The sequence below is a fragment of the Delphinus delphis genome, chromosome 3 (assembly GCF_949987515.2).
Source record: "Delphinus delphis chromosome 3, mDelDel1.2, whole genome shotgun sequence".
Lineage (NCBI taxonomy): Eukaryota > Metazoa > Chordata > Mammalia > Artiodactyla > Delphinidae > Delphinus > Delphinus delphis.
Window position 1 is genome coordinate 11,776,803 of NC_082685.1, and position 72,089 is coordinate 11,848,891.

At 40.5% G+C, this 72,089-nt stretch overlaps 3 protein-coding genes across 4 annotated transcripts; 1 reads left to right on the plus strand and 2 right to left on the minus strand.

Annotated features, from left to right (window-relative positions):
• Positions 1-5,758: 5,758 nt before the first annotated feature.
• Positions 5,759-17,524, minus strand: LOC132422868 (zinc finger protein 709-like). The gene is made up of 4 exons (XM_060007957.1): positions 17,422-17,524; positions 9,958-10,084; positions 9,692-9,752; positions 5,759-9,015 (listed from the first exon to the last, which is right to left on the minus strand). Exons 1-4 carry the CDS (start codon positions 17,422-17,424, stop codon positions 7,539-7,541), a joined length of 1,668 nt encoding a protein of 555 aa, XP_059863940.1. The 5' UTR covers positions 17,425-17,524; the 3' UTR covers positions 5,759-7,538.
• Positions 17,525-18,511: 987 nt separating this feature from the next.
• LOC132421673 (ETS domain-containing protein Elk-4-like) lies at positions 18,512-27,645 on the minus strand. Its single transcript, XM_060006470.1, is given in 7 exon segments — positions 18,512-18,572; positions 18,574-18,868; positions 18,871-19,496; positions 19,498-19,825; positions 24,145-24,291; positions 24,943-25,052; positions 27,344-27,645. Coding segments are annotated over 7 exon segments (1,869 nt in total).
• A 14,524-nt stretch (positions 27,646-42,169) lies between these two features.
• Positions 42,170-55,037, plus strand: LOC132421817 (zinc finger protein 709-like). Of its 2 annotated transcripts, XM_060006643.1 has the most exons (4): positions 42,170-42,203; positions 52,420-52,546; positions 52,751-52,811; positions 53,209-55,037. In XM_060006643.1, the coding sequence occupies exons 1-4, from the start codon at positions 42,201-42,203 to the stop codon at positions 55,025-55,027; spliced, it is 2,010 nt and encodes a 669-aa protein (XP_059862626.1). In that variant the 5' UTR covers positions 42,170-42,200; the 3' UTR covers positions 55,028-55,037. The 2 variants fall into 2 exon arrangements, with proteins under 2 accessions (XP_059862626.1, XP_069396612.1); XM_069540511.1 differs by lacking the exons at positions 42,170-42,203; positions 52,420-52,546; positions 52,751-52,811 and having other exon boundaries at positions 53,442-54,309; positions 54,394-55,037.
• Positions 55,038-72,089: the final 17,052 nt, after the last annotated feature.

Genomic DNA, 72,089 nt, shown 5'->3' on the forward strand with positions numbered 1-72,089 from the left:
GATCAGGGACTGAACCCACATCCCCTATCTTGGAGGTGAAGTCTTAACCACTGGCCTGCCAGGGAAGTCACCACCCACTTCTATAAAAAGCTTGTCCTCACTTGTAATCAGAGAGAAGGTGTCTTTAGAGCATTAGCTCCCCCTTCTCTTTCTCTGGCCATTGAATAAAAGCCTGTCTTGCTTGCACCAAACTCAGTTTCCTTATTGGCAGCTCAAACCTGAGCAGGAAAGAACTCCCTGACCCAGTGAGGGTTCGGGGGCAGGGGGGTGTTGGTTCAGCTAGGGGCCCAGGAGGGGAGTCTCCAGTCTAATGCAGTAACAAATCTTCTTTAAAATTTTTGGAGAACTTAGTGTTGAAGCCACTTACACAAAAGTAGAGCCTAGATTTATTTTATGGGTGTTTTTTGTTTACCAACTCAACCACTTCACTCTATAGTTCTATTCTGATTTTGCTTTTTGTCTTGAGTTAGTCTCAGTTGCTTGTTTCTCCTGAGGAATTTATGCATTTCTTCTAAGTTATCTTATATTTTGGCATACAGTTGTTCATTGAATTCCTTTATAATCCTTTTTATTTCTGTAATGTCCATAGTCATATCCCTCATTCTTTGTGATTCTATGAATGTGAATATACCCTCTTTCTCTCTAGATCTATCTAGCTAAAGATTTGTCAATTTGTAAGAACTTGTAAGAAGACAGGGTAAGGGGGTCCCTAGAGAAAGAGAACCAGGCATGACTTTCTTGACAGACAAGAAGCCATTTCTGGCCTAAGCCATTTTGTGATCTAAGCTTGGCCGGAATGCTTGCCCTTGAATAGATCTCAGTAATTAACCAAAATAAGGGAATGTAAGAACAAAAGAAAAGGATCAAGTAACCATAGGTCAGGGATAAAACAGCGTCCTAGTTCCTCAAGGGTACACATAAAAATCTGATACATGTCTTTGAGTTCTGCAGGACCTAAGGCCCCCAAGTGAAGGATGGAATGATGGTGTTGACCCTCCTGACTTCAGTCAACTAAAGCTTGGACTCTGTGAACCTTTGCCCAAATTCCTGGCTGAATTCTCCTCTTCTCAAGCCCCTTCAGAATATGCATGTACCCATAGCTTAGAAGTTCTCCAGTTTTGCTGTTCTGAGTGACACTGCTTTGGGAAAGATCCCTGTGTTCTCCTTACTTGCTGCAAATAAATCCTTTCCTCTCCACACCTTTGGCTTGGATGTGTCTTTTGCCTAACACCCACCAAGAGGCAAACCCAGCTTTTGGGTAACAAACTCACTTTTGGTTTCATTGGTTTTCTCTACAGTTTTACTATTCCCTGTTTCACTCATTTCTACTTTAATTTGTATTAATTCCTTTTCTCCTTGTGTTTAAGACCTCATCTTTACAGTCTCTTGAAGTACATACAGGTACTGATTTGAGGTCTTCCTTCTCTGCTAGTAATTAATGGCTATAATAATTTTTTCAAGGTTCTGTTTTAGATACAAGCCATAAAGTTCGACCATGTTGGAATGATGTAATGTCCCTCAATATGCCTAATGATACCTTTTGTATTCAAGTCCATTTTGCCTAATATTTGTATAATCTCTCCAGTCTTCATGTTGGTGTTGTTCACAGATATATCTATCACAGGCTTTTATTTTCAATTTGTTGGTGTCTTTGAATCAAAAGTGTGCTTCCTCTACATAGCACATATTTAGATCATGGTTTCTTTGTTTAATCTGAGATGACAATCTCTTCCTCCTGTTTGGGCTATGTAAACCACTCACATTTAGTATTAATACATAGTGGCAATTACACCTGCCATTTTACTTTCTGTATCCTACAATTCTCATGTTGTTTTTAGTTCTTAAGGCCTTCTTTTACATTAAGTGAATATTTTCAAGTTTCCACTTTCTTTTTTTTTCTTTTTTTTTTTTGCGATACGCGGGCCTCTCACTGCTGTGGCCTCTCCCGCTGCGGAGCACAGGCTCCAGACGCGCAGGCTCAGCGGCTATGGCTCACGGGCCCAGCCGCTCCGCGGCATGTGGGATCCTCCCGGACCGGGGCACGAACCCGTGTCCCCTGCATCAGCAGGCGGACTCTCAACCACTGCACCACCAGGAAAGCCCATCCACTTTCATTTTTAAATGACATCTCCATTATACATTTAAAATTTTTTTAGAGGTTGCTCATTTAACATATATGTATTAATTTTAAAAATGAGACTCAGATTTATGCTAGCATAATTCCAGTGATATATGGAAACATTACTCATATAAAGCTCTATTCCCTTTTGCCATTTTTATTACTGTTATGCAGATTATATCAACTTATGATATAACCCGGAAATATTTTCTCACACTTATGTACAATCTGTGGTCATCTCCTTAGCCTAGTACAGTTACTCCCACCTTTATGCTTTTTAATGGCAAACATACTACATAAATATTACACTGCTATATATAATGGCCTAGTAACACATTACATACATAGGATTTTACACAGTACTTTTGACATCTGCTAAAAGAGGAAATATGTATTGATTCTGCCTTTTCTGGCTACAGAATTACCTGTACAGGTGTTTTTGTTTCTTTATGTTGATATGAATTATCTTCTGGAGTCCCCTGCTATCAGCCTGAAGAACTCCAGTAATTCCCGTGAGGCAATTGGCTATCAATATATTCTTTCACTTTTTGTTGATCTGAGAGAGTCCTTATTTTGCATCTTTTTTCAGAAGATAGTTTTGAATATAGGATTGTTGGTTGACAGCCTTTTTTCCTAGTGCACTTTGAATGTTTCCCTCTGCCTTCTGGCTTCCCTGTTTTCTGCTGAGACATCACCTGGCAATTTTACTGCAGTCTCCTTGTAAGAGTTGGGTCACTTTTCTATTGCTCTTTATTCTCACTGTATGGTTTACCTTCCTGTTTGTTTACATGTCTCATATTTTTGATATAAACTAGATAGTTTAGGAAATATAATGTAGCAACTTTGGGAACTGGACCCATTCCTTCTGGAGATTTTTATTGTTATGTGCTTATTTGTTCAGTGAGTGCCTGCATTATTACTTTATTTTTTCAATATTTATTTATTTGGTTGTGCTGGCTCTTAGTTGTGGCAGGCGGGCTCCTTAGTTGCAGCTCATGGGATCCTTAGTTGTGGCATGCGAACTCTTAGTTGCAGCATGCACATGGGATCTAGTTCCCTGACCAGGGATTGGACTCAGGCCCCTTGAATTGGAAGTGCAGAGTCCCAACCATTGTGCCACCAGGGAAATCTCAAGTGCTTGCATTAGTTTAATAAAACCTGTTCCCCCTATAGTGAGAAGCCAGAGCTGGTGTACTGAATTAAGAATATGTAGATGAGTGACTTCCCTGGTGGCGCAGTGGATAAAGACTCCATGCTCCCAATGCAGGGGGCCCAGGTTCGATCCCTGGTCAGGGAACTATATCCCACATGCATGCCACAACTAAGGAGTCTGCGAGCCGCAACTAAGGAGCCCGCCTGCCGCAACTAAGACCTGGCACAACCAAATAAATAAATATATTTTTAAAAAAAGAACATGCAGATTATATGATCCTGCAATCCCACTCCTAGGCTAATATCTGGAGAAAACTACAATTCTAAAAGATACATCTGGGGCTTCCCTGGTGGCACAGTGGTTAAGAATCCGCCTGCCAATGCAGGGGACATGGGTTCAAGCCCTGGTCTGGGAAGATCCCACATGCTGCAGAGCAACTAAGCCCGTGAGCCACAACTACTGAGCCCACGTGCCACAACTACTGAAGCCTGTGCACCTAGAGCCCGTGCTCCGCAACAAGAGAAGTCACTGTGATGAGAAGCCTGTGCATCACCGTGAAGAGTAGCCCCCACTCGCCACAACTAGAGAAAGCCTGCACGCAGCAACAAAGACCCAATGCAGCCAAAAATAAATAAATTAAAAAGATACATCCATCCCTATGCTCACAGCAGCACTATTCACAATAGCCAAGAGATGGAATCAGCTTAAACGTCCATCGACAGGTGAATGGATAAAGAAGATGTGGTTAATATATACAATGGACTACTACTTGGCCATAAAAAAGAATGAAATAATGCCATTTGCACAACATGGATGAACCTAGAGATTATCACACTAAGTGAAGTTAAGTCAGGGAGAGAAAGACAAATACCAAATGCTATCACTTACATGTGGAATCTAAAATATGACACAAATGAACTTATCTATGGAACAGAAACAGACTCACACACATAGAGAATAGACTTGTGGTTGCCAAGGGGGAGAGGAAATGGTGGAGGGATGAACTGGGAGTTTGGAATTAGCAGATGCAAAGTATTATACATTGAACAGATAAACAACAAGGTCTTACTTTATAGCACAGGGTACTGTATTCAACATCCTATTATAAACTGTAATAAACTGAAAAAATATAAATAAATAAATATATATGTATATATAACTGAATCACTTTGCTGTACAACAGAAGTTAATACAACATTGTAAATCAACTGTAGTTCAATAAAATTAATGTTTAAAGAAAAGAGTATAGTCCTTCAGAAGGGTTCACTGGCATAGCAGTCCTATCTTTCTCTCTTGCTAGCTTTTTATTGTCTCACAATTTGCCTAAATTTATAGGCCTTGGTTATGTCACAAAAGAGATTATAAAAATATTACCTAGCATACTAAGAAATGAATCTATATTTTATAACCTGTCTCTAATAGTGATAAAAGATAAAATTAAAAATCATAAAAATGACCAACAGCCCCCTCTTATAACATAATTGAATAAAGTTTCTTAGCAATTAAGTTTAGCTCCACGAGAATGTTCTTGCTTTCAAGAAAATGATTTATGATCACCAATGATAAAATAAAGTTAACCGCCTAAAAGCATTCAATACTTCTTGCTACCTTGAACAGCAATCAAATCCTCTAACACAAGTAAAATTCCTATAAGAAGTCCTTTTGAACACCGTTACTGTTACACACCACAGTCTTATAGGATTTGTAATCAGTCTCTTTTGTAATTTTTATTGTATAGTTAGTTTACAATATTGTGTTAATTTCTGCTGTACAGCAAAGTGATTCAGTTGTGTATGTACAGATTCTTTTTTTTTTAAATTTATTTTTGGCTGTGTTGGGTCTTCCTTGCTGCGTGCAGGCTTTCTCTAGTTGCGGCAAGCAGGGCTACTCTTCATTGTGGTGTGCGGGCTTCTCTTGTTGCTGAGCAGGGCTCTAGGTGCGTGGGCTCAGTAGTTGTGGCTCATGGGCTCTAGGGCGCAGGCTCAGTAGTTGTGGTGCACAGGCTTAGGTGCTCCACGGGATGTTGGATCTTCCCAGGTCAGGGCTCGAACCCATGTCCCCTGAACTGGCAGGCGGATTCTTAACCACTGCCCCACCAGGGAAGCCTGCCTGTAATAATTCTTAATTGAATTCGTTTTGCCCCCGTATTTGACTAGAGGTATGATCTTGTGATCACTGGCAAGACAGCACCGAAAAAAACCCAAGATTAAACTTTTGCAGATGAGTAGAAATTAGATCCAGGACAAAACTGTAACTAAAAATAAGAAATGGCCTGAGGATAAAGTAGCTGACCTTCTATTCACAGGATAAAAATTCACAGACTCATATTGTATAATGATCAAATGAAGAAAACTGCAAGTTTTTCTGAATATTTATAAAATGGGTACTTCAATATATTCTTTGAGGAAATGAAAAACAACATGTGTTAGCTAACGAAAGCATCAAAGAATTGGTAAAATATTTGAAACGACTACAAAAGCTGTTTTACAAAAAAATTCAGTTTTAATTATATAAAATAAAATAAAAAACACATTGAGGGGTTATATTCAGCTACAATTAACAGGAAAAACCCACCATCTTCCTGATGGAAGGTGCTTATTCTCACATGTAAACAATGGGTCAAGGAAGCCACTGTACAACGCAGCAGAGAAACAAACTCCCATGTCATTCTTTTTGGTGGCACCATTGTAAATGCTATGGTGAGTCAGGAACACATACTCACTAGCACTATTAACAGCACAAAGTGTTTCCTACACAAATTAGACATTATGAAGATATAATCCAGAGAAGAGTGGAATCAGAGAATATTCCCAACCATAAAACACTGGAATACTTAGACAGTGGACACAAGAGCCCTTACAGAAAAAATTCAAACTCTGATGCATCTCTGATGTAGAAGGTATGAAGACAGCAGGGGAAACTATATATCCATAAAAATGGAAATCAAACATTTGTTGGTGGTGTTAACGACACTCTTGACTATAAGGACAGAGTCTGGAAAATAAGGTGGAAGATGGTGTCATTGAAGCTCCTATGAATCTGCCTCTCTACCAGTGTGGGGATTCCAGTATCTGAAGAGTATCTTCTTTGTACCTGCTTTTAAATCACACACAGGTGAGCTATTGGTGAATGCTGATATGGAACGAAAAAGGGGATGGATTATGGAAAGTCTAGATCTTAATATTACTCACAGGCAAGATATCTCCAACTCCATAGATTTTTTGTATTATCACAAGTCTCATAGTTTATTCACCAAATACCAGTCAGAAGGAAATACAAAGCATAATTTACATGAAACTATACTTTTTGACATCTTTCCCATACATAAAATGTATTCCAAGTGTTTAGTATAATGGAAAATGAAAAAAGGTTCCTATACTCACCACCACCAAAAAGTATCTTTCTCAGTGAAAAGGGTACTATATATAATAGATTATGAATATCCAGGAACTGCCACACAAAGCTACTAGGCATAACCCAACAAATACCAAACTGCCATTTTGCAATGGCTCATTAACTGAGAATGAATAGAACATTATAAAAATTTAAGACTAACTGCATATTAGAAATGCACTTGCGGACTTCCCTGGCAATCCAGTGGTTAAGACTCTGTGCTCCCACTGCAGGGGGTGCAGGTTTGATCACTGGTAAAGGGACTAAGATCCCACATGACGCATGGCACAGCCAAAAAAAAAAAAAGGAAAAAAAAGAAATACACTTAAGTTCACCCATGGATCCAACAGGGTTAAAATGGAAAGAAAAATAATCATTATCTGATTAAAGGAAAAATCACTACCTTTAAATCTTATGTACTATTGTTGAAAGACAATGTACACAATTACCTCACATTAATATTCATTTCTAAAATTAGGAGAGATCTACTGTTCAAGGATACACTTGAAGAAAGATCCTTACTAAACAACATATTTATAGAACTTTAAAAAAAACTCTTTCATATTGAAGGTTTTCTGGAACATTAGGCATGGAGTACTTTCCATTAAGTTATCTCATGTTATTTACATTTATACTTCTTCTTCATGGGAATTCTCATACATGATGTTGGCCAACTGACGTTGTTACCCAGGCTGTTTACAAATGCAGTTTTATCTAGGGAATCCTTTCATCCTTTTAAACTACTGAGATCAGAGAAGCCTTTCCCATTCTCCACACTTTATATGTTTTCTATGCAGTGTGCAGTCTCATGTGTCTTCAAATGATTGAGAGATAAATGAAGGCCTTCCCACATTCCTGACATTGATATGTTTTCTATCCAGTGTGAATTCTTTCATGCAGTTGAACATAAGTGGAACGGAAGGTTTTCCCACATATTTTACATTCATAGGGTTTTTCTCCAGTATGGGTTCTTTCATGAACTTTGAAACCTTTTTTTGAACTAAAACATTTACCACATTGTTTACATTGATAAGGTTTCTCTCCAGTGTGACTCCTTTCATGGGTTCGAAGAGAACTGTGGTATCTGTAGGCTTTCTCACAGTGTTTACATTGATACAGTTTCTCTCCTGTGTGAATTCTTTCATGTGTTTGAAGGCTTTCATTACAACTAAAGGCTTTTCCACATTGTTTACATACATAGGGTTTCTCTCCAGTGTGAGTTCTTCTGTGTACTCGTAAGGAACAGTAGTAACTAAAGGCTTTGCCACATTGTTTACATTGATATGGTTTCTCTCCACTGTGAATCCTTTCATGTATTTTAAGAGAACTGGGATTAATGAATACTCTCTCACATTTTTTACATTTATAAGGTCCATCTCTAGTGTGTGTTATCATATGTTTTCGAAAGGTTTTTTGCCATGTGAAGGCTTTCCCACATTCTTTACACTTATAGGGCTTTTCTCCAGTGTGGATTCTTTCATGATTTCGAAGAGAACTGGCAGTACTCAGTACTTTAGAACATGTTTTACATACATACAGTGTCTCTCCTGTGTGATTTCTTTTGTGTATTTGGAAGGAACTGAAATAATTAAAGGCTTTGCCACACTGCTTACATTCATAGGGTTTCTCTCCTCTGTGAATTCTTTCATGTATTTGAATAGTTTCAGGACTTTTAAAGGCTTTTCCACATTGTTTACATTGATAGGGTTTCTCTCCGTTGTGACTCCTTTCATGCATTCGAAGACAACTGGGATAAATGAATGCCTTCTCACATTTCTTACATTTATAAAATCCATCTCCAGTGTGTGTTACCATGTGTTGTCGAAAGCTTGTTTCCCACGTGAAGGCCTTCCCACATTCCTTACATTCATATGGTTTTTTCCCAGTGTGATTACTTTCATGTATTTGGAAACGTTTTTGAGCACTGAATCTTTTACCACATTGCTTGCATTCATAGGGTTTCTCTCCACTGTGAATTCTTTTATGTGTTCGGAAGGATTTCTGATATGGAAATGCTTTTCCACATTGCTTACATTCATAGGGTTTCTCTCCAGTGTGACTCCTTTCATGCATTCGAAGAGAACCAGGATAAATGAATGCTTTCCGACATTCTTTACATTTATATGGCTTTACACCATATTTTTGATACTCTCGTGTTTCGTGTTCAATGTGACATCTCATGTGTCTATTAAGGGATGAAAGATCCATGAAGACTGTTCCACATGCACTGCATTCACATGGTTGTAATCCAGGAGTTTTCTTGTTCAGATTGATATTTGGAATAAGGTTGAAATTTTCTCCACATAAACTAATGTCTTTACTTTTACAGAATCTCTCTACCATAAAAGTTCTGTAATAAATGAGAATATTATTAATGACTTCTTCATTAATCATTTTACATTTATTATATTTATTATGAATTATAGGAACTGGTTTTCTATCATGTGTGAACTGTTAGAAATTGAATACACTGAATGTTCTCAATGGGACTTCACACCTTCTATTAAAAAGTGATATTCAAGTATAGGTTTCATTGTTAATGACTGCAAGTGAACTATTTTGCAAACACTAAATATTTATATCCCATTTAAGAAAATATTTTTGGGAAACATTTTCTAAGAATAACTCAATATGGGGCTTCCCTGGTGGTGCAGTGGTTAAGAATCCACCTCCCAATGCAGGGGACACAGGTTCAAGCGCTAGCCTGGTAAGATCCCACACGCCGTGCAGCAACTAAGCCCAGGTTCCACAACTACTGAAGCCCGTGAGCCTAGAGCCCGTGCTCTGCAACAAGAGAAGCCACCACAGTGAGAAGCCCGCACAGCGCAACCAAGAGCAGCCCCTATTCGCTGCAACTAGAGAAAGCCTGCACATAGCAATGAAGACCCAACACAGCCAAAAATAAATTAAAACAAACAAACAAACCTCAATTTGAAGGCAGGGTTATTATGTTGCTTCTTTTAAATTTTTCATAATATTACTGCAATTCTCACGAGACAGTGCTTTGTATTTTAAGTGTGACTCACCTTAATTTTCTCCCCTGGTTTTTGTACTGATCTTCAATGTCATGATATTCCCGTTTTGCTCCTGAAATGCAGACCCAGAAAAATGATCCCAAAGTACTATAAATTATAGAAAAATTATTAGATTCTAGGTCCAGGATGAGCTCTGACCATTTCTAGTTTCTTTACCAATGTCTTCCCTTTCCACGTTCCACATCTTGGAACAATATTGACAGGTAAGAAATACTTCTTATCTAATTGACAAAGTTAGGGAATTTCTTCATTCTTACCGACTGCAGCCAGATTCCTTAAGGTTTCCTGCATCACATCTCTGTAGAGTTTCCTCTGTGAAGGACCCAATAAAGCCCACTCCTCCAGTGTGAAGTCCACAGCCACATCCTCTATGGTCACTGAGTCCTAAAATACCGAAAATATGTGTACACCGAGACGCATGAGATTGACAGAACTAGACATCCACACTTCATTTATAGGAAGTTTACGTACGATTCTGTTATTTACAAAGTTATTCTATGACTTGATCATGAGAAACTTACTCTCCACACTTCCTCAATAATTTAGCAGCATCATGAAAAAATGAAAATTATTTACACATTATCACTTATATCACAATGGCAGAGCCCAGAGAATGCAGGGAAATGACAGAAATACTGTACAAATAAAACAAATATCATTTTAAGAACATCAATTTCTTGTGAAAAAAATTCTTTCATCTTCTTCCTATGATGCTCCATTTACAGCATTTCATAAGGAAGAGGATCAAGACTCATGAGGCTTCAATGAATAGAAACACTGTCAAGAACTGGAAGCTTTTTCCTAGTCCCATCATCTAACATCAGAGTCCAGGTGCCTGGAGAAATCGAACTTTTAACAAATCCCAGCTGGCCACATTCTCTCAAAGTCCTCCAGGCCTTTAAAGAAATCAGACGCAGACGCCTGAATATATTCTTCTGGGGAACCATTGCCTTCTACTTGTGTAACAATTATCAAAGACTCTATTTTTCCTTTCTCTATATATATAATTTGATGCAGCTAGAAAATTTGAAACTTAGAGCTCACTCATGAGGAAGAAGCAATATTATATTAGACCACAAAATCCCTATACTCATGTGCCTCAGGGCTGCTTCCAGCCAAATTTTAGAACACACAGTGCAATTACATGCCAGAAAAACTCTTCTCATCACACCCTAACAGTATACCCTGGGCCTGTCCTTAAGGAACAGTTTAAGAGCTACAGTTTGCAAGGGGGTTCACTGAGGTCCATAATAGTGTGATGGTGAATTTTCCCATGATTAGAAAATATGTATAGGTTTCATCAGTGGTTTTCTCCAACACAACATAAAGTCTCCATTCTGCAATTTCAGCTACAAGTGTTGGGCATGCAGCCATACTGGCTACTGCCAGGTGAAAATCTAGTTCTGGGATTTATGAATTTAGAAGCTGTGATTCTTAATCTCACAAGAAGAGAATTTAAAAGCTTGAAATAAACAAGTCCTCCCAGAGACATAAGAGCACTGACTTCAAAGGGCAAACCAATGTCCTAAAACTGGAAAAAAGAAAAGATGTTTTTAAAATATGACCCGAATATTCAGTTCTTAACGCCTATACCCAAAAGAATCTGTTTCACCAGAGTCTAACAAAAAGACCAAAAAGAACTAAAAGATATAACACAATATTTATGAAGCCTGGCATAACCTTCTTTAACACAAAACTTAAGATACACATAATGAAATTAACTAAAGGAAAAGAAAGAAAGAAATAGAACATGTAAGTAACAACTAAGAGTTTTCTAAAATTAATGATAGACAATACCTATAGGTTCATGAAGCTCAGTGAACAGAAAACATGAAAACACAGAAATGGAGATCAAAGTATATCATATTCAAACTAGGGAAAAAACGAAGAGAATACATTGTAAGAAGCTAGAGAGAAAAACGTAAAATGCAAAAGTAATAAACTCTTGGAAAATATCACAGAACAAAATCTAGGTCACCTTGGGTTTGGTAACAAATTATCAAATATAACAACAATCACAAGATTTATAAAAGGAAAAAAAAAGTATAATTTCACTTTATTAAAATGAAAAATGCCTCTTTCAAGAGAAAGTGTAAAGAGAGTGAAAATCACAGAATAGGAGAAAATCCTTATAAAATGCATACATGATAAATGACTGGTATTCAAAATATCTAAAGTATTATTGTCAAAGTAAGAAGACAAACCACCAATGAAAAACTGGCCGAATATCTAACAAACAGCTTCCCAAAGAAGACATACAGAAGGGAAACAGGAAATATGAAAATGTGCTCAACATCAAATGTCAATGGGAAATTGCAAATGAAACAATGAGATATCACTACACACTTATTTAATGGCTAAAATGCAAAACACTCAAAACAACAAATATTGGTGAAAAGGTGAAGAAAATCCTCATTCATTACTGGGGGAAATGGAATTTGGTAGCCCTACAGTGGAAAACAGGAGCTTCCTTTCAAAACACTACATACTGAGTAAGATCCAGCAATCACACTCCTTGCTATCTGTCCAAATGACTTCAACTCTTATAGCTCTTAGGTTCACATGAAACCCATACACGAACACCTGTAGGGGCTTTATTCATAACTGGCATAAGTCAGAGGTAAGCAAGATATCTTTCAAGAGTCAAATAAATAATGAGCGGTATAGCCATATGATGAAATACTGTTCACTGATGAAAAGAAATGAGGTAGAGCTATGAAAACACATGGAGGAAGCATAAAAGTATATTGCTAAGTGAAAGAACCCAATCTGACAAAGCTATATACAACATGATTCCAAGTATATGACATTCTGGAAAAGACAAAAGCATGAGACAGGAAAATGATCTTTGGTTCTGGAGGATTTCGGGATTAGAGGAAGAGATGAATCAATCTCTGAAGCAGAGAGGAAGTTTAGGAAAGTAAAATTACACTATATGTGCAGAAATGATTAATACATGTTATTATACATTTGCAAAATCCATACATTATGCAACACAAAAAGTCAACGCTAATGTCACCTGCCCACTTTAATGCATCAGTATTGGTTCAGTAATTGTAACAAATGGACCAGTCATACAAGATTTAAAGAATAATGACTACTGTGTGGATGCCGAGGCGTTATTTGGGAACTCTGTAATTTCTGATCAGCTTCCTAGTAAACCTAAAAAAAGCTGAAGTCTATTTTAAAAAAAGAGCACTGACTCATTACAACTCATCCTGATGACTGCCTGATGTTTGGTTAGGTGTGGCGACAGTTGGTTTTGGTCCTTCATCAAGGCTGTCTCAACTAAGGGATGAAGGGGAGCAACTCTCCACTGAGCTCCATCATGTTCCAGGGTGTACTGTCATCTTTAGTCTATTCACTCCCCAGAGCTGTGCATTCAGTGAATCCCAGGCAGCTACCCAGGGAACCAAGGTGTTGGAGAGGGTGGCTCCAACAGCACCACAGCATCTTTCAAAGGACTGAAGAAAGAAATGTCATCTCTCCAAGGGAGCATAAGCCCAACGGCCAAGGTTTGGCTCCATCGTATCACAAGTAGGTGTCAGTGGCCGAGCTGAGCTCCTGGGGTGCTGTTTCCAGTACCAAAGCCATAATAGGCACCTGAGTGGAGTCCTCTCTTTGTAAGAGATCCCAGTATGGGGGGATAATTGCAGCTTTAATGGCATATTAATGTGAGTCCTAGGACAGTGCCTTGCATCAGAAGCCTATGGCCAACTTAAGGTCCTCCTCAGAGAGCCTCCCATCACTGCTCGCAGGGCTAGAGGCCTCCTCATGACACTGATTGCCTTATAGAGCTTAAGAAACCCGAGTTCAAGTTGGGTTTGAACAAATCTCTTTGCTGTGCCAAGCTGAGACGGTGAGTGTTGTCGACCGTAACCGAGAGGCTAAGGATCTTTGTTGCAACAGATGCAGGGGCAACAGCCTCAGAGTTACTTAAAAGTTTTGGTGAGCCTTCTGGAATCTCACCACTTACAGGCTGCCTTTCTGTCTCTTCTCTTTCACTTTCGCTGAAATAACGGCTCTTTTGAAAGTAGTGACTGTCTTTTGGGCTCACCTCATTCACAGGGTATAATCATCCTCCTACTCCCCCAGTCCTACCCTCAACACTAATGTCTGGGCAAACCCAGCCTCAGTCACACCTTCACTCTAAACACAGATAGGTTCCATCTCAGACATCAACCCAGGACCACAGGAAGGAGGTCCCCATTCTCATATTCCTGCTCCCAAAGTACAAAAAACTGACAGAAACTTTCAACTCAGTATCCTCCCTGTATACAGCCCAGGCTTGGTGGGGTCAGCAGTGCAACACAGGGCAGCACAGGGCACAGGAAAATCTCCCCAGCAAACAGCAGCTCACAGAGCAGGAGCCTCCACACTTTCTTATCAGCCTGTCCAAGTAAGAGGCACGAGGGGAAAGGTAGGGGGTGAGGCTTAACTTTCAGTAGTGAAACAACAAATATGTGGGTCCCAAATAATCATTACTAGAATAAAAACTTTAAGAAAAACAGGCATTTGCACTGGATTGTTTTATATAAAAAATACTAAAAAGATGATGAAGGCTTAATCAAAACTGGTTATCTGAGGGTAGCTGGCATGAAGAGCAGAGAAGCGGGGCAACATGTGGGCAGGGAGTCTTAATTTCTTCCCTTAGGAATTTAATTTTAACCATTCTATATAGAAAACCACTGCAAGATTTGATCCTTTAAACAGTAATGGATATAAAAGTGTAAACCACAAAAAAATGAAAACTCCCTTTCTAACTAAAGGCACACAGGATATTATAGGTTTTCTCTCCATTACAGTAAACGTTGGAGATATTTTCAGAAATAAGTGGCATATTACACTGTATTTTAGGTTTGCAATTAAGCCTTAAATGGACTAGGAATTTGAAAGATTGACATAAACTTTGAGGTGTTTTCCTCGTATCAATTGAAATAGAATTTGTTTCTTCTTTTCTCCCACATCCATTAAAATAGAAATTCATCTGCTTTAGGAATACTAGAGGACTTTTAAATGTTAAAGTTCTCTAGGGACAGGCACTTACAAACACTGACCTAAAAATGGAAAAGCACCTGAGAACTTAAATGCACCCATTTCACGTCTTGAGGTTCTCTTGTCTAAATGAAACAAAAATTCTACTTGACCTCACAATTTTCTTGCCTTAGATGGTATTTGTTAATCAACATAGATTTTAAAAGCCCAAGTGTTAATGGAAAATAGAATCAAAGGGCTGTAATCTTGAATGGATAAAGGAATCCAAGAAAAGAAACACAAATATTGGAATCAAAACATACAAGCAGACTGTGTCCGTACAATTCGGAAGCCCATATTCAGAAAGTTGAACATCTTTACAGACTTGAGAGTCTAGATAAGGCCAGTTGAGATAAAACTCCTGTAAACGGTCAGTCCCTCAATGAGGGCAGGGACACCTGGGCAGCCACAGGAATAAACTCTGGGAGCTCCACAAACCCTCCCCAGTCCTGTAAGCAGGGAAGCTCTCCCTACCCCAGGCTTCCATTATCACAAGTCAGGAAACTCTAAGCCTGATTCAGGTTAAGGTTCTGATCCAAATGGACTCCCATATTCATAAACCCTTTGTCCACGAGACAGGACACCTCATCCTCACAGACTTCTCAATGGGCACAAATTACACTCTGAGTGCACCTATTATCATGGAGGGACCACTCAAATATAACATTTAAAATGCCTAGGCTAGGGCTTTCCTGGTGGCGCAGTGGCTGAGAGTCCGCCAGCCGATGCAGGGGACACGGGTTCATGCCCCGGTCCGGGAAGATGCCACATGCCGCAGAGCAGCTGGGCCCGTGAGCCATAGCCGCTGAGCCAGCGCATCTGGAGCCTGTGCTCCGCAACGAGAGAGGCCACAACAGTGAGAGGCCCGAGTACCACAAAAAAAAAAAAAAAAAAAAAAATGCCTAGGCTAAAGAAAATCACAAGTACCACCCTGAAAGGGCAACATCCCTATACCCTTGGGAACTTGCACCCCCAGATTTCAGGGCTCTGCAGCTTCTCACAGTATAAGGACTACCATTGGTGGGTGTGAGCAGGTAGGATTGGGCAGGAGGAGGATGTCCAGGAAGATCCACTTCCCTGTGCAGGCTCAAAGGGGGCCTTAGTTTGAAGATACTGACTTCAGGCTCTGCTCCCCACTACAGGCGCTCTCAACCACTACCGATATTTTATGTAAGATACCCAGAAAGGCAAATATATAGAATCAGAAAATAGATTAGTGATTTCCTAGGCCTCGGGATGAGAAGGGAGAGTTACTACTAATGGACATGAGGTTCATTTTGGGAGTGATGGAAATGTCTTAAAATTAGTGTGGTGACAGTAGAACAAGTCTTTAAATACGGTAAGCACCAGTGATCATTTAAATACAGAAACCCTGTTTGGACAATTCAGCAAAATCACTCAAACCCAGTGTGTATGTGGAAATGAGAGAAGAAAATTCTCAGCCACTTTTATTAATTCACCCAGAAAACCCCAAGTGATCTATTACTTTCTGGAAAAATATGTCAGTCATTTATTATTTCCAAGGCAAGTTTAATTAGTACGTAAGTAATCACACTTGAATACTTTTTGTCTCCAAGTCTAAATCCTGACATTTCATTTGAAATCAACCAACAGTAAAGGAGACTCCAAAAGAACTCACCTTACTCAGGGAATTAAAAAAGTGAAACAAAAATTCTTAACAACTGGAATGTAATACTGAAAATTTTTTACCCCCTGAAATTCAACTCTCTTACCTCTTTGGAAATATTTTACATGGTCTTTCAAGCTCTGTTAATTAAATACATTTTACACTATTGAAAAGAAAAACTTAAATAAGTGAATAAATCTTTTGAAGGGGACTAACCCAGGGACGGGCAGTGGTCACAGCACAGATCGTCCAGAAAAGTTTCATAAAAAAACCTCGACAAAAGGACTTCCCATAGGATGTCTCTTCCCAGAAAAAAAAAAGGGGGAGGAGAAAGAATTTCATACACCTACTTCCAAGTAGTTATTCTTGGCTTCCCGCTCCTGTAAAACATACACCGACCGCCCCCCTTCCCAATGCAATCCACGACTCTGCGCAAATAGTAAGAACAATTAAAATATTGGGTTTGTATGAAATGGACCACGGAAGATGAACAGTTGACAGACGATGTGAATCGGAGAGGGGAAACTGACGTTGTGAAGACGGGGAATAACATGGAAATGTAATGATTTACTACAAGCCCTACAAAGACCTACTCTGCTGGGGGGTCTTTGATTTGAGACTTTGCTTCCCAAACATTTGGAAAACTCAGAGGAAAACGGGTGCCCCCTGGGCAGCAAGGAGGGGCTGGGACCCGTCAGGGAACAGATAATCCCAGGACCGAATCCTGGAGAACGAGTCACGATTGTCACCTGAAGACGGCGCCCGAGTTCACAGCACAATCCGGGAGAGAAGAGGGGCTGCGGGCGCAGAGCCGCGCAAAGAGACGCCGGGGCGGAAGTTCCTGCACGAAGTGACAGAACAGGACGCCTGGGGTCCCGGCTGCCGGGCCAATCCCCACGCTGCGAGCCGGAGGGGACAGAGGTACGAGCGGCGCCGCAGGCCCAGCGTATCCGTAGACTCCGGCGTGGAGCGCTAGGAGGCCATGTCAAAAAGATGGCCGGCTTCGGCCGATTTCGACCAGTCCCTCCGCGGCGGCCGCAGCCTGGGGCACCACACTCACCATTTCGAGCTTTCCTGAGTCTGAGTCCTTCCTAACGACTCCAAAGACCCGTGCAGATACGTGACATGGAGGGCTCTCCAGGGGTAGTGAACCGCACACAGCCAGCGGCTCTAGGCGCAATTGGAGAAAGAAATGACGTCCACGCCAGTGCAGAGCATCGCCCCACCCACCTGCCTCAGCAGCCTCCCGGTTGGACAGATTTCCAATACCCCGCCCCCTCGTGCCTGAGTGACAACCTGCGGGAGGCAGCCTGACTCAGTTGAATCACTTAGCGCCGCTGGGATTGAATCTGTCCTCGCCTGGCACTTAAAGTTTGTAACAGAACTTTTCCCTGGCCTGGGATTCCCTGGCATGGAACCGTGCTTCTTGTTAAGAAAGGCAGACACTTAGATGTGAACTCACCGTTTGTAATAAAGAGGCTGGCTCCAGTTTCATCTTTGCGCCTTGACAGCGCTGAGCCTTCCACCCATCCCTCCCCATCCCCACTCATTAGGTACTTAAGCTGAAGAATCCCAGAGCACTTGGCTTTGGTAGGAGGTCTGAATCACTCAGTCCTAGCTGCGTGCCAGGACAAATCTCAGTCAAACCACAAGCTGTGAGGTGTGTGCATTAACTTCTCAGCTGTACATTTTACACTGGAAGGAAATTTATTTTAGATTAGTGTTCCCTGTGTGCCTATAAAACTTTGAAATGTCAACAGCTATAATATATATAAGGCAATTGTATTCCCATTTTCACTGATAGAAGAAAAACAGTAAGTTGTACTTAACATTGGAGTGTACCTGGAAACTCTTCCTGCCCCCCACCCGCAGCTGTACTGAGGGATAACTGACTAATAAAACTGCATTTAAAGATGACAACATGATGATCTGATACACTTATACTGTATAGTATAATTGAAATGTAGGAAGAGAGTGAATCTTTTTATTTTTTTGAGGGACTCCTAAATAAGCATTTTAATGGGAAATGGCAGAAATCACAATAGACTATTATCATTGTGGAAGTATCAATTGCGCACTTTAAAAGTATTCTTGTTCGATGTCTGTCTGTTTCTTTATTCCTTGGTTCTCTCATTCCACAAGTGCATAGGTTATTTTTTCTGTAGATCTGGGGAAAATGGGCCAGGGGCGGAAGGTCCATCCAGGCTAGACAGTGAACAGACCATGACTGTTCAGCACAGAAGGAAACTTGAAAAGTGTTTTAGCACCTTGAAGTCTGGCTGGACTTAGGGGAGCAACAGGGCTGAGAATACTCCAAAAGTAGATACTGGAGAGCGAGGGACTCCAAGACAGTAAGATGGGTGTCTGTGAAAATAGTGCTGGCCTAAGAAAAGCTCTAGGGAGAGATGGGCTTAATATTATCGGTGGGCTTGGATCACTACTTGTGATCATGAGGGTTGGTGCCAGCTCTAACCCTTTGGGTTTCTTGGACCTTGATGAATTATTTTGTCCTTTTCTGGCAAAGCTGAATCCTGGTCTTTAGGCTCCGGTGACAAGTTATCTGGAATTTCCATTGGCTGAGAAGCCACTAATTCCCTGTCTGCGTCCACGTCTGTGTCCATGTCTGGGTCCATGTCTGGGTTGGAACTCAGCGGTAGTGAAGGTGTTCTAGGAGGTTCCTGAAAAGGGCAAACGGACGAAATAGGAGGTGTGGTGGTAAAAGCAGCAGTTGTGCTGGATGCAGAAGTTGGTGTTTCTAGGGAAGGCAGTTTGGGGGAATATAAACTCTCCAACGCTTGGATAGTTTCCTTGGAAGATGGAGAAATACTTGGGTCAGTTGAATTGACGGCAGCAAGAGTTTCTGCTGGTGGCTTTTTGGAAGGTGTTACAAATTTGATAACAGAGGGGATTTTTTTCTCTGCAAATTTCTCAGCTGGATTCTCAACCTTTATAGATTTGAAAAGCTTCCTATTGGAGGAGTTCAAAGATTTGAGGGTAAATGAAGAATATAAGCCAGAGTGTCTGTAGTCACTGCAGCTAGGGGTCTTGGCACCAGGCTGCGGTGGCTTCTTTTTCCCTCCATTCTCCTCATCTATGGATCTCTCGCTGCTGACTTCACTGATGTGTAAAGCTTCAGTCTCCCTCAAGCCTGCCCACTGGCATAGGAACCGTATTCAAAATCTCTGGGTGCGAGACAAACTTGTACACAAACTTCTGACCCCTCACGTTTTCAATGATATTCTTCATATAATAGTATCTGAGGGATCGGCTGTGTTTGTCATAATTCATGTTAGGCTTGTTCTTTTGAATCCCTCGGAGACGAGCCACCTCTTCTGCCTGCAAATGCTTGAACTCCCTGTCATTAGAGGTCCAGCAGATCATGTGATCGTTCTGAGGCTCCTTTAGGAGCTGAAGGAGGAACTGCCACAGGGTGATGGCATTGTTAACAGCAATGAAGGAGGCCACTTGCGAGGGTGCCTCAGGGTCTCTTCCTCAAACATCATGCTTCTCTCCACCGGCCACCTCCTAACATTGAGAACTCAAGGACAGTGAGGCAGCCACTGACACCCCCGTGGTGGAGCCAGATATAAGACTTTAATTTATTTAAGAAAATGAACATCCTCTTAAATGACATTAAACACACAAAAAAGCAGCATCACAAATATTTGTAGGCCATATCAGTTGGAAGTCTCAATCTCAGTTAACAATGTCAATACTCAAGCCCACATCATATATATATATATATATATATATATATATATATGTGTATATATATATATATATATAAAATTTGTAATGGTTACAAAACTGAAGATGAACCATATCCATATTTTATCTTTATGGTGAATCTTTACTGATAATCAAGGAAAGCAGGACTTTCTATATTGCTACCCTCTATTTACTTACACAAGAAAGCAGATCCTGAAACAGTGTTTAAGGTGTATTATGTGGTGGAAATACAAGTGATCAATAGTGACATCTTCATTTACTGAGGCAGACTTTGATCTAAGAAGAGGGATGTGATAGGACCATAAAATGTAGAGTTGGAGATATCCTCCCTGAAGGTTAAATCAGGAACTAGGTATTCCAGAATTCATCCCTTTTGTGGTTCCATGGTAGAATTCACCAATAGCCTCTTTTGCATGAGATTTGGAAAGCTGATGTGAAGAAGGCGTTAGTCAGATTTCTGAGCCATCATACAGATAGAGACAGATACATCGGAGTCAAGGACACCATCTTCCAGCTTATTTTTCAGATTCTTTGCTTTCCTAATTAAGAGTATTCTCAGGGGCTTACCTGGTGGCACGTGGTTGAGAGTCCGCCTGCCGATGCAGGGGACACAGGTTCGTGCCCCGGTCTGGGAGGATCCCACATGCCGCGGAGCGGCTGGGCCCGTGAGCCATGGCCGCTGAGCCTGCGTGTCTGGAGCCCGTGCTCCGTAACAGGAGAGGCCACAGCAGTGAGAGGCCCGCGTACCGCCAAAAAAAAAAAAAAAGAGTATTCTCAAACCCACCAATGATTTATTTGACTCCATTTTCATAGAGGTGTAGCTTTCCACTGATGTCTTTATAAGATCCATATGAACAATCCATTGGGATTTAGATTTTTTTGTAAGGCCTTTTGTGTCCAACAGGAAACTATTCAGACTTTACTGCTTGGGAATATTCTCCGATTCTCTTCTACTTTATATTCACATAAGTCTTAATTGCATAGGAAACACCTTATTCTGTCAATAGTGCTAATGAGCATGTTTTCTTTTTTTAAATTTATTTATTTAATTTATTTATTTTTGGCTGCATTGGGTCTTCGTTGATGTGCACGGGTTTTCTCTAGTTGAAGCCAGTGGGGACTACTCTTGGTTGCGGGCTTCTTGTTGCTGTGGCTTCTCTTGTTGCTAGGCGCGCGGACTTCAGTAGTTGTGGCGTGCGGGCTCTAGAGCACAGGCTCAGTAGTTGTGGCACATGGGCTTAGTTACTCTGCAGCATGTGGGATCTTCCCAGACCAGGGCTCGAACCCGTGTCCCCTGCATTGGCAGGAAGATTCTTAACCACTGCGCCACCAGGCAAGTCCCTAAAGCTAATATTTTTAATGATGGAAGGTTGGATGCTTTCACCTGAAGATAAGGAACACAACAAGGATATCTGGTCTTGCCACTTCTACTTGAGAACGTACTGGAGATTTTAGCCAAAACCGTTATACAAGAAAAGGCAATAAAACACCTAAAGATTGGTTAGGAAGATGTAAAATTATTTCTACTTCCAGATTGGCTATCTTCTACTCAGATAAATGTAAAGAATCTAGTTTAAAAAAACAAAACAGGGGCTTCCCTGGTGGCGCAGTGGTTGAGAGTCCGCCTGCTGATGCAGGGGACACGGGTTCATGCCCCAGTCCGGGAAGATCCCACATGCCGCGGAGCGGCTGGGCCCGTGAGCCATGGCTGCTGAGCCTGCGCGCCTGGAGCCTGTGCTCCGCAGCGGGAGAGACCACAACAGTGAGAGGCCCGCGTACCGCAAAAAAAAAAAATAAATAAATAATAATAATAAATTTTTTAAAAAATCAGTGGTGGTCAGTAGCAGTGTGCCTGGGAGCAGAGGCCTGAGGTCAGTGTCTCCAAGTACTGTGTCCTGGGTTAGAGCTTATGCATTTGGGAGCTTATTTTAGTCACAGCCTTAAACTGAGTCCTGATGTGTTTTCTCACTGTGGGAATGGAATTCTGAGAAAGGGAGTGGTTCCATTATTACCCAGAGAGAGGAGGGAGAGAATTTATTCCTGTGGCTGCTCAGCTGGTCCCTACCCTCCTCCACCAGGGACTGACCTGGTCCAGCAGTTCTGTCTCAACCAGGAGAGCCTAGCGTGTGTTAAACTTTCCGAACGTGGCTCCTTTTGTCCTGTGGGTTGCTGGCTACTTATCTGTACTGATTCCAATATTTGTGTTTCCTTCTTTGGATTCTTTCATCCATTGAATAGTGCAGGCATTTGGCTCTAGTTTCCCTTAGTACTATATAATTAATTCCCAGTGTGAGAAATAACATTTTTGGTTTGGGGGGGCTTAAAAATCTAGGTTGATTGAGAGAAATGATGTCAGCAAGGCAAGAAAATTGTGGAACTAAATAGTATTTTTGTTCCTTTTAGGCAAGAGAACCTCAAGATGTGAGATGAATGTTTAAGTGTTCAGGTACCTTTGATTTTCAGATCAATGTTTGTATATGCATGTCCCTAGAGAACTTTGAAATTTAAAAGGTTAAAGCAATTGATTTCCTTTTTTAATTGATGTGAGGAAAACTATTCAAAGCTTATGTAAATCTTTGAAAATCCTGCTACGTTTAAGGAGCTAAACCCAAGCCTCTACTGCATCATAATATTCTACTTATTCCTGAAAATAACCCCCATGAAAGATAGAGTGGAAGGATAAGCCAGGATGTACCTTGTCGTTTTAGTTAGCAGAGATTTGAAATTTTTCCTTTCCTGAAAAATTTATGGTTTATACTTTAGTAATTGTGTTTAAAGGAATTAAATCTTAGAATGGTTTTTTATATACAAAGGGTGAGAAATATTAGTAAATAGTAAATCATTGTATATATAAATTTTTCTGTTTATTTCAAAGTAACTCTGTAAGATAGGAAATTCTATTTCTAAATTGTAACTCACCACCAACATACCCTGGTTTCCTTCAGCACTGTTACTCCAGCCACCCCGAACATACACTTTTGATTATTTATTGAGCCTCCTGTGTTTGTTTATATAAGAACAGGCAATTGGGAATGCATATATTTGTTGTCCACCTTTGTCTTTGTAATGAGTAGTTGGAATCTGCCGAGTTGATGTTTGCTGACAGCTTACCACCCCAATCCCTCCCACCCCCGCCACCCGTCTCTCCCTCTTCCCCTTGTGTCCCCACCTGGACAAGCTGTTAAGAAAGTCCTGGGGCTCCCTCCTCTGGCACTGGCTTCAGATACCAACTGCACAAGCAGAACTCTTTCCCTGCCCTCGCCCCCCCTCAAAGATTTTTTCCTTCCTCAAACTATTAAAGTCTGAGCCTGATTAACAGGCTCCTGAACCTCCTAGGCCTATTTGTGTAGTTCTTTGTAAATCCATTCTTAGTAAGAACCCTGCTTTGTCAGTTGAACCAGAATCCCCCTACCCCCCATATCTGATCGCATTTCCCCACTTTCATCACCCCTCAAGTGATGTGTGATCACCCTGGCCTGTCTTCGGTACAATCCTGTTAGGTCCGTTTAGTCAGAACCCCCTAACTCCTGACTATTTCTTTTAATATTCCATCCTCACCTTGACCTCTGGCCATGAATTCCCACTCGCCCATACTGTATTCAGTGTTGAGCCCAAACTCATTTTTCACCTCCTGTGAAATCCCATTGCAGTGGTCTCTATACCTGTCACAGTGGTTCTGGGTAAAATTTGCTTTACGCTCTTTGACAAGTGTCATTGAATATTTTTTCTTTAACACCCCCTAGCCATGATAAAAACCCAGGCCAGAATCCTTTCCTTGCTTGCTGAAGCCATTTCAGAGCTGCTTGAGAGGTGGTTCCTGCTCTCTTCTGAGACTCCAATTGTGTCATAAGCCTCATCCTACCCTGTGTGTGTGTGTGTGTGTGTGTGTGTGTGTGTGTGTATGTGTGTGTATGTGTATGATATACCAGCATCAGTCTCAACATGGGAACCACACCTCTGCAGATAACCATAACAGTTGGTGCCGTAAGCGGCATGTTCAGACATGACCACAACTCATGGGTCTGTCTGTCTTCTCTTGCTGTGACTCGCACACCTGCTCTGCTGTCTGATGGCGGCTGGCACTGTGGGCTGCTGGGGAGCTTGTGCTGTGAGCTGTGCTGCCCTGTTCCATTGTTAACCCCACCAGGACTCAGTTCTATGATCAGCTGACCAGTGTTGAAAGTTTCAAGAATTCCTAAGCCTTTGGGAGCAGGAATATGGGGTTGGGGCTCTTGAAGGAATCCTGGGTTGATGTCTGTGCCAGTGTATATCTGTGTGTTAGAGAGAAACTGTGACAGAGGCTGGGTTAGTCCCAGCGTACCCTGGAGGTGGTGGGAGAGAGGGACTATACCCTGTGCAAGAGGTGAGCCCATCAGGTCCTTGTTCCCGAAACAGCTGTCATTTAAAATGAGAAAGAGGGGCTTCCCTGGTGGTGCAGTGGCTAAGAATCTGCCTGCCAATGCAGGGGACACGGGTTCGAGCTCTGGTCTAGGAAGATCCCACGTGTCGCGGAGCAACTAAGCCCGTGTGCCACAACTACTGAGCCTGCGCTCTAGAGCCTGAGAGCCACAACTACTGAGCCCGCGCGCCACAGCTACTGAAGCCCGAGCGCCTAGAGCCCATGCTCCACAACAAGAGAAACCACTGCAATGAGAAGCCTGCGCACTGCAATGAAGAGTAGCCCCCGCTTGCCGCAGCTAGAGAAAGCCCGTGCACAGCAATGAAGACCCAACACAGCCAAAAATAAATAAAATAAATAAATTTAAAAAAATAATAAATGAGAAAGAGAAGGGAGGGGAACGGCAGCCATTAGATGGCAGGCCAAGTCCATACTCCTTATACAGAGACTCACCAGGACCCTTCTCACCAGGACCAAGTTCTTCTGTTGCTACTGCCCCTGCCTCTACTGCAGCTAAGATCCTGACAGTCCAAGTTATATTGGGGACAACAGTCATGGCACCCCTGTGGAACAGCAAAGGGATTAGTTCAAACCTGACTTAAGCCTGGGGTCCTTAAATTCTATAAAGCAACCAGTTGTCATGGGGAAAGCTTCTAATCCCGGTGGTGTTGATATGAGGCCCTCTGCCGGAGAAAAATATATAAATACCAGGGTAGAGAGGACACCCCTCCCCCAAGGTATATCCAGTGACACAAAAAACAAACAAGAGAGAGGGAATCCAAAAAAAAAAAAAAAAAGGAAAGGCCTGCAATTTGACCCATTGGAAATCCAAAATATACTAAAAGAATTTATACTACAAAAGAGATAAAGGGGTACTGTTTGGTTTCTGGGGCCTCTACAACATAGGTTCTGAATTAATTTTGCCATCTGCTGTAATGCACTAATTCACAAACCTTCATGCAACTAATCAATACCAGTTCTCAAATTACAGTCATATTGGGATCCTACTAAATTTAAGGAAGGTACCCCCGGTAATCTTACGGGAATTACTGAATATAAGATAGGAAACAAATAGGCATGTCTCACCTTAACTATCAGCCAGCTCTTCTCTTGCCTAAATTCCTCATGGTCATAGCAAGCATTGTCCTAAAGTATAGGAAAACTCTGAACCAATGATTCAAAAACTAAAATTAAATTAAATCTTTGCCACTTCCAAATTGGCTTCACAGAATGGGACCCCACAGACCTTATCCTCCAAGTAAATTATGTAACATGGCCCAAGGTTAATTAAACAGAGCCTTGAAGGATTGGAAAACATTATACAAAAGTTATTTAGTGAAGAGGTGATTATCCCCTCTTAAAAGGAGAAGTAAAGGTACTTCTCCTTTTAACAGCCAATTTCACCTATTCTTAAACCTGGAAAAATGAATGACACGTCACAATGGATTACTGCAAACTTGAGGCTGTGGTTACATCAAATACGCACCTATTTTTTAGTTTCCAACATTATGGAAAGTACTAACTCCATCCAATCAGCAAGTGGTAAATATCCTGCTGTCATAGGATTGGATGGAGTTGGCTAAGTCTTTTCTGTTCAGTGCCTGTTTCCACAGCCTATCAGCTGCAGATAGCCTTCACCTCTAAAGGGACATGAACACCTTTACTGGTTACCCTCCAGTAACCTCAGTACCATTGCCACTGCACACAGTCTCTGCACGTATAGTCTGACCTGCCTCCACCAGGCTCCATGAGCAGAGGTATAACATTACATTAATGACATCTCTTTGAGGAAGTTTATTTAACATTCATTCGGGACATACAGATATTGAAAAAGGGAACTCATGAAAAGTGGATGGGCCATTAGCTTACACATACTGTGAGGCCCTGACACCATGGTTAAGTTTCTAAAAATTATTTGGTAAATTCCCTCCCTGACACCATGAAGAAAGATCGTCCTTCTCAGCACCCACAGCATCTCCTAGGTTGTTATGATGTTTGAAGGCAACATCTTCCTTGTTTACCAATTTTGTTTCTATTCAAGAAACTGCCCCGTCTTAGCTCACACTTTATGCCATTGAAGCTGTAATTTCCACCAGGTACTAGGCTCTCCTGGAAATATAAGCTGTCCTAGGACGTGACCATCTGACCCTCCACGCAGCTGCTCGTTGTGGCTTGGGTCCTGGAAACAGCCCCCCATGAGCTCAGCATGTCTACTGAGATTTGAGACATGACGGCAGAGGGCAACCTGAGCCCTCTGGCATAGCCTACCTGCAGGAGGGGGCACCCTCCCCCTCAGTCCCTTTCTAGATGCCACAGTTCTGGAAGAGGTCTCTTCGCCGTTCACTATGATGTTACCTAGCATCTGAGAGGCCCAGGGACCTGGTCTAGACTGTGGGGTTCATCCTCCCACCAGTACCAAGTGCCCCTGAGGTCCCACAGGAAATGATCAAAGCTCAAAATGGAGCCAGACTCATTATTACATATGGGGAGATCACTTGTAAGTGTCCGTGTTTGTGAAGAAGTGGCACAGTTCCGTGAGGGCCTCTTGGCCTCATGGTTCAATGCAGTGTCTGTGGAGGGGACAGTTCCCGCCCACGGCCAGTACCAGCTCCGCTCTGAGACCTGACCTCCTGCTTCCTGTCACTCAGGCACGGGAGGGCGGGGCCTTGCAAACTGTCCAATCAGGGGAGTCACTGGTTACAGACGTGTGGGCGACGCTCCAATGACTACGTAGGGCGAGTGGTCTGCGTGCTCTGTTGCTCTTCAGTCGGGCCTCGACCTGGGTGCGTGATTTCTGCCCTTAAAGTCCTCAAGTGGCTCAGCGGCAGCCTCTGTTGCTGTGACCTGCACTTGCCACGAGAGTCGTGAGGTGGACAGCGCAGAACCAGAGAAACTGGGAAATGGTGAGTTGGGAAGACGGGTGTTGGAAGACGGGGGCGGAAGGACCAGTTGGAACTGGCCGTGGTGGGACCCGGGCCTCCCCACGGTCAACTCCGGAGTCTGCAGACCAGAGTCCACCCGGGGCGCGGCCGGCAGTCGGGACCCAGGGCGGCCTCTCCGCTCACTGCTGCGACCGTGTCTACTCCAGATTGTGTGGTGTCCACAGGGAGGGTGATCACTGGACAACCGGGGACTCGGTGTCAGGGCTTCATGCATAGGTGGAGCTGTGATCTGTGGGGTCCTTAGTCCCTCCTTTCTCCCTGGCGGGGGTGGGGACTCTTCTTCCCCTCACTTTTCCGAATGTTTGAGGAACAGGGTCACAAATCCACGACCCTGTTCTTGCACCCCAGCTCTTCCCAGAGCAGGCAGTAAATGCCTAAATTTCCAGATCTTTCCCCACGTTCCCAAACGCCATCTTCCCCTCTTCAGTTCATAGCTTCATTACCAATATTTGTCCTCCGTGGTGCATTTTGAAGTACGCAGTATTGTTTATCATTCCTCCACAGAGCCGTGGATGGTTCTTTTTAAAGATATGTTTTTTGCCTGTGGATGTTTTTACATGAGAGGAAATCAGAGATTAACCACCTGGAACTATGTTGCTTAAAAGCCTAGTGTCTATGTCCCCAGAATCTCCCTGGGCACAGACATTCTATGGGAATCCTTTGGGTCGAGTTTCCTCTTTGGTGACTTTCCTGGGTGATCTGTCCTTTCCTCACTGTTCCAGGTCAGAACTGCCCCTGCGTGAGTTTGCCCCTTATTCACTTTTTAAACTCTGTTTTGAAGTAAACATTTAAACATTTAATCATAGATCTTGATAGAAAATATAAAATATTTCCAAAGAAGCAAGAGAGTCGTGAAGATAAGAAAAAATAAATATTTTATTATTACATTCCATTTGTTTACACCTTTGTTTCTTTTTTTTCCCCCCTTTAGCAGTGTAGGAACATTCTGAATTCTGCCCATTTCTTTTGGGTGATTTCAAATTACAGTATCAGGGCTTAGACTTGCAACACCTAGAAGTGTGTTCAATGTGATTGTTTTCTGAACAATTTCTTTTTTTCACCTTTTTCTTTTTCTAATTGAAGTATAATTGACTTACAATGTTATATTGGTTTCAGGTTTACAACATAGAGATTTGATGCTTTTTTTTTTTTTTTGCGGTACGCGGGCCTCTCCCGTTGCGGAGCAACAGGCTCTGGACGCGCAGGCTCAGCAGCCATGGCTCACGGGGCCTAGCCGCTCCGCGGCATGTGGGATCTTCCCGGACCGGGGCATGAACCCGTGTCCCCTGCATCGGCAGGTGGACTCTCAACCACTGCGCCACCAGGGAAGCCCTGAGATTTGATACTTTTATACATTACAAAATGATTAGGGTAAGTCTAATTACCATCTGTCATCATATAGAGTCATTCTAGCATTATCAACTATATTCCCTCTGCTGTACATTACATTCCCGTGACTTATTTATTTTATAACTGTAAGTTTGTACCTCTTCATCTCCCTCACCCACTTCACTCATTTCCCACCCCCTTCCCCTCTGGCAACCACTAGTTTGCTCTCTGTATCCATGGATCTGTTTCTGTTTTGTTTGTTTTGTTTTTTACATCCCACATATAAGTGAAATCATACAATGTTTCCAAACAACTTCTTAGCATAGAAATAATTATTAACTGACATTTACTTTCTGAAAGGAATAGATATTTGTGGGGTGTTTTTGAACTAGAAAATTGCCTAAAAATTTCCTTCCATGCTTTACACATAAACACTGGATTGAATGATTTTTTTGTATTGTTCAAACCCTGGGTTTCTGTATTTAAAGTATCAGTGGTGGTCCAGATCAACTATGTGCGAAGAGAAGCCCAAGGTCAGTTTCTCTAAGCTAAGGCCCCCTTGAGCCTGCAAAGGGAAGTACTTGAAGGCCCAGTTTCTTCCTGGGGAGCCCCCCTCTGCACGTGTCCTACCTGCTCACACTCAGCACAGAAGGAACTTTTCTACCGAGAGAAGCTACAGAGACCTGGAAAGCTGGGGATGAGCATGGGATAGTGGGTAGGGGGATGGGGAGGTGATGCCCTTTCTGAGGTTCTAACTGTGGCTGTAGAGGTAGGCTTGAGCTTTGCATCCACAGTGTAGGTGCACTTAGTAATCTGAGTACATTGAGAAAGTCTGTGAAGGTCAGGAGTTCTGTCTTCTAGACAAAGGGTTTATGAGGTGGGGAGTTCATTTGAATCACAACATTAAATTGAATCCGGCCAACAGTTTTCTCACTTGTGAGAACTGAAGCCTTAGAGAGGGAGTATTTTCATTATGTCCTGAGAAGAGGGTGTGCAGAGCTCCCAGAGTTCGTTCCTGTGGTTGGTCAGGTGTCCCCCCATCCTCCATCACCAGGGATTGACTCTAGGGGTTGTATTCCAGCAGGCAGAGACTGGACTGCAAGCTTGGGAATCTGGGTTTTCTTCTGAACTATAGGGAAACACCTGATTCAAACATTTGCATTTCTTTCCTTGTTTACCTTTATATATTGAATATTGCAGCTCTTAACTTTGTTTGCCTTTGGTAATTTGTGATATTATTTCCTGTGAATGTATGAGATTTTTCTTTGTTGGGCTTTGAAAATGTAGGCTGACTGAGAGATACAATGGAGGTAAGGCAAGAAATTCTGGAACCAAACAGAATTTTATTTTTATTTTAATTGCTATGAGAAAAACTACTTAAAACTTATATAAATCTTTGAGAGGTCTAATACATTTTATGGATTAGTCCCAAATCCTGTTACCAACCAGGGTTCTTAGCCTCCTTAACCAATAGAAATTGATAAGAGGCCAGACAGGAAATTCAGGCAAGGCTTTATTGGGGCCTCTGCTGTAGCAGGAGGGAGCAAAAACAAGTAACAGGCTCCCTTGCTCGCTCCCTGGGGGTTGGGGGAGTGGGCAGCTGGTACCTTATATGGGGTCGTTCTGGATGGGTGGCTTAGGTGGTCTGCCTTCTCCTTTGGTGGCGCTGTGTGGGTTTTGGTCTTTTTGTATCTTATTGTTCAGAATTTGCCCCAACTTCACATACATGCATTTATGTTAGTTCCTTAAGTTTCTTTGTATTTTGTTGCTTGTCCCTTACAGTTTGTATTTTGTTGCTAGAGGTTTGTCCAGATGCAAGCACTGCAGCAAAGGGTCCCAGGTCCCAGCCTGTCTCAATCCTTAGTGCATTATATTACTCATAATAATAATGCATAATAATAATCCCCCAGAGTAAGATATAAGGAGAAACTATAAAGCTTCTTATGGTTTATAATGTTTATAGAGTTTGTAGTTTATAGTGCTTCTTAGTTAGAAAGAGATTTGAAATTTTTCTCTTTTTTATGGTTAAAACTTTTATAAGAGTTAGTGTTTAAAGGATTAAATCTTAGAATGGTGTCCTTATAGAAAAGTAAAAATTAAATGAATTAAAAATTGTTTTAAAAAGCAAAAGCAAGTTAATTAAAAATAAAGTCTATTGAATAGACAAATATGGTTTATATAAATTACTCCGCTTATTTTAAATAATCGTGCAACAGTTAGCAGAATTCTGTAAGATAAGAAGGTCTAAATTAGACTCAGTGTCTGAACATTTTGTTTTCCTCCAGTTTTGTTGCTTCAGCCACCCCAAAAAAACTAGTGGTGATCATTTCTTGAGTATCCTGTGTTTCTTTATCTAAAAAGAAGCATTTGCGAATGCATATTTTACTTACCCATCTTTGTACTTGTAATGAGCCCACACTTTTTGATATTTGACTGCTCTCAGCTTAAGCCTCATTCCCCAACACCCCCCCGAACCCCACCCTGTGCTGCTTCAGAGACCTGCCCTGCCCTCACCTGAAACTTCAATTCTGTGATTCATAAGCCTTTTCCTACCCTCCGTGTGTGTGTGTGTGTGTGTGTGTGTGTGTGTGTGTGTGTGTGTGTATTTATGCCACACTGGCATCACTCAACATGCGAACCACCCCTCTGCAGGTGACCATACAGTTGGTGCAGTGAGCAGCAGCATGTCCAGACATGACCACCACCCGTGGGTCTGTCTTCTCCTGCTCTGACTCTCTAACCTGCTCTGCTGCTTGATGGGGGCTGGTATTGTGGGCTGCTTCTTGCTGGGGAGCTCGAGTTGTGAGCTGCACTGCCCTGTGTTGCATTATTGACCATACCAAGCCTCAGTTCTAGGTTAAGTGGACCAGAATTGACAGTCGAGAATTCCTAGGCATCTGGGAGCAGGAGTATGGGATTTAGTCATCCTTAAGTTAATCCTAAATCAGTTTCTTTGCCCGAATTATCAGTGTGTTAGAGTGAATTTGTGACAGAGAATAGGTTGGCCCTAACCCATCATATCATTGATGAGAGAGGGAAACTATACCCTGTGCAAGAGATGAGCACATTGGATAATTGCTCTGAAAGAACAACTATTTAAAAAAAGAAAGAAAACATGGGGGAAAGGCAGCCATTTAGATGGTGGGCTGAATCCACACTCCTAATACCAGAGGACTTCCCAGGACGCTTTAGTACCTCTGCTGCTGCTGCCTCTGTGGTAACAAAGATCCCCACCATCAGGTTTATGGGGGACAACAACCATGGCCTCACTGTGGCACAGCAAAGCTTAAGCAATCCTTAAGCTTTATACTAAACAAAATTCAACTGATAAATTAAAAATATCTTATTGGCTTTATTCAGTGATTCATGCATCAGTCAGCATCTCATCTAGCAGAAAGGAACTTCGAAGAGCTGCACAAAATGGAAGGCTCAGGTAGGCAGAAGGGAGTGGGGACAAAGAACTTTAATACTATGGAAAAGTGGATTAGTCTGGCAAGGTATCAACACTATTCCTTTAGGGGATAGTAGCGGTCTCTGGCAGATTACTTAACTAGTGCTGAACGGGTAATTCCTGATTGATGGTTTAAGATTCCATTTTGGGGACAGCTGAAACTATAATTAACTTGGTTTGGTGACATGCTGCTTAGTATAAGTGATCTCATTTTGAGTGTGTTATCTTGTTTTTAACATTTACAAGGGAACAGTTGTCATGGGGGATTGGCACTTTTTTGTGGCTCTCTAGATGAAAAAATTTACAAATACCAGGGTAGAGAGCATACCACCTCCCCGGTAGTATATCCGGTGACCAAAAAAACCCTGGAAAGATAGGAGGAAGAGAACAAAGGAAGAAGAATACGGAAACAAATGTCTACACTTTGACCCAATTGGAAATTCAAAATATCCTAAAAGAATTTACACAACAAAAAGGTTGAAAGGAAAGACAAATAAAAAAAAAATTTTTTTTAAAGAAAAAAGATATGAAAGGACACTATTCTGCTTTTGGGCCTCTACATCACAGGTTCTGAATTAATTTTACCTTTTGTTGTAATGCACTCATTCACAAACCTTCATGCAAATAATCAATACTAGGGCTCAAATGTGGGATACCTGGGAATCCCACAAAATTTAAGCAGGGTATCCTGGATAATTTTAGGGGAGTTAACTATCATAGAGAGGACAAATGGATATGTTTCACCTTGACCATGAGGACTAAATTCCTCTTGGTCATAGCACCCATTGTCTTAAGATATCCCACACTGAGCAAAGGAAGGTCTGAACCATTGAGTTATAAATGAAATTTTAATTTAGTCTTTGACACTTTCAAATTATATAGGGAAAATGGAACACCACAGGCCTTACCTCCCAGTTAAATTACTTAGTCTGTCCCACTATAAATTAAACCTTATATTGGGCCTTGAAGGATTGAAAACCATTGTGTAACACCTTTTAATGAAGAAGTGATTATTCCTTCTGCTTCTCCTTTTAACAGCCTCATTTAACCTGTTCTTTTTTTTTTTTTTAGCTTGTGGGATCTTAGTTCCCTGACCAGGGATCAAACCTGGGCCCTGGCAGGGGAAAGCGCTGAGTTCTAACCATTGGACTTCCAGGGAATTCCCTTAACCTGTTCTTAAATCTGGAAAGAATGAATGACACTTCACACTGGATTACTGTAACTGTGAGGCTGTGGTTACACACAAAAAAACCCTACTCCCTGTCCCCAGGATTATGGAAATTACTGGCTCTACCCATTCAGCAATGTAAGTATCCTGCTCTCCCAGATTTGGCTAGGTCTGTTCTGTTCTCTATTTGAACAGCCTCTCAGCTGCAGTTGCCTTCACTTCTGAAAGGATATGATACACCTTCACCTGGTGCAGTTGCCTTCACCTCTGAAAGGATATGATACACCTTTACCTGGTTACCCTCAGGGAACCTCAACACCACTGTGAACACACGCAGTCTCTGCAGGCAGGATCTGAACTGTAGCCACCTTGCTCCAGAAGCACAGGTGTGACATTACACCAATGACATCCTTTTCTGAGGACATCAGAACATAAAAATACTGACAAAGGGCTTCCCTGGTGGCGCAGTGGTTGGGAGTCCGCCTGCCGATGCAGGGGACACGGGTTCGTGCCCCGGTACAGGAGAATCCCGCGTGCCGCGGAGCGGCTGCGCCCGTGGGCCATGGCCGCTGGGCCTGCACGTCTGGAGCCTGGGCTCCGCGGCGGGGGAGGCCGCAGCAGTGAGAGGCCCGCGTACCGCAAAAAAAAAAAAAAAAAATTATTTGGTAACCTGGGGCCCGCTCTCCCTGACACAGTGAAGAAATAACTGTTGTCCCTCTCAGCACCCACAACCTTGTCTAGATTCTTCTGGTGTTCTGGAGGCATGTTATTCCTTGTTTATGAATTTTACTTGAGCCCATTTATACTATTACTTGTACATCGGCCCACCTTGAATATTCCCTCTACAAAAAAAAAACAAAAAGGCTCTGAACTCAGGTCAAACTGCCAGATGACAGGCACTTACTTCCCTTAGTGCCATCAGACACTGATTCACAGTAGAGGCTTCAGTGACCTCGTCTCCTGCCCCTGGAGTTGCCATCAGTAACTGCCCTAGGCTCCACGCTATATGCCATTCGAGCTGCAGTTATCCCTTCTGACAGAGCTGTGCTAAACACAGATAGCCCTGAGCATGTGACCCTTCACCCAGATTCCCATTGTGATTTGGGACCTGTGAAGAGCACCCCAAGAGCTCAGCTCAGCTATGGAGACCCCCTTCAGGCAAGATACAGCTAAACCTGGGCCCCCTGTCGTAACCTACCTGCAGAAGCAGTGGCCTCGCCTCTCCTTGGTCCCTTGCCAGGTGCTGAAGAAGGTCACCCCCTTCCCAGACCCCTAGGCTCCCCGTGAGCTCCTTAGGATTCCCTGAGTGAAAAGCGATGGGAGTTTCAGACATTAGAGACAACATCTCCACATTCATACATGATCCGGCTCAGGCAGAGTTGCTGCTTTTCATCCCTTATTTGGGACATCTGGGACTCAAGGGTCCACAACTGACCAAAAATCGGGCTGTCGTCTGAGCCCTGATCAGCAACTGGCTTGGACAGCGTGCGTTTACAGACCCCTGGATGATTGTCTAAGAGTTTGTGGTAAAAGAATTCTGGGAATCTCTTGCCTAACAGCCACAGTATAAATCAAGGTAACACTTGTCTGTATATATACTAAGGCCTCGCCAGGACACTCTTATCCACGTCAGAGTCCCAGGCACTACTGATAGTAACCAAGGCACTCATTTCACTTCTCAGAATATCCAGGCCTGGGCTGTGGAACACAGCATTCAATGTAGTTTTAACCTCTCTTCCAAGTCTCAGGGTCCAGGCCTCATAAGAGCATCATAATGGCTCATTGAAATAAATTCAAATCAGTTGAATGAAAGATGGCCCTTTTCAGTTATCAGTCATCTGAGATGAATGTTAATGTATCTGTCTTTATCTTTTTTTTTCCTAACAGACTTTTATTTACAGCAGTTTTTGGTTAACAGAAAACTTGATCAGAAAGTAAAGAGTTCCCACATAACCCCTGTGCCTTCACGTAGTTTGTCCTATTTTTAATATTTTGTATTACTGTGGTGTATTTGTTACATTCGATGAACCAATATTGATGCATTAAAGTCTACATGTAAGATTGCTTTGATTCTGTGTTATACAATCTCTGGGCTTTGACATTGTGAAATGACATGTGTCTATCGTTTCTGTATCATGTACTTTCACTGCTCTAAAAATCTCTTGTGCTCCACCTCTTTATTCCTCCCTCCCACTCCAAAATCACTGGCAACCAAAGATCTTTCACTTTCTCATAGTTTTGGCCTTTCCAGAACTATACAATCACTTAGCAGTCTTATTTTAAGGTTTCTCCATATCTTTTTAGCCTGATACCTCATATCCTTTTTTAAAAATAATCTTTATTTTATTTTTAATACTAAGTTTATATCTTATCACTTTCATGAGGTTGTTTTTTTTGTTGTTGTTGCTGCACCGCGTGGCATGTGGGATCCCGGACCAGGGATCAAACCCGCACCCCTTTCAGTGGAAGCACAGAGTCTTAACCACTGGAGCACCAGCGAAGTTCCACCTCATATCCTTTAATAATATTAAATATTAATATCTTAATATTAAAAATATTTAATAATATTTCATCGAATGGATGTTCCCATGGTTATTTTTTCTGTTATTTGTTGGAGGATATCTTGGTTACCTGTACGTCTTGGCAATCATGAATAAGGCTCTTATAAAAATTTGTATGTAGGTTTTTTTATGAACGAAAGTTTCAACTCATTTGGGGAAATGGGAAGGAACCTGCTTGCTAGGAGGAACCTGGTAAGAATAGGTTTAGTTTTAAGAAACTGCCAAAGTAGGCATATCATTTCACATTACCACCAGCAGTGAGTGAGGGTTCATGTTGCTGCACATCTTCTCCATCATTTGGTGTTTGTTCTTGATGTTTTGATTTGAGCCATAATAGTGTCTAGTAGTATCTCATTCTTCTTTTATTTGCAACTCCTGTTGACATATGATGTTGAGCATCTTTTCTTATGCTTATTTACCATTCATATATCTTCTTTGGTGAGGTATGTGTTCCGATATTTTGTCCATTTTTAATTGTTTGATATATTGATTTATAAGAGTTCTTATAAATGGACATGTTGAATACCAGTCCTTTACAAGAGAAGTGTTTTACAAAGATTTTCTCCCAGACTTCAGCTTGTGTTTTTAATCTCTTAACACTGCATTTCACAGAACAAGTATTCATTTTAGTGAGGTCAAACTTACTATTTTTTTCTTTCATTGATCTTGCTTTTGGTGTTGTTTCTAAAAATGTATCACCAAAGCCAAGATCACCTAGATTTTCTCCTGTGTTATCTTCTAGGAGTTTTGTAGTTTTGCATTTTACGTAAGATCTATAATCCATTTTCAGTTAATTCCTATGGAAGGTTTATGATTTGTGTCTAGGTACATTGATTGATTACATGGTAGGGATTTTTTGATGTTGTTTTTGTTTTTGGCAGGTGGCTATCTAGTTTCCCTGGCACTATGTGTTGAAAAGACTGTTTTTTCCCATTATATTGCTTTTGACTCTTCGTCAAAGATCAATTGACTATATTTGTTTGGAACGATAGGAAAGCACTGACTTTTGTATATTAACCATTTATGATCTATAGGAAGGCGTAGACTTTTGTATAACCATTTATCCTTCAACCTTAATCTACTCTCTTATTTTAGTTCAAGAGGTTTTCTTTGTTATTGTTGATTCTTTGAGTTTTTCTCCATAATCATGTCATATGTGACAAAAGACAGTTTTATTTCCTACTTCCCATTCTGTATACCTTTTATTTCCTTTCGTTGTATTTTCTTTCATTGGATTAGCTTAGACTTCTGGTACAGTGTTGACTAGGACTGGTGAGAGAGGGGCCGTCCATTGCCTTCTTGATCTTACCAGGAAAGCATCTGGTTTCTCACCATAAGTATCATGTTAACCACAGATTTCTTGTAGATGGTGTTTCTCAGGAAGAGGAACTTCCCTTCTATTTGTTGTTCGCTGTCATGTATTTTGTCAAACGCTTTTACAGTTTTATTTTCTCCCTTTTTGTTCCTGATACTAATAATTTCTTTTTTCCCTCTTTTTTTCCTCAGCTTGTGTACACGTATCTTAATTTTATTAATATTCTCAAAGAGCCAGCTTTTGGTTTTGTTGGGTTTTCTCCATTGGCTTCCCATAATTTCATTGATTTCTTCTCCAACTTTTATTATTTATCTTCTCGTGCTTAATTTTCGTTTAATTTGCTCATCTTTTTCTAGTTGTGTAAGGTTGAGGTTTAGATCACTTATTACACAGATCTCTTTTTTCAAGTGTATGCCTTCAATGCTATAAATTTCCTTTAAGCACTTTTTTGCTAGATCCCACAATTTTAATCAATTGTACTTTCATTTTTGTTTAATTCAAAATAATTTTTAATTGCTCTTGAGTCTCCTTTGATCCATGAGTTATTTAGAAGTGTGTTGTTTAATCTCCAAGTATTTGAGGAGTTCCCAATATCTTTCTGTTATTGATTTCTAGATTAATGCCTTTGTGGTCTGAAAGCATATTTTATATGATTTCTCTTCTTTCAGATTTGTTAAGGTGTGTTTTATGTTATACAATGTGTTTTATCTTCATGAATTTTCCATATGCACTTGAGAAGAATATATATTCTGCTGTTGCTTGATGGAGTTATTTCACAGTTTTCAGTTAAATCCAGTTGCTGCTGGTTCTCATAATTATTAATGGAGTGTTGAAGTCTCCAGTAATAATAGTGGAGTCATCTATTTCTCCTTGCAGTTCTATCCATTTTTCCCTGGTGTATTTTGCCACTTTATTGTGTGCATAAGCACAAGGATTGCTGTGTCTCCTTAGAGACTTGACCCCTTTATCATTATGTAATGCCCCATTTTATCCCTGTGCTTTATCTGAAATTAGATATTTCAACTATTAAAAAAAATTTTTTTTAATGTTTTGTCCATACCGCGCAGCATGTGGGATCTTAATTCCCCAACCGGGGATTGAACCTGCTCCCCCTACATTGGAATCATGGAGTCTTAACCATTGGATCAGAGTCTTAACCACTGGACTGCCAAGGAAGTCCCCTCAACTATTTCTTTTGTTAACATGATACATCTTTACATATCTTAGTCTTACTCCATCTGTCTTTAATGTTAATGTCAGTTTGTTACAGACAATACATAATTGGGTGTTGTTTTTTTATCCATTCTGACAGTATCTGTCTTTTGATTGTTGTATTTAGACCATTGAATTTTAAAGTGATTATTGATACAGTTGCATTAATATCTACAATAATTTTTGTGGTTTCCAGTTGTTGCCCTTGTTCTTTTTTTTTCCCTTTTGTCTTCTGCCTTTTTTCTGTCTTCTCTGGCTTTGAGCATTTTATTTGATTCTATTTTTTCTTCTCCTAGCATATCAATTATACTTTACTTACTTTATTACTGATGGCTCTTGAATTGTAGTATACATTTACAGTTAACCCAAGTCGACCTTCAAGTATCACTAAACCACCTCACTGGTTGTATAAATTCCTCATATTCCCAGTTCCTCTCTTCCTGTCCCTTTCAATATTGCTGTCATTCATTTTGCTTATCCATAAGCTATAATTACCAAATAAATTGTTTCTGGTATTATTTTCAATAATTGTTATCTATCAGATTAATTAAGAACTTTTTAAAGTGATATTTTCCCTTCATTTATTTTTTTCTCAAAAGCTCTCCCTTTATCACTTTCCTTCCTTTTGAAGAATTTCCTTTAACATTTCTTGCAAAGCAGGCGTACTGGTGACAAATTCCCTAATATGTTGTCTCAAAGTCTTTATAAATTCTTTTTTAAAATAAATTTATTTATTTTAGGCTGCGTTGGGTCTTCGTTGCTGTGCACAGGCTTTCTCTAGTTGCGGTGAGCGGGTGCCACTCCTCGTTGCGGCGCACGGACTTTTCATTGTGGTGGCTTCTCCTGTTGCAGAGCACGGGCTCCAGGCGCACGGGCCTCAGTAGTTGTGGCTCGCGGCCTCCATAGCACAGGCTCAGCAGTTGTGGCTCACGGGCTCAGTTGCTCCACGGCATGTGGGATCCTCCCGGACCAGGTCTCGAACCTTCATCCCTTGTTTTGGTAGGTGGACCCCTGCTTTGGCAGGCGGATTACCAACCACTGCGCCACTAGGGAAGCCCTGTCTCAAAGTCTTTATTTCCCCCTTACCTTTGAAGGATAATTTTGCTCAACAACGAATTCTAGTTAGATCCTTTTTTTCTATCAACACTTGAAATATTTTATTCACAAATGGTGCAGCCATTTGATCAACAGTCAGGCAGTTTCTCAAAAATTAAATCTATAATTATCATATGACCCCCCAGTTCCTTTCCCAGCTATATGCCTATGAAAAATGAAAACGTGGTCAAACAAAATTTGTACATGAAATTTATAGCAATGTTACTCATAGTAGCCAAAAAGTGGAAATAATCTGAATGTCTATTAACAGATGAAGGGGTAAACAAAACATTTTATCCATCTAGTGGAATATTATTTGGCCATAAAAATTAATGAAATATTGATCAATGCTGGTGTACCTTGAAAAAGCTATGCCGAATGAATGAAGTCAATCACAGAAACCATATATTACATAATTCCATTCATTTGAGAGCCCTGAATAAGGAAATCTATAGAGACAAATAGTAGATTAAGGTTTCCTAAGGCTGGATATTGGAGGAGGAAGATGGGATATTGGGAGTGAAAAAGTGAAGAGGAATTTCTTTTTGAGATGATGAATATCTTCAAAGATCAACTGTGGGAATGATTGTATATATCTGGGAATATACTGAAAGCCTTTGAATTGTACTCTTTAATGTGATGCATTGTATGGTATCTACATTGTCTCAATAAAGGTGTTCATATAAATTAAATACATTAAGAGTTATGCAATTCAATCTTGTAGGCATATAAGAGTTTCCAGATTGATGAACACATCCATCACCCCACATGGTTACTTTTTGTGTGGGTGGTGAGATTACTTAATCCACTGCCTTGGCTGATTTCAAGTATACAATGTAGGATACCGTATATTTTTTTTGTTTTGTTTGTTTGTTTGTTTGTTTGTTTTGCGGTACGCAGGCCTCTCACTGTAGTGGCCTCTCCCGCCGCGGAGCACAGGCTCCGGACGCGCAGGCCCAGCGGCCATGGCTCACGGGCCCAGCCGCTCCGCGGCGTGTGGGATCCTCCCGGACCGGGGCACGAACCCGTGTCCCCCGCATCGGCAGGCGGACTCCCAACCACTGCGCCACCAGGGAAGCCCCGGGATACCGTATATTAAATCATCACATTGTAATCTTTAAATACAGGCAGTTTTATTAGTCATACCTCAGTAAAGCTGGTGGGGGCGGAGCGCAGATTTCCAGATACTTCCCTGTTTAGATAAAGACTATTTTTCTTCTATCAGTGAAAATCGGAATCAGTTGCCTTAGGGACATTATAGTCAGTTACATTTTGAAGTTCTCGAGAAACACTGGCAAAATCTGATCTAAAATAAATTTCCTTCCAATGTAAAATGTGAATTTAATGAAACCTGTGTTGACAAAAAAATTAATTAGTCGATCTAAGAAAGAAATGGAAAATTTTATTCGAGCCAAATTGAGGATTATAACCTGGAAATATACCCTCAGAAAGCTCCAAGAACTATTCTGCCCACTAGATGTCGAAGCACAGTTATATAAGATTTTGAGGCAGAGGGCTGCACATTAAATGATGTATTACTGACAGTTTACACAATCCAGGGCTGCATGTACAAAGGAAGTATGAATAGTGGGTCATGGGTATTCGTGGCCCCTTACAAGATTAAGCAGGAAGGCTATCTCCTAAGGAGTTATCTTCTTGATACTGGGAGAATGTTGCTCTTTATGCTTGAGCAGGTATTTCTGCCCGTGGGGAGGTTTGGTTGATGCATAATGCTGATACACAATGCACAGTAGAGGGGGAGGAGGAGGCCAAAGGGCAGAGAAAATTTTTTATGTTTAAATTTTCCTTGACTTGCCTTAGAATATGAAATTTTATTTCATGACCTAATAGTTTAATGAGTACATCTCACACCCTGTGGTTAGACTGAGTCCTTGTGCCCAGGCTGGGGTTGTTGGGTTCAAACTTCCCACAGACCCAAGTGTCCTGGGTTTCTTTCACTTAAGTGCCAAATAAGTGGGGGTGGGAAAGGGATGGGTGGAAGGCTCAATCCTTGCAAGGATCAAAGATCAAATGCAGCCGGGTTCTTTATTATCAGTGGTGAGGTCACATTTAGTGTCTTGTGTTTCTGAACAAGGGTTGCAGTTCCCTGAGTGGCCTGACAGCCCTATGCCAAGCCCTTGATCCCTAGAGACAGAAGACCCTCTTGTTCCAGTGTGGCCTGGCCCACCCTCATGCTGTGTGCTTGTTTCACGAAAACTCAAGAATTCCCTGTAAATTGTGACCACATGTTCACGAAGAGCTGGGAGAAAAAAACTGTAGCGGCAGCCCCAGGCCAGGAGAAAGTTTTTTCTCCATGCAAACGATCGTGGCTGGGTCAGTTTCCCACTCACTGGCAGAAGGTGGTTCGGGTGAGCAGCGCATCCTCCCTCCTGTTGTAGCTCAAGCTGAGGGGCGTGGCCCTCCGAGCTATCCAATCAGGGGCGCCGCTGGAGCAGGTGGGTGGGGGCGACGTACCGCACCGGAGTGGACGTCCCTACTGGCGCCGGCCTTGCCGGAGATCGGGTATAGCCTGTGGTTCACGGTTCCTGGTGAGCGGGCCGTGGTCTGTGTTGCGCTGTGACCTGCACTGGTCGTGGGAGCCGTAGGAAGGACTCAGGGAGACCCAGGAAACCTAGAAATGGTGAGTGTGCTGCCCCTGAGTGTGGAGTCGGGGCGGAGCGTCTTGTGGGAACCGGCTGTGGCGGGGCTCGGTCCTCAGTCCCCTCCCGCCCGCAGCGTGGACGCTGGGACGGCAGCCGGACGCCGGGCGTCCTGTCCCGTTATTTAGCTCGGCGCCCGACCCCAGAGCTTCGCTGGGCAGCGCTGTGCCTACGTCCCCGCGTCTCCCCAGACTGTGCGGTAACCACGGGGAGGGTCATTAGTGACAATCAGGCCTCGGTCTCTGGGGTTCGTGCGTGGGAGGAGCTGTAGTCTGCGGTGTTCCCGGTCCCTTTCTCCCAGGGGTCACCTGTTTTCTCCTGAGTTTTCCACATACTTGGGAAGCGGAGTCTCAAATCCATGCTCCCGTCCCCCCGCCGTAGCTCTTCCTAGGACTGATAATAAATCCCTAAATGTTCAGATCCCTCACCTCCTTCCCAGAGCCAACTTCCCCTCTCTAATTCACATTATAATCAGCTGTTTGTCTTCCGGCTGCAAGTCACACAGATCCAATATTTTATCTTTTTTCTCCAGAGCCATGGAATGCTGTTTTTAAAAGATTTATATTTGCCTGTGGCTGTTTTTGTGAGAGGAAAGCCGAGAATAACCACTTAGAACTAGGCTGCATCAAATCCTCTTGCCTCTCCCCCTAATCTGTCCTGCACACACACATCCTATGGGAAGTGCTTTGGGTGGAGGTTCTTCTTTGGAAATTTTCCTGGGTGTTTTGTCAGAACAGCCCCTCTCTGGGTTTGTCACCTCAGAAAGATTTTTTTCACTTATTTAAGTCTCAGTTTTTCAATAGAGGTAAAATGTATTTAATCAATAGACCTTCAAAGAGAGTATAAAATAGTTCTAAACAGGCAAGAAAGAGGTGAATTTTAGAAGAAAATAATATGTTCCAGTATTACACGTTCCATTTGTATAGGATTCTTTCACTCTTTATTCCCCTGAGCATGTATAGGAAGTTCCTGAGGTCTATTCTTTACTTTTGGGTGTCTTCAAGTAAATTTCCAGGGCTTAGAATTGCAGAGTAGAAGTGTTCCAGTATGATCAGTTGTTTACAAACCAGTTTCTTTCCCTGGAAATAATAATTACCTGACCCCTGAATAGATATTTGGGGTTTTCTATTTGAACTCGTCAAAGTGCCTTACAGTTTTCTTCCCTCCTTTCTATGTAAATGCTGGGTTTGAGTGACTTTTGGGATTGTTCACACACTGGCTTTGTGTCATTTAAAGTATCAACGGGGGCTTCCCTGGTGGCGCAGTGGTTGAGAGTCCGCCTGCCGATGCAGGGGACACGGGTTCGTGCCCCAGTCCAGGAAGATCCCACATGCCGCGGAGCGGCTGCTGAGCTTGCGCGTCCGGAGCCTGTGCTCTGCAACGGGGGGGGGGGGCCCACAGCAGTGAGAGGCCCGCGTACCACAAAAAAAAAAAAAAAAACTAAAGTATCAACGGTTGTTCCACAGCAACTGCAGAGTGGAGCAGCGGCCTGGCCCAAGCTATGGCTCCCATTTTGTCTGCAAAGGGAAATAACTTAAAGACCTGTTGGATTCTTCCTGGAGAGCCACCTTCTGCTGGTGTTCTTCCTGGTCACACCCACCACAGAAGGAGTCCTTTATACTGAGAAAAGCCCCTGGAACACTGGGGATGCATGTGCACACGGGGGTGGGAGGTGTGTCGTGATGGTATTTCTGAGTTTGTAGTTGTGGTTCCTTAGGTCTAGACATTTTTAGGCCTTATGCTGACGTTTTGCATTCAGAATGTAATTGGTGCACATCGAGAAAGTCTGAAGGTCAGGTGTTCTGTCTCATGGACAAAGGGTTGATGAATTTGGGAGTTCATTTGGGTCAGACCCTTAAACAGAATCAGGCTGAGAGTTTCCTCACTTGTGAGAGTAGAAGCCTGGAGGAAGGAGAGCGTCCATGCTTACAGGGCGTAGGACATATGGAGCTCCCAGTGTTCTTTCTTGTGGCTGCTCAGGTGTCCCTACCCTCCTTCACCAGAGGCTGACACACTGTAGGGGGTTACATCTCAACCAGGAGTGTTTAGAACCCAAGTTGCGATTACGTTCAACTTTGTGAACATGGTGGTGTTTTTGTTTTCTGAATTGTAGCGAAGCATGCTGCATATCTGTGTTGATTCTGGTTCTCATTGGCATTCGGGGTTATACTATGTAAGTTGGTTGACACATACAGTGTAAGATAAGAAAATTGTGGAACCAGGTAGAATTTTGGTTCCATTTAGGCAGGAGACCCTCAAGATGTGAGATATGGGTGTTTTTAAGTTCTCAGGTGCTTCTTTCATTTTTTTTTTTTTTTTTTTTGCGGTACACGGGCCTCTCACTGTTGTGGCCTCTCCCATTGTGGGGCACAGGCTCCGGACGCACAGGCTCAGTGGCCATGGCTCACGGGCCTAGCCGCTCCGCGGCATGTGGGATCTTCCCAGACCGGGGCACGAACCCATGTCCCCTGCATCGGCAGGCAGACTCTCAACCACTGTGCCACCAGGGAAGCCCTGCTTCTTTCATTTTTTAGGTCAGTGTTTGTCCATGTCTCTAGGGAACTTTGACTTTTAAGAGGCTATACTATTCCTAAGGCAAATGAATTCCTATTTTAACGCATGCGAGGAAAAAGCAGTTGAATTTCTTTTTTCATTGATATGAGGAAAACACCTCAAAGCCTATGGAAATCTTTGAAATTTCTAGTACATTTCAGGGCTTAATTGAAACCCCTAATGTATTATAATATGCTACTCATACTATAAAATATTTTATGTTAAATATAGTGGAGGGAGGAACTATTACAGATCTTACTCAATTTATGATGGGCTTACATCCCAATAATCCCATCGTAAATTTAAAATATTGATAGTTGAAAATGCATTTAATACACCTCGCTTACTGAACATCATAGCTTAGCCTAGTCTGCCTTAAGCATGCTCAGAACACTTACATTAGCCTCCATTTGGGTAGAATCATCTAACACGAGGCCTATTTTATAATAAAGTGTTGACTGTCTGATGTACTTTATTGAGTACTGTACTGAATGTGAAAAATAGAATGGTTGTATGGGCACAGGATGGTTGTAAGTGTATCTGTTGAAAGTCGAAAAATTGTAAGTTGAAGCATTGTACGTTAGGGCTGTTGATAGAAATCCCGTTTTTTTAGTTGGAAAGGGATTTGTAAATTTTTCATGGTCTGCAGTTTTATATCTGCTAGTGTTTAAAGGATTAAATTTTGAAGTAGTTTCTTATGTAGAAAAGTTTAAATTTTAAAAATCAAAAGCTAATTTAAAATAATGATTAATCATAGGAAAAGGCAGTGTATGTAAATTTCTCTTCTTATTTTCAGTAACTAATGCATGGAAAGGTTGATTTTTTAAAAAAATTCCTGAGATAGGAAACTAACTTACATATCCTGTTCTACTTCTCTGCTCTTATTCCAGCCACCCTGAAATAACCAGTTTTGGTTACTTCTTGATCATTTTCTTAGTGTTTCTTTGTATAAGAACAAACCAGTGCTAATGCTTTCTGGATTTGTTCTTATAATGAGCTGTTGGGGGTCCACATATATGATGTTTGACTACTGAAAGTTAAGCTCACCCCTCCCTCTTCCCCTAGTTCTTACCTGGACAGGCTGATAAGAAAGCCTGGAGGCTCCTGCCCTGTGAGCTGCTCTTTGCTGAGGAGCTCCTTCTCTGCGCTGAGCTGCCCTGTGTGGCATTGCTGACCCCACCAACCCTGGGTTCTATATACAGAGGACACCGAGTTGGAAGTTTTGGTAATTCGTTGTCCTCTCTGAGCAGGAGTATGAGAAAGGCTCCTTTGTTAAAGTGGTCCTCAGTCGATGTGTTGGCTGAAACCTATCAGTGTCATTAAGTAAAATTGTAACTGAGGCTGGGATTGCCTTGTCTTTGGGGAGTAAAAGGCTGATTGTATACCCTGTGAATGAGGTGAGCCCATGAGATGGCCACTCCTTAAAGATCAGGTATTTCAGGGAGAGAAGGAGACTGGGAAAGGCAGCCAGTAGGTGGTGAGCTGAGTCCACTCTCCTAATATGAGGGCTCACCTCTGCTGCTGCTGCCCCTGCCTCTACTGCAACGAAGATCCTGACCCTCTGAGTTACAGGGGACAACACCCATAGCCTCACTGTGGTACGGCAAAGGGATTAATTCAAACTTAAACTAAAAACTCTATAAAATACCCGGTAGTCGTGGAGGAGACCTCTGATCCGGATGGCACTAGTGTGCACCCCTGGGGGAAAAATTTTATGAGTGCCAGGGTAGACAGGACACCCTTGTTTCCGAAGTATATCCTGGGACTTAAAATATAATATAGGGAAGGACGGGAAAGAAGGAACAAAAGGAAAAATGTATAGAAAAAAGGCTCACAACTTTCCAGTTGGAAATCCAAAATATACTAAAAAAATTTACATAACCAAAAAGATAAAAAGGGCAGTCCTTGCTTTTTTTTTGAATTATGAGAAAGTGTAGTTTATTTTATTTTACATCTTTATTTGAGTATAATTGCTTTACAATGGTGTGTTAGTTTCTGCTTTATAACAAAGTGAATCAGTTATACATATACATATATTCCCATATCTCTTCCCTCTTGCATCTCCCTCCCTCCCACCCTCTCTATCCCACCCCTCCAGGCGGTCACAAAGCAGTGAGCTGCTCTCCCTGTGCTATGCGTCTGCTTCCCACTAGCTATCTATTTTACGTTTGGTAGTGTATATATGTCCATGCCACTCTCTCGCTTTGTCCCAGCTTACCTTTCCCCCTCCCCATATCCTCAAGTCCATTCTCTAGTAGGTCTGTGTCTTTATTCCTGTTTTACCCCTAGGTTCTTCATGACATTTTTTTTCTTAAATTCCATATATATGTGTTAGCATACGGTATTTGTCTTTCTCTTTCTGACTTACTTCACTCTGTATGACAGACTCTAGGTCCATCCACCTCATTACAAATAGCTCAATTTCATTTCTTTTTATGGCGAGTAATATTCCATTGTATATTTGTGCCACATCTTCTTTATCCATTCATCCGATGATGGACACTTAGGTTGTTTCCATCTCGGGCTATTGTAAATAGAGCTGCAATGAACATGACTCTTTTTGAATTATGGTTTTCTCAGGGTATATGCCCAGTAGTGGGATTGCTGGGTCATATGGTAGTTCTATTTGTAGTTTTTTAAGGAACATCCATACTGTTCTCCATAGTGGCTGAACCAATTCACATTCCCACCAGCGGTGCAAGAGTGTTCCCTTTTCTCCACACCCTCTCCAGCATTTATTATTTCTAGATTTTTTGATGATTGCCATTCTGACTGGTGTGAGATGATATCTCATTGTAGTTTTGAGTTGCATTTCTCTAATGATTAATGATGTTGAGCATTCTTTCATGTGTTTGTTGGCAGTCTGTATATCTTCTTTGGAGAAATGTCTATTTAGGTCTTCAGCCCATTTTTGGATTGGGTTGTTTGTTTTTTTGTTATTGAGCTGCATGAGCTGCTTATAAATTTTGGAGATTAATCCTTTGTCAGTTGCTTCATTTGCAAACATTTTCTCCCGTTCTGAGGGTTGTCTTTTGGTCTTGTTTATGGTTTCTGTTGCTGTGCAAAACCTTTTAAGTTTCATTAGGTCCCATTTGTTTATTTTTGTTTTTATTTCCATTTCTCTAGGAGGTGGGTCAAAAAGGATCTTGCTGTGATTTATGTCATAGAGTGTTCTGCCTATGTTTTCCTCTAAGAGTTTGATAGTTTCTGGCCTTATGTTTAGGTCTTTAATCCATTTTGAGATTATTTTTGTGTATGGTGTTAGGGAGTGATCTAATCTCATACTTTTACATGTACCTGTCCAGTTTTCCCAGCACCAGTTATTGAAGAGGCTGTCCTTTCTCCACTGTACATTGCTGCCTCCTTTATCAAAGATAAGGTGACCATATGTGCATGGGTTTATCTCTGGGCTTTCTATCCTGTTCCATTGATCTGTCTTTCTGTTTTTGTGCCAGTACCATACTGTCTTGATTACTGTAGCTATAGGAGCACCTCAATACATAAGGCAAATACTAACAGCCATAAAAGGGGAAATCGACAGTAACACATTCATAGTAGGGGACTTTAACACCCCACTTTCACCAATGGACAGATCATCCAAAATGAAAATAAAAAGGAAACACAAGCTTTAAATGGTACATTAAACAAGATGGACTTAATTGATATTTATAGCACATTCCATCCAAAAACAACAGGATACACATTTTTCTCAAGTGCTCATGGAACATTCTCCAGGATAGATCATATCTTGGGTCACAAATCAAGCCTTGGTAAATTTAAGAAAATTGAATTTGTATCAAGTATCTTTTTCGACCACAATGCTATGAGACTAGATATCAATTACAGGAAAAGATCTGTAAAAAATACAAACACATGGAGGCTAAACAATACACTACATAATAACAAAGTGATCACTGAAGAAATCAAAGAGGAAATAAAAAAATACCTAGAAACAAATGACAATGGAGACACGACGACCCAAAACCTATGGGATGCAGCAAAAGCAGTTCTAAGAGGGAAGTTTATAGCAATACAATCCTACCTTAAGAAACAGGAAACATCTTGAATAAACAACCTAACCTTGCACCTAAAGCAATTAGAGAAAGAAGAACAAAAAAACCCCAAAGTTAGCAGACAGAAAGAAATCATAAAAATCAGATCAGAAATAAATGGAAAAGAAATGAAGGAAATGATAGCAAAGATCAATAAAACTAAAAGCTGGTTCTTTGAGAAGATAAACAAAATTGATAAACCATTAGCCAGACTCATCAAGAAAAAAAGGGAGAAGACTCAAATCAATAGAATTAGAAATGAAAAAGGAGAAGTAACAACTGACACTGCAGAAATACAAAAGATCATGAGAGATTACTACAAGCAACTCTATGCCAATAAAATGGACAACCTGGAAGAAATGGACAAATTCTTAGAAATGCACAACATGCCAGGACTGAATCAGGAAGAAATAGAAAGTATGAACAGACCAATCACAAGCACTGAAATTGAAACTGTGATTAAAAATCTTCCAACAAACAAAAGTCCAGGACCAGATGGCTTCACAGGCGAATTCTATCAAACATTTAGAGAAGAGCTAACACCTATCCTTCTCAAACTCTTCCAAAATATAGCAGAGGGAAGAACACTCCCAAACTCATTCTACGAGGCCACCATCACCTTGATACCAAAACCAGACAAGGATGTCACAAAGAAAGAAAACTACAGGCCAATATCACTGATGAACATAGATGCAAAAATCCTCAACAAAATACTAGCAAACAGAATCCAACAGCACATTAAAAGGATCATACACCATGGTCAATTGGGGTTTATTCCAGAAATGCAAGGATTCTTCAATATATGCAAATCAATCAACGTGATACACCATATTAACAAATTGAAGGAGAAAAACCATATGATCATCTCATCATCTCAATAGATGCAGAGAAAGCTTTCGACAAAAAGTCCTTGCTTTTTGAACCGCTTCAGAACATAGGTTTTGAATTAATGTTACAGTCTCCTATAATGCCGTAATTCACAAACCTTCCTACAATTATTGAGTGAGAGATCTCAAGTTAGTTATCCCCAGAATCTCAGTAGATTTAAGCAAGGTGTACTGCATGATCTTAGAGGAAGTACGGAATATAATATAGAGGGCAGATTGGTATACTTCACTATAACCATCAGAACTCTTTGCCTCTCCTTACGATCATAGCACCCATTGTCACAAAATGTCCCATAGTGAGCAGGAAAGCCCTGAACCAATAAATCATAAATTAAAATTAAGTTAAATTAAGTTCTTGCCACTTCCAAATTGGCTTCACAAAATGAGACTCCATGGTCCTTACCCCTTAGTTAAATTAGTTATATGATCCAGTATAAGTTAAACAGGGCCTATGAGGATTGAAAACTTTAAGAAACCTGTTATTTTGGGAAGAAGTGATTATCCCCAGGGCTTCTGCCTTGAACAGCCTAATTTGACCTGTTATTAAACCTGGAAAGAGTGAAAAACACCTCACAGTGGATGCTACAACCTTGAGGCTGTTGTCCCATCACAGAAACCCCTTATTCCTAGTCCCCAACATTATGGAAATTACTGACTCCATCTACTCAGCAACTGCTAAACATTCTGCTCAACATTCTACTCTCACAGATTTGGCTACGTCTGTTCTGTTCAGTTCCTGTTTCAACAGCCTCTCAGCTGCACTTGGCCTTCACCTCTGAAAGGACATGATACACCTTTAACTGGTTACCGTCAGGGAACCTCAACACCACTGTGAAAACACACAGTCTCTGCAGGCAGGATCTGAACTGCATCCACCTTGTGCCACGAGCAGAGATACGACATTAATGACATCTCTTCTGAGGAAGTTCATTTGATATTCAGGACATACAGTATTGAAAAAGGTGGGCTCGTAAAAAGTGGATGGGCATTGCTCCAAACATATGAGGCCTGGATACCTTTAATGAATACATTAAAAAAATTAATAAACAGAAGCCCACCCCTTCCTGGCACCATGAAGAAATACCAATAGTCCGTCTCAGCACTCACAACATTGTCTAGATTCTTGTGATGTTTGGGAGGCAACATATCCCTTGTTTATAAATTTACCGGAGCCCATTTATGCGGTTACTTGGAAATTGGGCCACCTTGAATAGACAGCCCTACCATAGAAGGCTCAAGACTGTTGCCATACAACAGGCACACCTGGTAGTGTCCTCAGAGACTCCTTCACTATAGTGAAGAGGCTTCAGCACCCACCTCCCATACCTTCTGGTCACCCCTGATGGTCTTGTGTTGTAATTTCTCTCTTTTTCTTAGTTATGATCACAAGATGTTTATCAGTTTCATTGATCTTGTCAAAGAACCAGCTTTTTTTCTTTTAATATACTCCACTGATTTTTCCCCCAACTTTTATTATTTCTTTTATTCTGCTTACTTTGGGTTTAAATTGTTCTTTTCCTTCTGAAGGTACATTGTTGATTATAGATTTTTCTTTTTTTTCTAGTGTATTTGTTCAGTGGCATAAATTTCCCTCTAAGCGTTGTTTTGCTGCATCCCACAACCCTTGATTAGTTGTATTTTCATTTACTTCAAAATAATCTTTTCTCTTGGGACTTCTTTTTTGATCCCACGTATTATTTAGAAGCGTATTGTTGAATCTTCACGTATTTTGGGGAGTTTCTGACTATCTTCATGTTACTGATTTCTAGGCTAGTGCCTGTGTGGTGTGAGAGCATATTTTGAATGACTGTTGTCCTTTCAAATTTGTTAAAGTATGTTTTATGTCCCAGAATGTGTTCTGTCTTGGTGAATGTTCCTTATGAACTTGAGAAGAATGATTTCCATGGATTACAATTAAATCCAGTTGTTCCATGGTGCTATTGATTTCAGTTCTGTCCTTCCTAATTTTCTGCCTGCTGCAATTGATAATTCATGGTAAGGAGGTGTTGAAGTCTACAACTAGTAGTGGATTCACTTACTTTCTTGCATTCTATCAGTTTTGGCCTCATATATTTTGCCCATCTGTTGTGATGCATGTACACATGAATGATTGTCATGCCTTCGTGGAGAATTGACACCTTTGTCATTATGATAAAGTCCCTCTTTATCTTTTTAAATTTATTTTATTGAAGTATAGTTGATTTACAATGTTGTGTTAGTTTCTGCTATACAGCAGAGTGATTCAGTTATGCATATATATACATATTCTTTTTCATATTCTTTTCCATTATGGTTTATTACAGGATATTACACACTCTGCATCATGGAGTGTGTAAATGGTGGATAATAAGAAACGGGAGGAAAGAGTTTTTCTCACCAATGGATGGTCTTAAATTGATAATATTTATTTCATTTTTATAGCATTTCTGACATTTCCCAACATGCTTTGGACCCTGCCATTAGACAGCAATAGGATTTGTAATGTGATCGCAGTAAAACTATGTAAATAATGTTCATGTGTTCCTGATGCTGTTAAATTTATGAGGAAGTAAGTATGGACAGAGAATTAGTTTCTGATGATCAAGTCAGAGAATAAATGTTGGGAGATAGCAGAATCATATGTAACCTTCCTTATAAATGGAGTATAGATGTCCAGTGCTGTCAGTCTTACTCATCCTACCATACATATATATGGGATGTTGTAGGATGCAGTGGTCTTTGAGGATGTTGCTGTGAACTTCACCCTGGAAGAGTGGGCTTTACTGGATTTTTCACAGAAGAAACTCTACAGAGATGTGATGGGGGAAACCTTCAGGAACCTGGCCTCTGTAGGTAAGGATGACAACTTACCTTCACCTTGTCAGTCAAAGGTCAAGTTTTTCTGCCCTACAATATTATTCTAAGAGGTGGAATGTGTACAGGGAGGACATTGGTAAATAAACTAGGTATGGTCACAGCTCACTGTAGCACTAGAATCTAATAATTTTTCTATAACTTCTAATACTTTGGAATCATTTTTCTGTGTCTGCATTTTAGGAGAAACATGGAAAGATCATGACATTGAAGATAAATGCAAAAACCAGGGGACAAAACTAAGGTGAGTGGTACTCCCAGCAGAAAGCAGTGTTTCACATGAGAATTATATTATTGTACCAGATCTTAAAAAGAAACAAGACAATCCATGCTTCAAATTTATTGCTTCTCAGAAAATTTTCACCAAATTACTTTCTTACATATGACATAATGTTCAGTGTTTGCAAAATAGTTCACTTGGAAACAGCATTAATAAGCCCTATGTATAAATATCACCGTTTTGGTGAGCAAGGGTGAGTCCTCTCGCGGAGCATTCAGTATATTCAGTTTTGAACAATTCACCCGAAATAGAAAAATACCTATAGTTTTGCTACAAATAATAAAATTGTAGCTGAAATATTGTAATAAGTATGAAATCATTAATAAAGAGATCATTAATAATTCCTCCTTGTTTTTTGCAGGAGTCGTAAGGTAGGGAAAATATGTGAAGGGAAAGAGGATAGTCCATGTAGAGAAAACCTCAGCCTTATTCCAAATCTCAATCTGAACAAGAAAACTCTTATCAGAGTAAAACCATGGGAACACAAAGTATGTGGAAAAGTCCTCACGCATCATTCATCCCATAATAGGTACACCAGAAGTCACGTTGGACACAAGCCATATGAGTATCAGAAAAATGGAGAGAAGCCATATAAATGTAATGTATGTGGGAAAGCCTTTAGTTATCTGCAGTGTTTTGAAAAACATAAAAGAAATCACACTGGAGGGAAAACCTATAAATGTAAGGAGTGTGGGAAAGCCTTCATGCAGCTCGAAACTTTTCAGAGACACATGGTAACACATACTGGAGGTGCCTCTTATAAGTGTAAGGATTGTGGGAAAACTTTTAGTTCTTTAGCTTCACTTCAGATACATGAAAAAGCCCACACTGGAGAGAAACCTTATAAATGTAAACATTGTGGAAAAACCTATAGATATCATCAAACTTTACAAATACATGAGAGGACTCACACAGGAGAGAAATCCTATGAATGTAAAAAATGTAGTAAAGTATTCAGTTGTCCCAGTTCCCTCCGAATACATGAAAGAACTCACAATGGAAAGAAACCTTATGAATGTAAACAATGTGGTAAAACCTTCAGATATTACCCTTCCTTCCAAACACACGAAAGAGTTCATACTGGAGAGAAACCCTATGAATGTAAGCCATGTGGTAAAACTTTCAGTTCTAATATAGGTTTCCAAATACATGAAAGAAATCACACTGGAGAAAAACCCTATGAATGCCAAAAATGTAGTAAAGCCTTCAGTTGTCCCAGTTCTTTTCGAAAACATGAAAGAACTCATACTGGGGAAAAACCTTATGAATGTAAGGAATGTGGGAAAGCTCTTAGAGCTCTTGCAAGCCTTCGAGTGCACATGATTACTCACACTGGAGTGGGACCTTATAAATGTAAGCAGTGTGAGAAAGCATTTATTTCTCCCAGTTCATTTCGAATACATCAAAGGAGTCACACTGGAGAGAAACCCTATGAATGTAAACAGTGTGGTAAAACCTTCAGGTATTACCCTTCCTTTCAAAAACATGAAAGAACTCACACTGGAGAGAAACCCTATGAATGTAAGGAGTGTGGAAGAGCCTTTAGTTGTTCAACTTTGCTGCGACAACATGAAAGAACACACACTGGAGAGAAACTCTATGAATGTGAGCAGTGTGGAAAAGCCTGCAGAGATTACACTTCCTTAGAAACACACATAAGAATTCATACTGGAGAGAAACCCTATGAATGTAAACAATGTGGAAAGGCCTTCAGGTGTTATCAAAGTTTTCGAAGACATGAAAGAAATCACACTGGAGAAAAACCCTATGAATGTAAAAAATGTAGTAAAGCATTCAGGTGTCCCAGTTATCTTAGAACACATGAAAGAACTCACACTAGAGAAAAACCCTATGAATGTAAACAATGTGGTAAAGCCTACAGAGGTTACAGTTCCTTGCAAACACATGAAAGGACTCACACAGGAGAGAAACCCTATGCATGTAAGGAATGTGGAAAAGCTTTCAGGTGGTATCAGAGTTTTCGAAGACATGAAAGAACTCACACTGGAGAGAAACCCTATGAATGTAAAGAATGTGGGAAGGCCTTCAGTCATCCCACTTCCTTCCGAAGGCATGAAAAGACTCACAGGGTAGAACCTTTTGAATGTAAACAGCGTGGGAAAGACTTCAGTTGGCCTTCATCGTTACATGTTAAAACTCCCACCAGAAATAAATTATAAATGTAAGTAACATGAGAAAGCTTGATGAAAATTAATCCATGTATAACGTTCCAAAAAACTTTCAACACAAAAGAATTGTTTTTTACAAGTTGTAAATATATTGTTTATCAAGCCTCTTTCTTAAAGTATATCATTGGAGTGTGGGTTTCTACTAGTTTCAAAAATGAATATTGGGGTGATATAATTCTACAAGTCATCTTTCTACAGTAGTACATATCATTAAAAGGCAGTGCTTTTTCCTTGAATCAGTTAATATTTTCTCTCCCCATTTTGAAGTCTTTTGGATCCGTGGGTGAATTGAACTGTATTTCTGATATGTGCATAGTCAGGTTTAATTTTTTATAGGTTTATTCTGTGTTAAGGGACAATTGGAAAATGTGGTATTTGTTGGGATTTTCCTACTGGATATCTGGATACTGGACAGTTCCTGGATATCTTTATAGTCTATTTTATGTATTCTACCTTTCTTAATGACAAAGCTCCTTTTTTGGAGTTTCATGTGAATAATTGTTTTTATATTTGGGCCTTTGCTTGTTGTTCTTCCAATGACTGTTATTTGGTGAATAGATTTTCAGAAGAGAGACCTGTGATGGGACAAATATCTGAGCCTGTGGGTAATGTTAGAAACTAATTTTATTTTTTATTGGAGTATAATTGCTTTACAATGTTGTGTTAGTTTCTTCTGTACAGTGAAGTGAATCTGCTATATGTATACATATATCCCCACCTTCTTGGACCTCCCTCCCCACCCATCCCACCCATCTAGGTTAATACAGAGCACCAAGCTGAGCTCCCTGTGCTCTACAGCATGTTCCCACTAGCTATCTGTTTTATACACGGTACTGTATTTATGTCAAACCTAATCTCCCAATTCATCCCACACTCCCCTTCCCGCTCTGTGTCCACACGTCTGTTCTCTACTTCTGCGTTTCCATTCCTGGCCTGCATATATGTTCATCTGTACCACTTTTCTAGATTCCACATATATGTGTTAATATACAATATTTGTTTTTCTCCTTCTGACTTATTTCACACTGTGTGACAGACTCTACATCCATCCACATCTCTACAAATGACCCAATTTCATTTCTTTTTTTTTTAAGGCTTATTTTCTTTATTCTTTTAATTAATTTATTTATTTTTGGCTGCATTGGGTCTTCGTTGCTGCGCGTGGGCTTTCTCTAGTTGTGGCGAGCAGGGGCTACTCTTCATTGTGTGCAAGCTTCTATTGCAGTGGCTTCTCTTGTTGTGGAGCATGGGCTCTAGGTGTGCAGGCTTCAGTAGTTGTGACACGCAGGCTCAGTAGTTGTGGTTCGCAGTCTCAGTAGTTGTGGCACGCAGGCTTCAGTAGTTGTGGTTTGTGGGCTCTAGAGTGCAGGCTCAGTAGTTGTGGCGCACAGGCTTAGTTGCTCCACAGCATGTGGAATCTTCCCAGACCAGGGCTCTAACTCGTGTCCCCAGCATTCGCAGGCAGATTCTTAACCACTGGGCCACCAGGGAAGCCCCAATTTCATTTATTTTTATGGCTGAGTAATATTCCATTATATATATATATATATATATATATATATATATATATATATATAGTGTGTGTGTGTGTGCATATATACACATGCGTGCGTGCACACACACACCACATCTTCTTTATCCATTCATCTATCAATGGATATTTAGGTTGTTTCCATGTCCTGGCTATTGAAATAGTGCTGCAATGAACATTGGGGTACATGTGTCATTTTGAATTATGTTTTTCTCAGGGTATATGCCCAGTAGTGGGATTGCTGGGTCATATGATAGTTCTGTTTTTAGTTTTTTAAGGAACCTCCATACTGTTCTCCACAGTGGCTGTATCAATTTACATTCCCACCAACAGTGCAAGAGGGATCCCTTTTCTTCACACGCTCTCCAGCATTTATTGTAGATTTTTTGATGATGATTGTTTTGACTGGTGTGAGGTGATACCTCATTGTAGTTTTTTTTTTTTCTCATTGTAGTTTTGAGTTGCATTTCTCTAATAATTAGTGATGTTGAGCATCTTTTCATGTGCCTCTTGGCCATCTGTGTGTCTTCTTTGGTGAAATGTCTGTTTAGGTCTTCCACCCATTTTTTGATTGGGTTGTTTGTTTTTTTGACATTGAGCTGCATGAGCTGTTTATACGTTTTGGAGATTAATCCCTTCTTTGCTGCTTCATTTGCAAATATGTTCTCCCATTCTACGAGTTGTCTTTTCATCTTGTTATGGTTTCCTTTGCTGTGAAAAAGCTTTTAAGTTTAGGTCCCACTTGCTTATTTTTGTCTTTATTTCCATTTCTCTAGGAGGTGGGTCATAAAAGATCTTGCTGTGATTTATGTCAGAGTGTTTTTCCTATGTTTTCTCTTTAAGAGTTTTATAGTGTCCAGTCTTACATTTAGGTCTTTAATCCATTATGAGGTTATTTTTGTGTCTGGTTTTAGGTAGTGTTCTAATTTCATTCTTTTGCATGTAGTTGTCCAGTTTTCCCAGCACCATTTATTGAAGAGGCTGTCTTTTCTCCATTGTATACTCTTGCCTCCTTTTTCATAGATTAGGTAACCATAGGTAAGTGGGTTTATCTCTGGGCTTTCTATCCTGTACCATTGATCTATATTTCTGTTTTTGTGCCAGTACCATACTGTCTTGATTACTGTACCTATGTAGTATGGTCTGAAGTTGGGGAGGCTGATTCCTCCAGCTCCGTTTTTCTTTCTCAAGGTTGCTTTGGCTATTAGGGGTCTTTTGTGTTTCCATACAAATTGTAAAATTTTTTGTTGTAGCTCTGTGAAAAATGCCATTGGTACTTTGATAGGGATTGCACTGAACCTGCAGATCGCTTTGGGAAGTATAGTCATTTTCACAATATTGATTCTTTGAATCCAGGAGCATGGTGTATCTCTCCATCTGTGTAATCTTTTATTTCTTTCATCAGTGTTTTATAGTTTTCTGAATACAGGTCTTTTTCCTCCTTAGGTAGGTTTATTCCAAGGTATTTTATTCTTTTTGTTGCGATGGTAAATGGGATTGTTTCCTTAATTTCTCTTTCTGATCTTTTGTTGTTAGTGTATAAGAATGCAAGAGATTTCTGTGTATTAATTTTGTATCCTGCAACCTTACCAAATTCATTGATGAGTTCTAGTGGTTTTCTGGTGGCATCTTTAGGATTTTCTATGTATAGTATCATGTCATCTGCAAACAGTGACAGTTTTACTTCTTTTCCAATTTGTATTCCTTTTATTTCTTTTTCTTCTCTGATTGCCGTGGCTAGGACTTCCAATGCTGTGTTGAATAATAGTGGCAAGAATGGACATCCTTGTCTTGTTCCTGATCTTAGAGGAAATGCTTTCAGTTTTTCACCTTTGAGAATGATGTTTGCTGTGGGTTTGTCGTATATGACCTTTATTATGTACGGTATGTTCATACATAGGTATGTTCCCTCTCTGCCCACTTTCTGGAGAGTTTTTATCATAAATGGGTGTTGAATCTTTTTCTGTCTATTGAGATGATCATATGGTTTTTATTCTTTAATTTGTTAATACAGTGTAACACATTGATTGATTTGCGTATATTGAAGAATCCTTGCATCCTTGGGGTAACTCCCACTTGATCATGGTGTATGATCTTTTGAATGTGTTGTTGGACTCTGTTTGCTAGTATTTTGTTGAGGATTTTTGCATCTATGTTCATCAGTGATATTGGTCTGTAATTTTCTTTTTTTGTGATATCTTTGCCTGGTTTTGTTATCAGGGTGATGGTGGCCTTGTAGAATGAGTTTTGGAGTGTTCCTCCCTCTGCAATTTTTTGGAAGAGTTTGAGAAGGATAGGTGTTAACTCTTCTCTAAATGTTTGATAAAGTTTGCATGTGAAGCCATCTGGTCCTGGACTTTTGTTTGTTGGAAGATATTTAATTACAGTTTCAATTTCATTATGTGTGATTGATCTGTTTATATTTTCTAACTGTTCCTGGTTCAGTCTTGGAAAGTTGTACCTTTCCAAGAATTTGTCCAGTTCTTCCAGGTTGTCCTATTTATTGGCATATAGTTGCTTTCAGTAGTCTCTTATGATCCTCTGTATTTCTGCGGTGTCAGTTGTAATTTCTCCTTTTCATTTCTAATTTTATTGATTTGAGTCCTCTCTCTTTTTTTCTTGATTATTCTGGCTAAAGGTTTATCAATTTTGTTTATCTTCTCAAAGAACCAACTTTTAGTTTTATTGATCTTTGCTATTGTTTTCTTCATTTCTATTTCATTTATTTCTGCTCTGATCTTTATGGTTTCTTTCCTTCTACTAACTTTGGATTTTCTTTGTTCTTCTTTTTCTAGTTGCTTTAGGTGAAAGGTTACATTGTTTATTTGAGATTTTTCTTGTTTCTTGAGGTGAGCTTGAATTGCTATAAACTCCCCTCTTAGAAATGCTTTTGCTGCGTCCCGTAGGATTTGGATTGTCATGTTTTCGTTATTTGTTTCTCGGTATTTTTTTCATTTCTTCTTTGATTTCTTCAGTGATCTCTTGGTTATTTAGCAGCACACTGTTTAGCCTCCATGTGTTTGTGTTTTTTACAGTTTTTTTCCTGTAATTGATTTCTAATCTCATAGCTTTGTTGTGAGAAAAGATACTTGATACGATTTCAATTTCTTTAAATTTTTCAAGGTTTGATTTGTGACCCAAGATGTGACCTATCCTGGAGAACGTTCTGTGTGCGCTTGAGAAGAAAGTGTATTCTTATGCTGTCAGATGGAATATCTTATAAATATTAATTAAGTCTATCTGGTCTATTGTGTCTTTTAAAACTTGTGTTTCCTTATTTATTTTCTGTCTGGATGATCTGTCTATTGGTGTAAGTAAGGTGTTCAAGACTCCCACTATTATTGTGTTACTGTTGATTTACCCTTTTATGGCTGTTAGCATTTGCCTTATGTATTGAGGAGCTCCTATGTTGGGTACATAAATATTTATAATTGTTATGTTTTCTTCTTGGATTGATCCCTTGATTGTTATGTAATGTCCTTCCCTATCTCTTGTAACAGTCTTTATTTTAAACTCTATTTTATCGGATATGAGTATTGCTACTCCAGCTTTCTTGTGATTTCCATTTTCATGGAATATCTTTTTCCATCCCCTCACTTTCAGTTTGTATGTGTCCCTAGGTCTGAACTGGGTCTCTTGTAGACAGCGTATTTTCAGGTCTTGGTTCTGTATCCATTCAGTCCATCTGTGTCTTTGGTTGGAGCATTTAATTCATTTACATTCAACGTGATGATTGATATGTTATGTTCCTATTACCATTTTCTTGTGGATTTGGGTTTGTTTCTGTGGGTCTTTTCCTTCTCTTGTGTTTCCTGCCTAGAGAAGTTCCTTTAGCATTTGTTGTAAAGCTGGTTTGGTGGTGCTGTATTCTCTTAGTTTTACTTGTCTGTAAAGCCCTTGATTTCTCCGTCAAATCTGAATGAGATCCTTTCTGGGTAGAGTAATCTTGGTTGTAGGTTTTTCCCTTTCATCACTTTAAATATATCCTGCCACTCCATTCTGGCCTGCAGAGTTTCTGCTGAAAAATCAGCAGGTAAATTTATGGGGATTCCCTTGTATGTTATTTGTTGCTTTTCCCTTGCTGCTTTTAATATTTTTTCTTTGAATTTAATTTTTGTTACTTTGGTTAATATGTGTCTTGGTATGTTTCTCTTAGGGTTTATCCTGTATGGGACTCTGTGCTTTCTGGACTTGGGTGGCTATTTCCTTTCCCATATTAGGGAAGTTTTCGACTATAATATCTTCAAATATTTTCTCAGACCTTTTCTCTTTCTCTTCTTCCTCTGGGACCCCTATAATTCAAGTGTTGGTGCATTTAATGTTGTCCCAGAGGTCTCTGAGGCTGTCCTCAATTCTTTTCATTCTTTTTTCTTTATTCTCTCCTTGGAAGTTGTTTCCACCATTCTATGTTCCAGCTCAGTTATTCACTCTTCTGCCTCAGTTGTTCTCCTGAGTTGTTCTGCCTCAGTTGTTCTCCTTCTAGTGTATTTTTCATTTTAGTTATTGTGTTGTTCATCACTGTTTTGTTTGTTCTTTAGTTCTTCTAGGTCTTTGTTAAACATTTCTCGTATTTTCTTGACCCATGCCTCCATTCTCTTTCCGAGATTTTGGATCATCTTTACTATCATTACTCTGAATTCTTTTTTTAGGTAGGTTGCTTATTTCCTTTTCATTTATTTGGTCTTGTAGGTTTTTACCTTGCTCCTTTGTCTGTAACATATTTTTTTGTCATCTCATTTTTTTGTGATGGGAGGGGCTGTATTCCTTTCTTCCTGGTTGTTTGGCCTGAGGTGTCCAGCACTGGAGTTTGCAGGCAGTTGGGTAGAGCGGGTCTTGGTGCCGAGATGAGGACCTCTGAGAGACCTCACTCTGATTAATATTCCTTGAGGTCTGAGGTTCTCTGTTAGTCCAGTGGTTTGGAGTTGGAACTCCCACCAAAGGAGCTCAGGCCCAACTCCCGGCCTGGGAACCAAGATCCTGGAAGCTGCATGTCATGGCAAAGAAAAGAGAGAAAAAAAGGAGCAGTACGATAGCAAAGAATAAAAAATAAAATTAAATTTAAAAAATAAATAGTATATTAGGAAGAATAAAAATATAAGTGGAACAACTACAGCAAGGTAAAACAGAACCACAACAGAAGGAAAAAAAAAAAGGAACAAGCCAAAAGGAGCAGAACAATAACAGAGTATAAAGAATAAAATAAAGTTAGAAAAATAAAAAATTTATTAGAAAATATATATATAATTGAATCAACAACAACAAGGTAAAACAGAATCACAACCTTAAAAAAAAAAAAAGCTGGAAAAGACCTTGGCTGTGGGGGGCGGAGCTTAGGCGGGGTGGGGCCTAGGCAGGCATGACATTTAAGCGTGGGCTGTGGCTTAGGCTCAGGACCTTTGCAGCTGGAAAAGGCCTTGGGGGTGGGGCCTAGGCTTAGGGCCTGTGCAGTGGGGAGAGGAAGGAGGCCTCAAGGGGCTTCCGAATGCCTTGAAGCTGGAGTTTGGAGGTAAGGCCCTGGGTGAGGGGGTGGGGGTGGGGCTTAGGCTCAGTGGCAGGAGGGAGCCTCTGAGTGTGGAGGGTTAGGCCCAGGATCTCAGCAGGCTCCCCAGGGCCCAAGTGGTCAGGGGAAACGGTGGCCGCACTCCCTTCCTTTCCTCTGCTTCCTGAGGGTCTCCCCTGTCCCTGTTGATCCCCTAACCGTGGGTGGGCCCAACTGGGTGTGGGAACCCCTTCCCTCTCCTAGCCACCCCTGGGGGGCGCTGATCCCATCACTCTGGGCTTTACTTTTCCTCCCCCCCTCCCTCCCACTCTCTCAGGACCCAGGTGGTTGGAGGGGGGCTCAGTAGACAGAGGATCAGGTCTAGCACCTCAACAGGCTCCCCAGGGCCCAAGTGGGCAGGGGAAACACTGGCCATGTTCCCTTCTGATCCTCTGCACTCCCAGCATTCTCCCCGTTCCCCGTCTGGGTGTAGGAACCCCTCCCCTCCCCCAACTGCCCCTCAGGGGTGCTGGTACCATCCCGCCTCCACTGCTTCTCCTCCCTCACATCCTACCCAGTTGCTTGGGGGTTCCTTCCATCCCCTTAGGTGTCCATGGACCCCCTCCAGTGCTGGTAGGTGCCCTAGTTGTGTGGAAACGCCAACTCTGCGTCCTTCTAGTCTGCCATCTTGACTCTGTTAGAAACTAAATTTTATAGAATCCATACGTTTTATGGTTCCACATTAAAATTCACCAATAGCCTCACTTGCCTAGGATTTGGAAAGGAGAAGTAAACAAGGCATTAGTCAGAGTTTGGAGGCACCATACAGGAAGTGAGACCAATACATAGGAACTTCAAGGATATCATCTTCCAGCCCAGTTTTTGGATTCTTTGACCTTCCAATCAAGAGTACCTCAAAACCACCACCAATGTTTGATTTCCATTTTCCTGGAGTTGTAGTTTTCCACTTTTGTCTTCCCAAGATGCACCTCAAAGATCCATCAGAGTTTGGATTTTTCTTTAAGGCCTCTTGTATGCACCAGGAAGCTACTTTGGACTTCACTATTTGGGAGTATTGTCTGAGACCCCTCTTCTCTAGATTATATCCATTTAAAGTCTAAAATGTGTAACAAACACCTTATGCTGCTAATGGTGCTAGTGAGTATGTTCCTGATTCACCATGACGCCTGCAATGGTGCAGTGAAAATACAACAGGGGAGTTTGTTTCTCTACTGCATTGTACATGGGCTGCCTTCACCTGATCCTTCCATGTGAAAATAAACTCTTTCCTTGTGTTGGTGTGTCTTGTTCTTATAGTTGAATGTAATCTCTCAATATGTTTTAAATTATGTTCATATGTAAGTAGAAGTATGTCTATATTTTTGTCACAGGAATGCTTCTGTAGTTGTTTCATAGAAACATTTTATTAACTGTTCTCTAAGCCATCAAGTGCTAACAAATGTTGGGGTTTTTATTTCCTGAGAGGATATATGAAAATATGCCATTATAATTATCAATTTTAAGGTAAACTTTATAATTTTCTTCATTTATTCATTATACATTATGAGTGAAGATTATGTGCATATGAGTTCAGGTATTTTTTCCTCCAGGAAATTTTTTTTTCTTTCTTTTTTCTTTTTATTTTTTTGTATTTTTGTTTTAGTTGCAATTTTTGTCATGTAGCTAATTTCTTAATCATTCTTAATACCCAAAAGTTAGATCATGTTTTTTCAGTATCCTCTTTCCAGTGCCTCACAGGATTGCACCAGTAGTCAAAGAGAAGGTTGTAATGAATTCAAATAAGAATGACCACAAACTGTAAAGGACTGTGGAGTATAATTGTAATACGATGTTCAAAAGGAATTCTTATAGCATTTTAGCTTGTGTTGGAAGATTTGACTACCACTCAAGGAAACAAGATTTTTTTCTGTATTGAATGTTGTGAGGAGGGAAACTATCCGTGGTAATCATAATCATTTTCTAGAAGGCAAAAAACAAAGGTGATAAAGCTAAACTTAAGAAGCCTCAGTAAGAAGACAGGAATACTGGTCTTTTTAATGCTTTTGAACTTTATCTTTTACCATTTTTAGAGTTATGGTTACATAGCTTATAATCCCCTTATAAATGTCTTGATCCATCATGGTCACCAATTATCTTATTTGCTGAAGTTGTGTGGCATTTTTCTCTTCAACAGGAAAAGATTTACCCTTGCAATGAATGCAGGCCAGGTCCTGGTCCTCTGGAAGAGCTTTTGCCTTTCCTACTTGTTTTCTAAACACTGATGCATTTCTCTCAGTGTATTAGACACTGTTTTTGTAAAGTTAAAATATGTAAAGTTAAATATGTAAAGTTACTTCTTATTATACTATGTAATATTTTTAATATCCGTTTTATGACTCAACTGGGGCCTGTAAGTTTAGATAAATTGTGAGAGAATGCAAACCTACCAAGGGAGAAAGACAGGACCATTATTTCTTTTTATTTGGCTGTGCTGTGCAGCTTGTGAGATCTTGGTTGCCTGATCAGGGATTGAACCCAGGCCCATGGCAGTGAGAGCACTAAGTCCTAACCACTGGACTGCCAGGGAATTCCCATGGACCACTATTTTAGTCAAGCATTTCTTTCTCAGATACTATAGTCTTGTTGCTGATTTTTCAGTATTCCTCATTGCCATGCACTTTACCAAACTCAGCACACATAATTAAGGCGTTGTAGGATTTGGATAAAGTAACGTTAGGAAAACAGGTTCAAGCAGTGCAGGTGCTTACATTTTTGTGAGAAAAGAAAGACAATTAACAAATGGTAAAACTTTTGGTGTATAAGATAGATGAATATTAAAAAATACCATGAGGGAATTCCCTGGAGGTCCAGTGGTTAGGGCTCTGCTTCTACTGCAGGGGCATGGGTTCGTTCCCTGGTTGGGGAAATCCCACATGCTGTGAGTCGAGGTCCCCCACCCCCCAAAAAAAACATTAGATCATAGAGATGCTGCGGTGTTAATAAATCTTTTCTGTGAGGGTAAGAGCCTCAGTGAATGATGATGTCAGTGATCACTTGAATTTGTGCCAGGTGGTACATCTTGAACACTGGTTGAGGAAAAACTTGGATGTGGAAGTAAATAGAGTGCAACAATAAATTCCTGCATTCTGGATTCACAGTCAAGATTACCCAAAAGTATAGACATGGTTCATCTTCATTTTTGCAATTGTTATACATTTTGTATGTAGAATGTATAGTCATGATCTTGGATATTGTTTTCTAGGGCTTGGGACTGCCTATTGATTTGGGCCATAGATGTTTGCGGTACCTATTTGTGTTTAATGTCATTTGAGAGGATTTTCATTTCCCTTTAAAATTTTTAAATGTTACAGTATTTGGCTTTTTCATTTTGCTGCATTAAACATGGAGTTTCTCCCATTTAGGGAAATGGTTACATTCATCTACACAGTTCCAGCTCATTCTGAGTTTATTCTGTGAATAGAGTGTTACCTATGCAAACCTACTGTGATTTCTCAGTGGAAACACCAAAAAGAGTTGATGCTTAGAGGCTATCATCTGAGGAATAATTGAAGTGAGCTGTAGAGAGAGGCTATTACAGCTGACCGTTGAACGACATGAGTTTGAATTGTGCGGGTCCACTTATTACGAGGATTTTTTCATTAAATATGTACTTCAATACTATATAATTGGTTGAATCCAAAGATGCAGAACCGCAGATGTGCTTTTGTATGATAAGAGAGTGTTAAGCTCCTGAACCTTGAATTTTATGTGTTCAGCTCTGTTTCACCACTGTGGGATCCTTAGGAAGAATTGCAGGACTGGGGAAGAAGAACATGGGCCACAACGGGCCTTTCTTGGAGCCCAACCTGCACTGAGAAAACACCCTCTAGGGCTGCACCTGTCTACATCTCATCACATAAACTAAGAATGGAGTGAGAGTGCTTTTAGAATCTGAATTTAAACCAGGATCTTTGGACAGATCTTTGGAAATTCTGCAGTTCTGAAACATAAAGGTGTATCCCAAGTGGAATCTGCCTAGGGGTATCCTCATTCACGAGCATCAGCGTAATTTCTTTCCATTGCCATCTTTAGAGTATTTTTGGCAATTTGTTTTTAACTGAAGCCTACTTGTCTCTGCTTATCTTGAACATCTTTAAAAATCTATGTATGCCCCATTCTGGAAAGTTTCTCTGAGACAACACCATGGGACTATGAGCCGAGAGGGAAACAGAAGCAGTCATAACATATTCATGGGCACAAAGCCATGTGCTCTAACAGGGCCCTGTTTTTACTATGTTCCCCACACTGTACATTTCATACTCATTTATTTTGACACTGAAAGTTTGTACCTCCTAATCTCCCACACCTATTTAGTTCCTCCCTTCCCTCTCCTCCCCTCTGGCAACCACCTGTTTGTTTTCTGTATCTATAACTCTTTCTATTTTGTTATGTTTCTTCATTTGTGTTTTTAGATTCCACCTATAAGTGAAATCATACAGTATTTCTCTTTGACTGATTTCACTTAGCATAATACTCTCTAGGTTGAGCCATGTTGTTGCAAATGGTAAGTTTTTTTATGGCTTAATAATATCCCGTTACACACACACACACACACACACACACACACACATCACAATTTCTTTATCCATCATCCATCAAGGGACACTTAGGTTGTTTCCATATCTTGGCTATTGTAAATAATGATGCAATGAGCATGGACGTGCATATATCTTTTGAAGTTAGTTTTTTCATTTTCTTTGGATAAATTCTCAGAAGTCAAATGGCTGGGTCATGTGGTATTTCTACTTTTTAATTTTTGAGAAACCTCCATACAGATCTCCATAGTGCCTGCACCAATTTACAGTCCCGCCAACAGTGCACAGGGTTTCCCATTTTTCCTACATCCTTGCCAACATTTTTACTTTTGGTCTTTTTGATAATAGCCATTCTAACAGGTATGAAAAAGGTAATATCTCATCGTGGTATTGATTTGCTGTTCCCTGGTGATGAATGATGTAGAGCATCTTTTCATGTACCATTGGCCATATATATGTCTTCTTTGGGAAAATGTATCTTCTTCCCACTTTTTAATCGCTTTTTTTTGCTATTGAGTTGTGTGAGTTTTTATATATTTTGGATATTAGCCCCTTATCAGATATGTGATTTTCAAATATTTTCTCTCACTCAGTACATTGCTTTTCATGTTGTTTGATGGTTTCGTTTGCTGAGCAGGTTTTAATTTGATGTATCCCCACTTGTTTATTTTTCCTTTTTCTTTTGGTGTCAGATTAAAAAATTCAATGCCAAGACCTGTGTCAAGAAGTTTGCCATCTGTGTTTTCTTCTGGGAGTGTTCATGTCTTATGTTCAAGTCTTTGAACCATTTTGTTGATTTTTGTGTATGGTGTTAGTGTGGTCCAGTTTCATTCTTTTGCATATGGCTGTCCAAGTTTCCCAACACCATTAATTAGAGAGACTGTCCTTTCTCCATTGTATGTTTTTGTATCCTTTGTCATAAATTAATTGACCAGGTTTATGTGTGGGTTTATTTCTGGGCTCTCTGTTCTGTTCCATTGATCTATGTGTCTGTTTTTACCTGGATACCATATTGTAATTTTAATTAGTATAGCTTTAAAATTGGAATGAGATGCCACCTGCCGAGTTCTTCTTTCTCAGGATGGCTTTGGCTATTCTGGGTCTTTTATGGTTCCATGCAAGTTTCAGGATTGTTTGTTCTATTTTTGTGAAAAATGCCATTGGAATCTTGATAGGGATTGCACTGAATTTGTAGATTGCTTGGGTAGTGTAGACGTTTTAACAATGTTGATTCTTCCAGTCCATGAACACAGAATATCTTTCCATTTATTTGTGTCTTCAGTTTCTTTAATTAATTTCTTGTATTTTTGTCTTGTCTTTCATTTCTTGGTTAAATCTATTCCGAAGTATTTTATTATCTTTGATGCAATTGTAAATGGGATTGTTTTCTTAATTTCTCTGATAGTTCATTATTAGCATATAGAAACACAACAGATTTTGTGTTATTGATTTTGTATCCTGTAACTTTACTGAATTCATTTATTAGTTCTAACAATTTTTTTTTGACCCCCACACTTCTCCTGTTCCTGTTTTTTTTTTTTTAACATCTTTATTGGAGTATAATTGCTTTACAATGGTATGTTAGTTTCAGCTTCACAACAAAATGATTCAGTTATATATATACATATATTCCCATATCTCTTCCCGCTTGCGTCTCCCTCCCTCCCACCCTCCCTATCCCACCCCTCCAGGCGGTCACAAAGCACCGAGCTGATCTCCCTGTGCTATGCGGCTGCTTCCCACTAGCTAACTACCTTACTTTTGGTAGTGTATATACGTCCATGCCTCTTTATCGCTTTGTCACCGTTTACCCTTCCCCCTCCCCATAGCCTCAAGTCCATTCTCTAGTACGTCTGTGTCTTTATTCCTGTTTCACCCCTAGGTTTTTCATGACATTTTTTTAAAAATTCCATATATATGTGTTAGCATACGGTATTTGTCTCTCTCTTTCTGACTTACTTCACTCTGTATGACAGACTCTAGGTCTATCCACCTCATTACAAATAGCTCAATTTCGTCTCTTTTTATGGCTGAGTAATATTCCATTGTATATATGTGCCACATCTTCTTTATCCATTCATCCGATGATGGACACTTAAGTTGCTTCCATGTCCTGGCTATTGTAAATAGAGCTGCAATGAACATTTTGGTACATGACTCTTTTTGAATTATGGTTTTCTCAGGGTATATGCCCAGTAGTGGGATTGCTGGGTCATATGGCAGTTCTATTTGTAGCTTTTTAAGGAACCTCCATACTGTTCTCCACAGTGGCTGTATCAATTTACATTCCCACCAACAGTGTAAGAGGGTTCCCTTTTCTCCACACCCTCTCCAGCATTTATTGTTTCTAGATTTTTTGATGATGGCCATTCTGACTGGTGTGAGATGATATCTCATTGTAGTTTTGATTTGCATTTCTCTAATGATTAGTGATGTTGAGCATTCTTTCATGTGTTTGTTGGCAGTCTGTATATCTTCCTTGGAGAAATGTCTATTTAGGTCTTCTGCCCATTTTTGGATTGGGTTGTTTGTTTTTTTGTTATTAAGCTGCATGAGCTGCTTATAAATTTTGGAGATTAATCCTTTGTCCGTTGTTTCATTTGCAAATATTTTCTCCCATTCTGAGGGTTGTCTTTTGGTCTTCTTTATGGTTTCCTTTGCTGCGCAAAAGCTTTTAAGTTTCATTAGGTCCCATTTGTTTACTTTTGTTTTTATTTCCATTTCTCTAGGAGGTGGGTCAAAAAGGACCTTGCTGTGATTTATGTCATAGAGTGTTCTACCTATGTTTTCCTCTAAGAGTTTGATAGTTTCTGGCCTTACATTTAGGTCTTTAATCCATTTTGAGCTTATTTTTGTGTATGGTGTTAGGGAGTGATCTAATCTCATACTTTTACATGTAGCTGTCCAGTTTTCCCAGCACCACTTATTGAATAGGCTGTCCTTTCTCCACTGTACATTTCTGCCTCCTTTGTCAAAGATAAGGTGACCATATGTGCGTGGGTTTATCTCTGGGCTTTCTATCCTGTTCCATTGATCTATCTTTCTGTTTTTGTGCCAGTACCATACCGTCTTGATAACTGTAGCTTTGTAGTATAGTCTGAAGTCTGGGAGCCTGATTCCTCCAGTTCCTTCTTTCGTTCTCAAGATTGCTTTGGCTATTCGGGGTCTTTTGTGTTTCCATACAAATTGCAAAATTTTTTGTTCTAGTTCTGTGAAAAATGCCAGTGGTAGTTTGATAGGGATTGCATTGAATCTATAGATTGCTTTGGGTAGTAGAGTCATTTTTCACAATGTTGATTCTTCCAATCCAAGAACATGGTATATCTCTCCATCTATTTGTATCATCTTTAATTTCTTTCATCAGTGTCTTATAATTTTCTGCATACAGATCTTTTGTCTCCTTAGGTAGGTTTATTCCTAGATATTTTATTCTTTTTGTTGCAATGGTAAATGGGAGTGTTTTCTTGATTTCACTTGCAGATTTTTCATCATTAGTATATAGGAATGCCTCTAACAATTTTTTGATGGAGTTTTTAGGGTTTTCTATATATAATATGTCATCTGCAAATGGTGACACTTTTATTTCTTCCTTTCCAATTTGAATGCCTTCTATTTCTATTTGTTGCCTAATTGCTCTAGCTAGGACTTCCAATACTGTGTGGAATAAAAGTGGCAAGAGTGGAGATCCTTGTCTTGTTGCTGATCTTAAAGGAAAAGCTTTTGGCTTTTCACCATTGAGGGTGGTGTTAGCTGTGGGCTTATTATAGATGGCCTTTATTATGTTGAGGTATGTTTCCTCTATTCTTTGTTGAGAGTTTTAATCATAAGTGGATGTTGAATTTTGTCAAATGCTTTTCCTATATCTGTTGAGGTGATGTGATTTCTACCCTTCATTTTGTTTATGTGGTGTATCATTTACTAATTTGCAGATGTTGAACCATCCTTACATCCCTGGAATTGGGATCCTTTTAATGTATTGTTGACTTTGGTTTGCTAATATTTTATTGAAAATTTCTGCATCTATGTTCATCAGTACATTGTCCCGTAAATTTTTTTCTTTTTTTTTTTTACCACGCCACACGGCATACAGGATCTTAGTTCTCTGACCAGGGATTGAACCCACGCACCCTCTCCCCCTGCAGTGGAAGCGTGGAGTCTTTTTTTTTTTTTTTTTTTCTTTTTTTGAGATTTTACATGATTTTCTTTAATATTTACATTTTTATATGTAATTTTTTTGCTAAAAAACTCCGTACTGCTAGCCCTACTGCCATTCCCCTGATCTTGGAAACCACCCTCACCCTGCCTGTGCTGCTTGCTATAGCGTCCCTACTGGCTTCCCACTGCTGCTCTTGCCCCCATGATCTGCTTGCTCTGCACACTACAGCTGGATGTGCTTTTTTTAAAAAAAAATCTTTATTGGAGTATAATTGCTTTACAGTGGTGTGTTAGTTTCTGCTTTATAGCAGAGTGAATCAGTTATACATATACATATGTTCCCATATCTTTTCCCTCTTGCGTCTCCCTCCCTCTCACCCTCCCTATCGCACCCCTCCAGGCGGTCACAAAGCACCGAGCTGATCTCCCTGTGCTATGCGGCTGCTTCGCACTAGCTAACTATTTTATGTTTGGTAATGTATATATGTCCATGCCACTCTCTCACTTTGTCCCAGCTTACCCTTCCCCCTCCCCACATCCTCAAGTCATTTCTCTAGTAGGTCTGTGTCTTTATTCCCATCTTACCCCTAGGTTCTTCATGACCATTTTTAATTTTTTTTTTAGATTCCATATATAGGTGTTAGCATACGGTATTTGTTTTTCTGACTTACTTCACTCCGTATGACAGTCGCTAGGTCCATCCACCTCACTACAAATAACTCAATTTTGTTTCTTTTTATGGCTGAGTAATATTCCATTTTATATATGTGCCACATCTTCTTTATTCATTCATCTGTTGGTGGACACTTAAGTTGCTTCCATGTCCTGGCTATTGTAAATAGAGCTGCAATGAACATTTTGGTGCATGACTCTTTGAATTATGGTTTTCTTAGGGTATATGCCCAGTAGTGGGATTGCTGGGTCATATGGTAGTTCTATTTGTAGTTTTCTAAGGAACCCATACTGTTCTCCACAGTGGCTGTATCAATTTACATTCCCATCAACAGTGCAAGAGGGTTCCCTTTTCTCCACACTCTCTCCAGCATTTATTGTTTGTAGATTTTTTGATGATGGCCATTCTGACTGGTGTGAGATGATATCTCATTGTAGTTTTGAGTTGCATTTCTCTAATGATTAATGATGTTGAGCATTCTTTCATGTGTTTGTTGGCAGTCTGTATATCTTCTTTTGAGAAATGTCTATTTAGGTCTTCTGCCCATTTTTGGATTGGGTTGTTCGTTTTTTTGATATTGAGCTGCATGAGCTGCTTGTAAATTTTGGAGAGTAATCCTT

Bases quoted from the DNA above. Each gene is read 5' to 3' on its own strand.
- LOC132422868 (XM_060007957.1), bottom strand. The intron at 9,753-9,957 runs GTAAGAATGAAG...TCTGCATTTCAG, and splicing joins AAGGAATCTGGCTGCAGTCG to GAGCAAAACGGGAATATCAT. The intron at 9,016-9,691 runs GTGAGTCACACT...CATTTATTACAG, and splicing joins AACCAGGGGAGAAAATTAAG to AACTTTTATGGTAGAGAGAT.
- LOC132421817 (XM_060006643.1), top strand. The intron at 52,547-52,750 runs GTAAGGATGACA...TCTGCATTTTAG, and splicing joins CAGGAACCTGGCCTCTGTAG to GAGAAACATGGAAAGATCAT. The intron at 52,812-53,208 runs GTGAGTGGTACT...TGTTTTTTGCAG, and splicing joins AACCAGGGGACAAAACTAAG to GAGTCGTAAGGTAGGGAAAA.